Source organism: Diorhabda sublineata, chromosome 1 (genome assembly GCF_026230105.1).
Source record: "Diorhabda sublineata isolate icDioSubl1.1 chromosome 1, icDioSubl1.1, whole genome shotgun sequence".
Classification (NCBI taxonomy): Eukaryota; Metazoa; Arthropoda; class Insecta; order Coleoptera; family Chrysomelidae; genus Diorhabda; species Diorhabda sublineata.
Window position 1 is genome coordinate 1,207,567 of NC_079474.1, and position 70,196 is coordinate 1,277,762.

At 30.5% G+C, this 70,196-nt stretch overlaps 1 protein-coding gene across 1 annotated transcript; it reads left to right on the forward strand.

Annotated features, from left to right (window-relative positions):
- Positions 1–32,933: 32,933 nt before the first annotated feature.
- On the forward strand, positions 32,934–40,772 carry LOC130444195 (lipase 3-like). Its single transcript, XM_056779247.1, has 8 exons — positions 32,934–33,133; positions 33,188–33,326; positions 39,087–39,258; positions 39,324–39,573; positions 39,630–39,785; positions 39,842–39,926; positions 40,233–40,375; positions 40,429–40,772. Exons 1-8 carry the CDS (start codon positions 33,035–33,037, stop codon positions 40,738–40,740), a joined length of 1,356 nt encoding a protein of 451 aa, XP_056635225.1. The 5' UTR covers positions 32,934–33,034; the 3' UTR covers positions 40,741–40,772.
- The last annotated feature ends 29,424 nt before the right edge of the window (positions 40,773–70,196 follow it).

Genomic DNA, 70,196 nt, shown 5'->3' on the forward strand with positions numbered 1-70,196 from the left:
AACTCATTTCGATGTATTTTTTTCTCGTGTCGAAGTCAATAAAAGTTTGTGTGTGGTTTTCTTAATTTTTCCCTTAAATAAAATGTTATTTCTGTCATATAACTACCCCAAACTTCACACCTTTTTAATTTGACTAATTATAGATGAAATGATAAAGAACGTCCACATATTTCTAAGGGAAGGACCATCTGGGTTAATGTTTTTATCTACCTGGATTTCGAAAAGGTAAAACTACCTGATCAACATCATTACAGTTCATTAAACAAACCCTCACTTTGTAGAGATTTCATTTTAATTTATAAAATAATAGAAGTATATCATAATTTCTAATAATTCGCATATAAAAATCAGTTTATTAAACTTTTGAGTGTACGAAAACAGTTTTCTACGCTAATTTCAAAATTCTACCGCGTTTAATTAACCTCCTTTCTTTTATAACCTCATTTTTCTAATTCTTCTTTTTCCAACGAAGACTGGATGGAATAATCAAATGTCATTCATCACTGGATAGCGTAGGAAGAAGAAGAATTAAGAAATTGACGTTATAAAAGATGTCACTGTCACTTTTCAATTGAAATGTTCAAAATTTCGCTTTTTCCGTTAGATATCTTTTATATAAACCCTGGTATATAATTTTTTTTATCGATTTAATACAGTATCGACTTAAATAAAAGATTTTATCTGAATTCAGTAGAAGAATTCAGTCGCTAGTTGTTTAAATTCGTTCCTAATTAGTTTGTGGTACGGACGTACATCAAGTACCGACTGATTTACGATTCGGAAGTGCCCGCTTGTCCCATTACGTTTTCGAAAACTAACAATGAAGTTTCTTGTTAGCCATGTGCGGAATATGCTCGAAAGGAAATTGTCGGTTTGTGTAAAATTTCGTAAAAAATAAGGGCCTCGTGTATACTGTCAATATTGATGTCTTTATGTATTCCCTTCTAGGTGGGACTCGATTTACTTAATAAATAACCGAATAATTTACATACTGCGTCTTTTATTAACGAATTTAATTAGATTTTCACATTTTTTTACACAATTCGCAACCGAATTTATTCAATATACGAGGATGGTGCAATAAAAAAATCACGCTTGTTTAAAAAATTCGTTTTTATGACAAGAAACGTAAAGCTCCTCGGAAAATACATTAATTGCCGGAAAATCTTTGACCACCGACATATTTTTTCAAGTCTGGAAACAGAAAATAATCCTAGAGGGCTAAATCTGGCGAATAGGGTGCATTATGTAGTAATTCAAAAATTTTAAGCGACACTTTCTTTTATAGCCAAATACGGCCGTTTTTGCTTTATTTTTAACCTTCAAACGCTTCAATAAGTTGGCATAATATTCGTCGTTGATATTTACAAGATAATCAATGGAAATAATCCCACGCGTATCTCAAAAAACCGATACAATGACCTTAAATCATTTTGAAACTGTTATATTCCGATTTTTTTATAACACCCTGTATATATTTTCGTGTTATTATACGAAAGGAGTCTTGATAAGACTAATCTCTAACTTTATGAAAAATAAAATTCTTGTTTAACTTTCTTTTAATCATCTTATATCAAAAAATCGCTTTTCAAAATCGAAAATTTAACTTTTTCGACAAACCACGTATATAAATCTTAACATTTCTCTATTGAGAATATTTTTCGACACAATTAGAAGAATTTTTCATTAAAAAAAATGGAGAAATTTGAAATTCAACTCATAACTTTAATAAAACTTAATATTTAGTCCGGTCAAATTAGACCAAAAAATAAGTGAGGTTACATAAATTCCAATTAAGCTGAAAATAAGTGAAATTGTTTAAAATACAATTAAAAAATGAAATTTGAATGTTTCCCATCATCTCCGTACATGAAAAAAATTTTATTCAAGGTCAAAGGTCAAAAAAAATAAGTTTTTCGCGATTTTCCGCAAAACAGTGAGTTTTATCACAAAAATACTTCCAACAAAAATTGTACATCATAAAATTGTCTACAAAAAATGTTTTAATACTTTTTTTCCTACGAACCACCGTTTCTGAGATATAAGTTATTAAAGTTATAATGTTCCAGTTTTACTGTAGTATAATGATTGTAGGACAAATACCAAAGCTGTAAAACAACATCGTCGAACTTTAACAACATCTTCGTAAATTGATAATTGCTTACAAGTTGTAAGAAAAGTTTACTGCTGAAAATATATTGGTGAAACCATTAAATACAACTTTAACAACTTATATCTCAGAAACGGTGACTCGTAGGAAAAAAAGTATTTATACGTTTTTTGTAGATAATTTTATAATCTACAATTTTTGTCTGAAGTATTTTCATGATAAAACTCACCGTTTCGTTGATAATAGTGAAAAACTCATTTTTTTGACCTTTGACCTTGAATAAAATTTTTTCCATACACGGAAACAATGGGAAACATTCAAATTTTGCTTTCAATAGTATTTTAAACAATATTACCGATTGAAAAACTAGTATTTTAAACAATTTTACCTATTTCCAGCTCGATGGGAATTTATGTAACTTCGAATGTCTAATTTGACCGGACTATATGAAGTAAAACACAAATATAAAGACGGAGAAAATATAGAAAAAGCCCTAGCAAAGATAATTGAGTAAACAGAAACCAGAGGATTAAATATTAATCGAAACAAAACAAAATGTATGTTACTTCAAGATAACACGTGGAAAATAAGTCAGAAATAAAAATAAAAAAAAAACTGATGTTCGGGAATTTAAAGAAAACAATGAGAAGTAGAAAAAAAGTGGATAAATTTGATACATAAGGTAATAAACCACGTCATTATATTAATAATGAAGACATAACCTATTTTTTTGACATCTCCACGTTTTTTTAGGTTAAAAACTTTTCAAATTCGATTGACGTCATTAAAATGATAGAAAAAGGAAATTAACCAAATCATCTTCTCATTTATTTTAACGATAGATAATATACAGAACGTCCACCTGCTACTTAACAATCTTGTGATGAAAAAAAATTTTTAAAAAAATCTATTAATACCACCGGGAGACGTAATTTGGTTATTCAAATTAAGGCATGTGTAGAATATTCAAATAGTCAAATACGTATCAAATTTTTTTAATTAATCATTTTTTGTTAGATTGATTTGTTAAAGGAACCATTTAAATGATTTGAAAACTGATATACGAGGGTAAGTACGTATTTACCTTGAGTTTGTGAAAAGTATGGACTATAATTTGATTAACATGGAATTTCAATTGGGTAGGAAAAAAATCATGAAACGCGTGGGGTTTTTATTCCATTTTACGTTATAAAGAACGCAGGTGATATTAATTTCTCGACAAAAAAATATCACCTGTTTCATGACCGATTGAATTGAGATATTTCGGGGAAAAAATTAGAAAGCTTTGAATAAAAAAATTTCATTTTGATTCGAAATAATACACGTCGTCGATTTGACGGTAATTCCCGACATAATTACGTCATTTCCGGATGCAAATAATAGGAAAAACTTGTGTTGGATAGATTGTTTTTGAATTGCGACGTTCCAGTCAAGATATAAACCAAAAACGGCGAAAATAATGCATTAGCTAACACATCAGATATTGCAATTGCCATAATTAATAAATTAAAGTTTGAATTACTACATATTTGCCAGATTTAACACCCTCGGATGATTTTCTGTCCTCAAATTTGACAAAACGACTAAGTGGTTAGATATTTTACAAAATTTTCGTGTTTTCTTTTGAGATTTTATCGAAAACTTGTTCAAACAATTTTTTATTGATGCACATTTTTTTTTACAACACCGTGATATATATATATAGAGACGATATTTTAATAATTTGGTAGATCAAAAAACTGAAAATCGTTACGGGTACGGCCCTGTGTCTAATTCATGCTCCGTTTTTAGTTTGTTTGTGTCTAACTGCAACTGACATTTATTTTGAACCTCTATACTTTCATTTTCTCTATGATTTCCTCTTCTTTTCGATTGGATTATCAAACATTGAACAGCCACTGTATATTTATATATATATTTATTTGTACTATTTTTTTTCCGTACGAAATTTCTTCAAAACCTGCAAACTTTCGTTTCCTCTACGATTTTTACTACATCAAGTTTCATTATTTCATTGATTCATCAAACTATGACTTGATTATTTAAATTTATTGTTTCTCTATGTGAAATATAATTTGAACCTCTATACTTTAATTTCCTCTATGATTTCTTCTTCTGTTCGATTGGATTATCTACTTTTTTATCGTTCATTAAACAGCCACTGGGTATTTTTATATATATTTGTTTGTACTATTTTTTTTTCCGTACGAAATTTCTTCAAAACCTGTATACTTTCGTTTCCTCTACGATTTTTACTACATCAAGTTTCATTATTTCATTGATTCATCAAACTATGACTTGATTATTTAAATTTATTGTTTCTCTATGTGAAATATAATTTGAACCTCTATACTTTAATTTCCTCTATGATTTCTTCTTCTGTTCGATTGGATTATCTACTTTTTTATCGTTCATTAAACAGCCACTGGGTATTTTTATATATATTTGTTTGTACTATTTTTTTTTCCGTACGAAATTTCTTCAAAACCTGTATACTTTCGTTTCCTCTACGATTTTTACTACATCAAGTTTCATTATTTCATTTATTCATTAAACTATGACTTAATTATTTAAATTTATTATTTCTCTATGTGAAATATAATTTGAACCTCTATACTTTAATTTCCTCTATGACTTCTTCTTCTGTTCGATTGGATTATCTACTTTTTTTATCGTTCATTAAACAGCCACTGGGTATTTTTATATATATTTGTTTGTACTATTTTTTTTTCCGTACGAAATTTCTTCAAAACCTGTATACTTTCGTTTCCTCTACGATTTTTACTACATCAAGTTTCATTATTTCATTTATTCATCAAACTATGACTTGATTATTTAAATTTATTATTTCTCTATGTGAAATATAATTTGAACCTCTATACTTTAATTTCCTCTATGACTTCTTCTTCTGTTCGATTGGATTATCTACTTTTTTTATCGTTCATTAAACAGCCACTGGGTATTTTTATATATATTTGTTTGTACTATTTTTTTTCCGTACGAAATTTCTTCAAAACCTGTATACTTTCGTTTCCTCTACGATTTTTACTACATCAAGTTTCATTATTTCATTGATTCATCAAACTATGACTTGATTATTTAAATTTATTATTTCTCTATGTGAAATATAATTTGAACCTCTATACTTTAATTTCCTCTATGATTTCTTCTTCTGTTCGATTGGATTATCTACTTTTTTTATCGTTCATTAAACAGCCACTGGGTATTTTTATATATATTTGTTTGTACTATTTTTTTTTCCGTACGAAATTTCTTCAAAACCTGTATACTTTCGTTTCCTCTACGATTTTTACTACATCAAGTTTCATTATTTCATTGATTCATCAAACTATGACTTGATTATTTAAATTTATTGTTTCTCTATGTGAAATATAATTTGAACCTCTATACTTTAATTTCCTCTATGATTTCTTCTTCTTTTCCATTGGATTATCTACTTTTCTATCGTTCATTAAACAGCCACTGGGTATTTTTATATATATTTGTTTGTACCATTTTTTTCCGGACGAAATTTCTTTAAAACTGCCTTAAGTTGTAATTTTTTTCATCGTTTTAATACTTCATCAAACAATGACTGAATTATTTAAATTAAATATTTCTCTATGTGAAATATTTTTTTAACCTCTACGCTTTTGTTTTCTCTATGATTTCTTCTTTTTTATCTAATTCTCTTCTAATTGGTATTCGTATTTTCTCATGCGATGTATCGATGGCTAACAAAAAAATAACAAAATCAGTTTACGATTAAATATCAAAAATACACTTATGAGCAAAAAAATCGACTCAGGCGGTTCCGTTACCAGCATATCGAGCCTTCATTGATGTTCAAGAGCTCAAAAAAACGCGAGTATTAGCTGAATAATCTAAAGAATACCAAAAACACCTAACCTCAAATCATAAACGTCAACTACTAACCACAAATTAACCCCAGTCCGACTACGACTTTCCAGATACAATGTTAATTGAATTGGACAAAATTAAAGTAAAAGGTTTCTAGTTTTTTCCTAAAATCAAGTATATTAAGTAGGATTAGTTTAATTCTACGTTATTTGGAGTTTGTTGGGTCAGGTATGGCTCAGTCAGGTGTGGATGGATTATAGTTTTATTGAGGTTATGTATTAAGTATTTTTAAATGAAATGTCATATGTCATAGTCGTCACAAAGTTACGAGTAAAGTTCGGGCATGAAATCGGGCTTCAAAACGGGAAAAAACGATAAATATCGATGAGTTTATTTGAGATAAGTCATAATTTTGACAATCCAAGTTGTTTTTTCATTGTATAACTCACGACTTTTTGGTGTTATATTATTTTGTTTCTTGTGGTACCATCTATTGGCGAAATTACAAAGTTCTCTTCAATTTAGACAGACATTATTAAATATTTAACGATTTTTTTTTAGTGCAAGTTTATATGATTAGAAAATAAAAAACAAACATTGTATTAAATTGTTTGTTAAAAAAAAACTTTTTCAGTTCGTTATATGAAACAATGTATCACACTTTTAAAAATCAATCAACGTTTATATCTACAAAAAACTACCATGAAACCAGTGTCCGAATATTGAAAATTATTTCCATTTCATTCAAATTACACGGTATAATATGGTATGGCATCTATTAACAAATTATCACTGATGTACTGGTTTCATTAATTTTTATAAGGCAACACCTTTTAGTAGAAGTTTGAATAAAGAACAAAAAAAAAATAATATTTAAACACCGTAACGATAAAAGCTATCAATTATAATGAAAAAAAAAGCCTCTGGTATGATTACTTTCTTTTCTGAATATCCAGTGACGTACGATTTTTCCATTTTTGCGTGACTAACGCAAAGATGGCGCTGCAATTGTCAAATCCGTACGACGTACCAACTACGTGTCAAATTCCATGACATTTCGATCTGTCAGAAAAAAAAATGACAGCTATTTAATTGAACTAACTTTTGTTATTAGTTCTGGATGGAAAAAATAGTGTACAAGCTCGGTAATGGTTCAAAAGTGTTATCAGGACTCTGTTATATCGGAAAAAAACATTTTTCTAATCGTTTGCTGACTTTAATTCAGTCAACGATGATGGCAAACGTTCTGGTCGATATATACTGCGGAAAACGAAATTGGAATTGCGTTAGATAGTTTGGATCCTATAGATATCAAAAGACGGTTTACTTACAAAAAAAAGACGAATATTTCACAAAGCGCAAGCTTTTTTCAAAGTATGTAACGCGTTTACTCACAATCGATGATTCGGAGCAGTGTTTGGCCATGTTTACACGGAATAAATCAGATTTTTGCGTCGATACGAGATAATAGACGAAAAATGGATCAATCCGGATCAAAACGATCATCACCTGAACGAACTACCACCCGAAAATCACATCCTAAACGTCCAATGGTACAAAAATCAGTTACGGCTTCAGTATTTTGTGATGCGCATGGTATATTATTAATCGATCATCTCCAAAAGGAAGATACAATCGATATCGAATACTACATCCACTATGTAGTCCAGACCTGGTTCTTTTTGGCAAAAAATCTAGTGGCTTCTGCGGCGATGCGTTCCTTCCACGAAACTTTATCTTTTCGGTGTCTTATGGTGCTACTAATTTGGATTAATGACGATCACGTGATGATCGTTGTTTTCGTTTACTATTTTTCTTCGTTAAACATACTTTAATTGTTTTTTTGGGTCTTATTTTTTCGAAAAACCAATCGATGAACGACGTTTCGAACGTTCCGGATTTCGTGATCGAATAATTGATAATTTACGAATGTAATGAATAAAACGATGATGAACCCATTTTGGAAATGATATAAGTTAAAAATCACACGCGAAAAATTGTTTTATTTGTAATTTATCGGCGTGTCAACGTGTAAAAATTAATTTCTTAACTTGTAAACATCAGGTGTTGTTTTAATGAGTCTCTACCTACTGATTTAACGACCTTTTTTTTATATATAATATTATACAACGTTAAATACAAGATTCGCTCGATAAAAATTATGTAACAAACAAAACGCGTTGCGATTTTTCCGCCACGTGCAACTAAAATTGAAACAGGTGGAAATACTCGTCAAAAAAATGTTGTTCGTACTTTCATGTGACATCGGCGACTAATTGTAGTACACAAAAAAAACAAGTTCGGCGATAAATCGTTACGTTTGCGGTTTTACGTCGCGAAAAACTCAATCCTAACCTATAAGGTGTGTAAATCGACATTTTGCGGTACTAATTGTGGGAAATCCCGGACGCCACTGACGTCGAAATAAGAGTCATCCTATACAATAAACCGTCACTATATCACTGTCACTACTTATGTGATTACAAGTGTGTTATTTTGTTTGAATTGAAAAGCTCACGGATATAATGAGTGAGGATCTTCACAACGGAGTTAATTGCAGGTCTTGGGATATGTCGATTGCGCACTATGAGTAGTTTCAAATGTAAGCAACACAATGGTCATTGTGATAGGTAACATCGGGAAGACATTTTCGGTTTGAAAGATGAATTGTGTAATATATAGATTAGATTAAAGTTGTTATATAGTGAAAGCTGTAACGATTCTGATTGATACACAGAGTATGAGAGTTATTATGAAACATTTGTTGGATGAAATATCCTATTTGACATTGAGAACCTTTCAAATAGTGAAATTTGTTGATTTTCCCTTAGTACGGGTACGGCCCTGTGTCTAATTCTTATTTCGTTTTTAGTTTGTTTGTATCTAACTGCAACTGACATTTATTTGTACCTCTATACTTTCATTTCCTCTATGATTTCCTCTTCTTTTCGATTGGATTATTAAACATTGAACAACCACTGTATATTTATATATATATTTGTTTGTACTGTTTCTTCAAAACCTGCAAACTTTCGTTTGCTCTACGATTTTTACTACATTAAGTCGTAATTTCTTCCATCATTTCAATACTTCATCAAACAATAACTTAATTATTTAAATTTAATATTTTTCTATGAGAAATATCTTTTGAACCTCTATACTTTCATTTTCTCTATGATTTCTTCTTCTTTTCGATTGGATTATCTACTTTTCTATTGTTCATTAAATAGTCACTGTATATTTATATATATATTTGTTTATACTATTTTTTTTCCGTACGAAATTTCTTCAAAACCTGTATACTTTCGTTTTCTCTACGATTTTTACTACGTCAAGTTGTAATTTCTTCAATAATTCATCAAACAATAACTTAATTATTTAAATTTATTATTTCTCTATGTGAAATATTAATGAACCTCTATACTTTCATTTTATCTATGATTTCTTCTGTCATTCTTGTCTTTGGTAAAATAAACATTGAATTTATTTATAAATTTATATTTTGTGTTCCACTTTTGTTTTTTAAAAAGTGAATTAAGAAATGATTGCTGAATAAATATTTCCTGTTGATGTATCAATTTATCAACTGAGACATCTGCTACCAACGATATTGACAACTCGGTATATTGCGTAAAGATTCTGAATAATTTACATATAATTAAGAAAGCAACTACGGCATTATAAAATATTAATATATGAGCCTTATAGGGTATAGAATAATAAATTTGTGAACCTTTTAAATGATTTACTAAAACATGCCAATAAAATAAAAAGTTACAGAAGCTGGAACGAACGATATTTATTTACCAATATGTTTTGTTGGGACGTATATGCCTTTTTGGGACAAACAAGTTTTCTTTTTGTGGTAAAGTGTGCGACACGCAGAGTTTTGTTACGCTTTATAAGCTCTGATTGTTCGCAATGAAATTATTGAGTTGTAAGTAATATGATACATAAATTTTACAACAAAAAAAACAACTTCCCGTAATTCAATACGAGTCTTTAAATATTGTAAGTACCAGATTATGAATTTATATCTCCACATATTTAAATTCAAATTCCACGCCAACTACACACTCTTTAATTTTTTTTTCGATAATTAACTATAAAAATTCCTATTAACAATTAAATTTATTATTTTGTAACCAGAATCGCCCTCTATCCAAAAATTATTGTAGCTACTACATATAACTACTATACTCGAAATATTATTACAAATAGCTTCGTCTATTGGTATATAGATGGCGATAAAACATTTAAATTACAATAACATTTATTTTTTGAAAAAAAAAACTAGAAATACTAACTTAAATTGAGTTAATATTATTTATTCAATATTTAATATGTTATTTATCGATATTACCATCTATTAGTGAGGTTATAAACTATTATTTAATTTAATATTAAGAGTTTACAGTTAACTACGTAATTAAATGGAATATGTCAAGAAAGTTTTCAAAAAGCTTTTGCTATTCAAATATAGATGGCAGTACTATCTATAATTCTGAGTATATGTGATGGAATTACATTTTTTTCTTATAACTAATATGATTATGAATAATAAATAGTCGGAATGACATAGACGTGTGATTAAAAGTGACTTTTTTTTTCATTCGTCGGTTAAAATTTCATTTTATTCGTTCGAATACAATTTTCAAACATCTCGTTATCTAAAAAAATGGTTAGATTTCCCTCGGAAACCATCACGTATAAGACAATAAATGTAAAGTACATTTCGTGCCAGGCATACAGCATCCAATTTTACATTTTATAATAATGCGTTCCCTATAAGACAGGATAACTTCTTTTCCCTAAAAACTAATCTGAATTCTCTTCGTTTCTTATCTCAATATTCTACTCTGATCCTAAATGTTCACGTGCTATCGTTTAATCTGTTTCCCATTTTCTCTTCGTCGTTTTCCAGTACTTCGCATTTTACTTTTTGTTGTTTTTGACAGTGATAGTTCGGTGGTTTATTCAACTTCGTATTCAAGGGGTTTTTAAATCTAAATTATTCCGATTTTACTTATAGACTTAATCACTAGCGACATCTGTTTATATCGATTTCAATTAATAATGACATGTTAAGTTAATAATGTTGTTTACACTGCCATCTATTTACCGTACTAATATATAAATATTCAGAAAATGGTTTTTCATAATACTAAAAACTCTGATTACAAATTTGTTAACTAAGTTACAATATTAAAGTGGAAACTTTGGAAACAAAAGATGGCAGTTACGAAGTTTTGTTTTTAGGAATATATACTAGATGATGTTTTATTTTACGTGATTGCAAAATGAAACTTATACGATTGATTATGGCTAAATGACCAACGGTCGGTTAATTAAGTTATCTATTAATGTATAAGTTAGTCAAAAAGTCGTGGTTTTATGTTTTAGGTTAAATTAATCGCGAATTTGATACTTGTCGTTATTTATAGTATTTAATATCGAAGTATTTTAACGAGATACGGCGTTTTAAAGTAAAAATATAGTATTCTAATTAAAATAGTTATAGAAAACGTTTTTTGATGAAATTACTGATGGGTATTTGTGAAAAAATGATGTTTTTTTACGTACCAGATAAACAATGATTGCAAAATGAAACTTGTACGATTGATTATGGCTAAATGACCAACGGTCGGTTAATTAAGTTATCTATTATTATAAAAGTTAGTCAAGAAGTCGTGGTTTTATGTTTTAGGTTAAATTAATCGCGAATTTGATACTTGTCGTTATTTATAGTATTTAATATCGAAGTATTTTAACGAGATACGGCGTTTTAAAGTAAAAATATAGTATACTAATTAAAATAGTTATAGAAAACGTTTTTTGATGAAATTACTGATGGGTATTTGTGAAAAAATGATGTTTTTTTCACGTACCAGATAAACAATGATTGCAAAATGAAACTTGTACGATTGATTATGGCTAAATGACCAACGGTCGGTTAATTAAGTTATCTATTATTGTATAAGTTAGTCAAAAAGTCGTGGTTTTATGTTTTAGGTTAAACTAATCGCGAATTTGATACTTGTCGTTATTTATAGTATTTAATATCAAAGTATTTTAACGAGATACGGCGTTTTAAAGTAAAAATATAGTATACTAATTAAAATAGTTATAGAAAACGTTTTTTGATGAAATTACTGATGGGTATTTGTGAAAAAATGATGTTTTTTTATGTACCAGATAAACAATGATTGCAAAATGAAACTTGTACGATTGATTATGGCTAAATGACCAACGGTCGGTTAATTAAGTTATCTATTATTATAAAAATTAGTCAAAAAGTCGTGGTTTTATGTTTTAGGTTAAACTAATCGCGAATTTGATACTTGTCGTTATTTATATTATTCAATATCAAAGTATTTTAACGAGATACGGCGTTTTAAAGTAAAAATATAGTATACTAATTAAAATAGTTATAGAAAACGTTTTTTGATGAAATTACTGATGGGTATTTGTGAAAAAATGATGTTTTTTTATGTACCAGATAAACAATGATTGCAAAATGAAACTTGTACGATTGATTATGGCTAAATGACCAACGGTCGGTTAATTAAGTTATCTATTATTATAAAAATTAGTCAAAAAGTCGTGGTTTTATGTTTTAGGTTAAATTAATCGCGAATTTGATACTTGTCGTTATTTATAGTATTTAATATCGAAGTATTTTAACGAGATACGGCGTTTTAAAGTAAAAATATAGTATACTAATTAAAATAGTTATAGAAAACGTTTTTTGATGAAATTACTGATGGGTATTTGTGAAAAAATGATGTATTTTTATGTACCAGATAAACAATGATTGCAAAATGAAACTTGTACGATTGATTATGGCTAAATGACCAACGGTCGGTTAATTACGTTATTTATTATTATAAAAATTAGTCAAAAAGTCGTGGTTTTATGTTTTAGGTTAAACTAATCGCGAATTTGATACTTGTCGTTATTTATAGTATTTAATATCGAAGTATTTTAACGAGATACGGCGTTTTAAAGTAAAAATATAGTATACTAATTAAAATAGTTATAGAAAACGTTTTTTGATGAAATTACCGATGGGTATTTGTGAAAAAATGATGTTTTTTTATGTACCAGATAAACAATGATTGCAAAATGAAACTTGTACGATTGATTATGGCTAAATGACCAACGGTCGGTTAATTAAGTTATCTATTATTATAAAAATTAGTCAAAAAGTCGTGGTTTTATGTTTTAGGTTAAACTAATCGCGAATTTGATACTTGTCGTTATTTATATTATTCAATATCAAAGTATTTTAACGAGATACGGCGTTTTAAAGTAAAAATATAGTATACTAATTAAAATAGTTATAGAAAACGTTTTTTGATGAAATTACTGATGGGTATTTGTGAAAAAATGATGTTTTTTTACGTACCAGATAAACAATGATTGCAAAATGAAACTTGTACGATTGATTATGGCTAAATGACCAACGGTCGGTTAATTAAGTTATCTATTATTATAAAAATTAGTCAAAAAGTCGTGGTTTTATGTTTTAGGTTAAATTAATCGCGAATTTGATACTTGTCGTTATTTATATTATTCAATATCAAAGTATTTTAACGAGATACGGCGTTTTAAAGTAAAAATATAGTATACTAATTAAAATAGTTATAGAAAACGTTTTTTGATGAAATTACTGATGGGTATTTGTGAAAAAATGATGTTTTTTTTGTATTATCCCAATCGGCATATGAAAATCTTCTATTACAATCGATTTTTTGTGGTTTGTATGTTTCGGTGCAGCGGTCTTTCAACAACTACCGAATGTGAATGTTTGGAACAGGTTTTTCTAATTGGTATTCGTGACCTGATTCTCTTCCGACTCAAATAGAGAAGTAGAAATGAAGTAAAAATGTATCGACCCTACGCTGATTACCACCCGTCAACCTGCTATTCCGAGTAGGGGTTGGGTTTTATTAAGTTAATCCGGGCAAACGTTGTATTAGAAAATGTTTAGAAATTGAATTTCTCGTGTACGTTTATATGTAAATATTCGATTTAGAACGTTCTAATTGAGCGCAAGTTTTTTTTACGAAGCTCGTAGATAGTGAAAAACGGTTTTTCTTGAATCGCAGTCATTTTCTATTTCGTTTTTCATACCGACTTTTTCTTCGCATCAAACAAAAGAAATTCAACTCGAAATTGATATAAAAATGATAAGATTACATAAGAATTCAGTCGGTATAAATGGAATTGATTCATAGTTTATTTATATATGGTACAGATGACGCTCGAGGAGTTGAATTCCTCGTGTTCTGGTTTAACTCTCGGGAAGTTCGGGAAGGAGTGTCTGTTAATAATTTATGAGAACAACTACTGCGGTTCCATCTGTATACTTTAGAGGATAATCTGGTGTTGTGTTTATCAATGATTGCTGTACCTTAAGGTCCGTATTTGAATAATAAATAAATTGATTAGTACGATTGCATATAGAGCAAGCAACGACGTCGATCAAATCAACGAAACAATTCGTTCATGTACACAAGTGGCAGCGAAATGATCATTCGTATTGAACAAAAAAAAACGAGCTATTCAGCTTCATCTACAGTTTTTTGATACTAGAAGGAATTTGTTTCGAACTTGGTTATATATTTTTCCTAAAATACTATAAAACTTTATATAAACTCGTCAATCAGTAAATGTATTTTACAACGGAACCTTTTCCTATATTTAAATCCAGCTGTAGGCTTTTATTTAAATGACAGAAAGATTTCTATGACGGAATTCATTTCTATATTTATCTCCAGAAGTAGACGTTCTACAAAATGACAGAATGACGGAACAATTTCCTATAATTATCTTCATAACAAGTTTATTTTGTGCTTTCGAGGACGGAATCTTTGCTATAACGTTGAATAAATATAACTGATTCAATTCGTCGTATATTTTTCCTAAAATACTTCAAAACTTTATATAAACTCGTCAATCAGTAAATGTATTTTCAAACGGAACCTTTTCCTATATTTAAATCCAGCTGTAGGCTTTTATTGAAATGACAGAAAGATTTTTATGACGGAATTCATTTCTATATTTATCCCCAGAAGTACACGTTCTACAAAATGTCAGAATGACGGAACAATTTCCTATAATTATCTTCATGACAAGTTTATTTTGTGCTTTCGAGGACGGAATCTTTGCTATAACGTTGAATAAATATAACTGATTCAATTCGTCGTATATTTTTCCTAAAATACTATAAAACTTTATATAAACTCGTCAATCAGTAAATGTATTTTCAAACGGAACCTTTTCCTATATTTAAATCCAGCTGTAGGCTTTTATTTAAATGACAGAAAGATTTCTATGACGGAATTCATTTCTATATTTATCTCCAGAAGTAGACGTTCTACAAAATGACAGAATGACGGAACAATTTCCTATAATTATCTTCATGACAAGTTTATTTTGTGCTTTCGAGGACGGAATCTTTGCTATAACGTTGAATAAATATAACTGATTCAATTCGTCGTATATTTTTCCTAAAATACTATAAAACTTTATATAAACTCGTCAATCAGTAAATGTATTTTCAAACGGAACCTTTTCCTATATTTAAATCCAGCTGTAGGCTTTTATTTAAATGACAGAAAGATTTCTATGACGGAATTCATTTCTATATTTATCTCCAGAAGTAGACGTTCTACAAAATGACAGAATGACGGAACAATTTCCTATAATTATCTTCATGACAAGTTTATTTTGTGCTTTCGAGGACGGAATCTTTGCTATAACGTTGAATAAATATAACTGATTCAATTCGTCGTATATTTTTCCTAAAATACTATAAAACTTTATATAAACTCGTCAATCAGTAAATGTATTTTCAAACGGAACCTTTTCCTATATTTAAATCCAGCTGTAGGCTTTTATTTAAATGACAGAAAGATTTCTATGACGGAATTCATTTCTATATTTATCTCCAGAAGTAGACGTTCTACAAAATGACAGAATGACGGAACAATTTCCTATAATTATCTTCATAACAAGTTTATTTTGTGCTTTCGAGGACGGAATCTTTGCTATAACGTTGAATAAATATAACTGATTCAATTCGTCGTATATTTTTCCTAAAATACTTCAAAACTTTATATAAACTCGTCAATCAGTAAATGTATTTTCAAACGGAACCTTTTCCTATATTTAAATCCAGCTGTAGGCTTTTATTGAAATGACAGAAAGATTTCTATGACGGAATTCATTTCTATATTTATCCCCAGGAGTAGACGTTCTACAAAATGACAGATTGACGGAACAATTTCCTATAATTATCTTCATAACAAGTTTATTTTGTGCTTTCGAGGACGGAATCTTTGCTATAACGTTGAATAAATATAACTGATTCAATTCGTCGTATATTTTTCCTAAAATACTTCAAAACTTTATATAAACTCGTCAATCAGTAAATGTATTTTACAACGGAACCTTTTCCTATATTTAAATCCAGCTGTAGGCTTTTATTGAAATGACAGAAAGATTTCTATGACGGAATTCATTTCTATATTTATCCCCAGAAGTAGACGTTCTACAAAATGTCAGAATGACGGAACAATTTCCTATAATTATCTTCATGACAAGTTTATTTTGTGCTTTCGAGGACGGAATCTTTGCTATAACGTTGAATAAATATAACTGATTCAATTCGTCGTATATTTTTCCTAAAATACTTCAAAACTTTATATAAACTCGTCAATCAGTAAATGTATTTTCAAACGGAACCTTTTCCTATATTTAAATCCAGCTGTAGGCTTTTATTGAAATGACAGAAAGATTTCTATGACGGAATTCATTTCTATATTTATCCCCAGGAGTAGACGTTCTACAAAATGACAGATTGACGGAACAATTTCCTATAATTATCTTCATAACAAGTTTATTTTGTGCTTTCGAGGACGGAATCTTTGCTATAACGTTGAATAAATATAACTGATTCAATTCGTCGTATATTTTTCCTAAAATACTTCAAAACTTTATATAAACTCGTCAATCAGTAAATGTATTTTACAACGGAACCTTTTCCTATATTTAAATCCAGCTGTAGGCTTTTATTTAAATGACAGAAAGATTTCTATGACGGAATTCATTTCTATATTTATCCCCAGAAGTAGACGTTCTACAAAATGTCAGAATGACGGAACAATTTCCTATAATTATCTTCATGACAAGTTTATTTTGTGCTTTCGAGGACGGAATCTTTGCTATAACGTTGAATAAATATAACTGATTCAATTCGTCGTATATTTTTCCTAAAATACTATAAAACTTTATATAAACTCGTCAATCAGTAAATGTATTTTCAAACGGAACCTTTTCCTATATTTAAATCCAGCTGTAGGCTTTTATTGAAATGACAGAAAGATTTCTATGACGGAATTCATTTCTATATTTATCCCCAGAAGTAGACGTTCTACAAAATGTCAGAATGACGGAACAATTTCCTATAATTATCTTCATAACAAGTTTATTTTGTGCTTTCGAGGACGGAATCTTTGCTATAACGTTGAATAAATATAACTGATTCAATTCGTCGTATATTTTTCCTAAAATACTTCAAAACTTTATATAAACTCGTCAATCAGTAAATGTATTTTCAAACGGAACCTTTTCCTATATTTAAATCCAGCTGTAGGCTTTTATTGAAATGACAGAAAGATTTTTATGACGGAATTCATTTCTATATTTATCCCCAGAAGTACACGTTCTTCAAAATGACAGGATGACGGAACAATTTCCTATAATTATCTTCATGACAAGTTTATTTTGTGCTTTCGGTGACGGAATCTTTTTCTATAACCAATTCTTGAAATTAACGTTCATCGACAAGACTGAGGGTTGGTTTATCAGTTCTAATGTTTAGAAGAGAATTTGTTTCGAACTTCACCGATTGATTTTGCTGTTATTTTTCTTTATTTAACACTTCCAGTAAACAAAGACAATGCAATGTCAGATTTGACGTATTGAAATCAACGTTGCCATATCTCAATTTCTCCTGGGGCTAAATTGATTTAAATGAAGCGTTTTAAAGACTTTATCTAGATATTTAGAAAACGCATCGTTGTAACTAAAATTTGGAAAATACAAGTTTTCCTTTCCATTGTTTTTAACAACGACATATTATGAAATATAAACTCTGCTTATCTAGTAGTTAATGGTTTTCCTATTAGGAAAAAAGACGACGAAAGTCGATATATTACACCGGCATTGTCGTCCGGAACTTCTAAAGCCATTCGACTACCTTTTAATTCCCCCAGAGGGCGTAAATTCTAATAAAGTGACTGTCAAACATATATATGCGATTCTGCACTCAATGCCGACTTCCAACTTTGAAATTAAATATTTTTTTTTTTGGTTTCCGAATTTTTTGTCGCGTACATATAATAAATAATAAATAGAAAAGTTTCTACGAAAAAAATTGTTAACTCGAGTGGAGAGTGGAGTGAATCAAGCGAATTCATATTCGGACAACGTTTCGGACTATTTAACCGCGATTTATACACTTGAGAATGGGTAATTTGGTGTGAAAATAGTTTTTATTTTATTCTTTGTCTATATTCGTTTCGGAAATTGAATTGACGATGACGAATAACAGTAAACAAACCGAAAAATTATTAATCAGCGTCAGCTGGAAAAAATATATACGTATTAAGAGCTCTGAAAGTGTGGTGAGAACATTCGTCAGAGTAGAAGGCAATTTTTCAAAGGGTCGAAAGAACATATTCACGCTCCCCGAATAGCCATCAATCAAGAGTTTCACCAGTAAAGAGACAATAGAAACCATCGAGAGGTCAAAACTTATATTATAACATATATAAAGCTATTCAATTCGAAATATATAACTAGAATTTTCTATTATCCAATTTTTAACATCAATATTTCTAATAATTGTTTGATTTATCACTTTTAATTTGAAACCAGCACGAATTTTATATAACAATTCATTCAAAAGATACAGTTTATGGTGAATTTTTTCGAAATCGTTACTTATTTTATGAAATATCTTCTAAAATATCGATTTCACGCGAAATATTATATCTAGTTAAATTATAGTGAATCTTATTAGCTTTCTTTTGAGGCTAAATTTGATTGTATAGGCGTAGCGGTTATATCAATATCATTAAAAATTTGAAAATAAGTCTAATTCATTATTAAATAATATATATTTGTTTCTGTCAATTGTCATTTCATTTAAAATTGACGGAAAGATTTCTATGACGGAACTCATTTCTATATTTATCTCCAGAAGTAGACGTTTATCAAAATAACGGAACAATTTCCTATAATTATCTGATCGGAATCTTTTTCTATATTTAATTCTTGGAATAAACGTTCATCGACAAGACTGAGGGTTGGTTTATCAATTCTAGTATTTGGAAGAAGTTTTTTGAAATTAAAGGGAATTTGCTTCGCACTTTACCGATTAGTTTTCGTGTTATTTTTCTTTATCGAACACTTCCGGTAAACAAAGACAATGCAATGTCAGATTTGACGTATTTAAATCAACGTTGCCATATCTCAATTTCTTCTCGGACTAAATTGATTTAAATGAAGCGTTTTATTTAGATATTTAGAAAACTCATCAATTTTTTTCCACTGGATTATCAACTAACGTATAAGGAATCTTTGCTATAATGTTGAATAAATATAACGGATTCGATTCGTCGTATATTTTTCCTAAAATACTATAAACTCGTCAATCAGTAAATATATATTCAAACGGAACCGTTTCCTATATTTAAATCCAGCTGAAGGCTTTTATTGAAATGAGAGAAAGATTTCTATGACGGCATTCATTTCTATATTTATCCCTAGAAGTAGACGTTCTACAAAATGACAGAATGACGGAACAATTTCCTATAATTATCTTCATGACAAGTTTATTTTGTGCTTTCGGTGACGGAATCTTTTTCTATAACGTTGAATAAATATCACTGATTCAATTCGTCGTATAGTTTTCCTAAAATACTATAAAACTTTATATAAACTCGTCAATCAGTAAATGTATTTTCAAACGGAACCTTTTCCTATATTTAAATCCAGTTGTAGGCTTTTATTGAAATGACAGAAACATTTCTATGACGGAATTCATTTCTATATTTATCGCCAGAAGTAGATGTTCATCAAAATGACAGTTAATTTTGTGTTTTCGGTGACGGAATCTTTTTCTATATTCATTTCTTGAAATAAACGTTCATCGACAAGACTGACAGTTGGTTTATCAATTCTAGTTTTGCAAGAAGATAGATAAAGTCTCAGTTGAGTTTTTCTCAATTTTTTTCCACTAGTTTATTAACTGTCAAATAAGGAATCTTTGTTATAATTATAAATACATATAACTGATTCGATTGGCTGTCTATTTTTTTCAAAAAACGATGAAACTTTATATAAACTCGTCAATCAGTAAATGTATTTTCGAACGGAACCTTTTCCTATATTTAAATCCAGTTGTAGGCTTTTATTGAAATGACAGAAACATTTCTATGACGGAATTCATTTCTATATTTATCCCCAGAAGTAGACGTTCATCAAAATGACAGGATGCTCTTTCTATGACGGAACAATTTCCTATAATTATCTTCATAACAAATTTATTTTGTGCTTCCGGTGACGGAATCTTTTTCTATATTCGTTTCTTGAAATAAACCTTCATAGACAAGACTGACAGTTGGTTTATCAATTCTACAAATAACTGATTCGATTGTCTGTCTATTTTTTTCAAAAAACTATGAAACTTGATATAAACTTATTAATCAGTGAATGTATTTTACGACGGAATATTTTCCTATATTTAAATCCAGCAGTAGGCTTTAATTAAAATGACAGAAAGATTTCTATGACGGAACCATTTTCTATATTTATCCCCAGAAGTAGACGTTTCTTTGTACTAATTTTAATAATTATTCGAAAAGTATGTAAAAAATGTTATTTACACTTTTCCGAAGATTGAATTTACGTCTCTAAGATAGAGATGGCAAGAAAAACTACTTTAACGGTATAAATAAGAATCGAAAAGCTACTACGACATCTTAAATCTTCTTTCCCTGAATTATACAACAAAAGGGGCTTACGTAGCAGGGATAATCTCGAAAAAACGCATATGAATGTATGTCGTTGTATAATGTTGATATATTTGTTTCATAATGTCAATGGCGTTTATAAAATGAGTGTTTTCGGGGAGTTCTACAATTGTACAAATTAAAAATTTGTAAATACGAATATCATATAATCGATTCCTAATATTTTCATTGTGAAATAATGAATTTTTTGTCCACTGTTTGCTATAATTAATATTTGAGGTTAGTTTTGGGTTGTAAGTCAATTAGTACCTAAACTATACTAGAGATGGCATTTTACGTAATGACAAGCTTGTTTTGCACTATTTTTATTCCATCTTCATTATAAATCAAATATATTATGTGGAAATAAACGAAATTCGAATGATGAATACTTAAAACGAATTGTTTAACTTGGAATTGCAAGTTAATGATGAATAGGAAAAGCTGAAAAGCGGTTTTGCGTTAACGTATCCTCGCTGGACTAGAAATATGCAGATTTAAGCATTTTCTTAAAATCCCACTCCGCATTTTACTCTGCTAATTTTACATCTTGTTTTCTCTAGGTTGTTTGTGAGAATTCAACCGTTTTCGGAAGTGTATACTGTCTTTTCTGCATAGAAAATGATTAAATCAAGTAATAAAAACGAAATTTTTGATATTTTATTCTATTTTTACATAGAATATCTAACAAACGGGACGTCCGGTCAAGTTATTTATAATTATCTAGTGAATGGTGCTTCCGAAGATCCCAAACTGAAAAAACCATATCAAATTGGGTCGAAAATAATGAAGATTTATAGTAAAATACGTAAAAAGTTTTTAATTGGAGTCAAATTTAATCACACGATATACGGAGTAGTAGCCACCACCGATATTGAAATCATTGTTTGATCTAGACGTTTATCGAAAGGACTAAAGATTAATTTATGCATTGCAATATTTAGAAGTAGTTAGATAAAGTTTCAATTAAGTTTTTTTTATATTTTTTCTCACTACTTTATCAACTGACAGACGAAAAATCTTCGCTATAATATTTAATAAATGAAACCGTTCATCAATCAGTCAATTTAATCAATGACGGAACTCTTTCCTATGTTTAAATCAAGCAGTAGACTTTCATTAAAATGACATAGAGTTTTATACGACGGAACACTTTCCTATATTTATCTCCAGAAGTACGTTCCCTTGTACTAATTTTACGTCATTGTTATTATAAAACGTAAACTTAGATTTCGAATTACTAAAAATTAGTCGCATGAAACAAAGTTTATTCACACTTTTACGAAGATTAAATTTATGTCTTTAGGACAGAGATGGAAAAGAAAACTATTTGAACTCGAATGGTCGATAAAGTCGTTTTTGAAAAACTACGTGATGCAATTCATCGTTAACCATCGATTTTACGACTGATTTTTCGCTATGATTTTCCAAATAAGCTCACAATATACGGAGTAGTAGCCACCACCGATATTAAAAACATTGTTTGACCTAGACGTTTATCGAAAGGCCTAAAGATTAATTTATGCATTGCAATAGTTAGATAAAGTTTCAATTAAGCTTTTTTTATATTTTTTCACACTACTTTATCAACTGACAGACGAAAAATCTTCGCTATAATATTTAATAAATGAAACCGTTCATCAATCAGTCAATTTAATCAATGACGGAACTCTTTCCTATGTTTAAATCAAGCAGTAGACTTTCATTAAAATGACATAGAGTTTTATACGACGGAACACTTTCCTATATTTATCTCCAGAAGTACGTTCCCTTGTACTAATTTTACGTCATTGTTATTATAAAATGTAAACTTAGATTTCGAATTAATAAACATTTTACGACTGATTTTTCGCTATGATTTTTCAAATAGGCTCACAATATACGGAGTAGTAGCCACCACCGATATTAAAAACAGTGTTTGTTCGCTTTGTCCTAAAAGTTCTCATTAAGTTGAAGAATCACGCCCGTTGTCTGGAATTGCCTGACTCATTTGCTGAATAGTTTCTAAACAAGATGTTGTACAGGAGTTTTACCTTGAAAAAAAGGACCTTCGGAACTTTCGGATTTAGTTTCGTTGATTAACAGATTAAATTAGGAATAGTAGGGTTTTATTCTCGACAAAAAACACGAAAGCGTGATAATTAACTACGAGTTTAATATTATTTTCGTCAAATTTAGTCACCGAATTAAAATATTATTCAAATCGATGCAGACGAAACTGAATCAGTGGCACGTGACTCTCACCTCGACTCCCGGTGAGATTTCATCGACGACGTCGTGTCAACTGAAAAAATATTCAGATCTTGATAAACACGATGTCGTCGACTACAAGATAGTTCGAGTCGATAAAGCAGGTATCTTATTCGCGGAATCAAATCATTCGGTCCACGGACATCAACATAAAAGTACACGTCATTAACCTAATGAAATTTACTACGACCTCTTTCGGCGATTTCCGTAAAGTTGTGACTAAGTTGACGTTAACCGTTATATTTATCATTTTTACACCTTTTAACTGTTATTTCTGTGAAAATGTGCTTAAAATACAGTTTTTATTATGTCTATTTTTAATATTAAATATTTTTAATTATATCAAAACACGTAAGCATCGTAATAAACAATATATATTTGCACGCCACTGTTTGACGTATGACATTGGATTCACTTTATTTATAATATTTCCATATCAATGTATTTAAATGTCTAATTACAATTTTAATATCGAGATTATATTACGTTTAATATATAAAAATTAAATAATTATTAAATCACTTTAATTAATCCCAAATTTTACACTAAAACAATTTATATTGTAAATATTGTGTTACTAAAATGAAAACTCGTGTTTGAAAACTGAAAACCAAGTGTCGTAACCGTCCGACTAGAATAAACGTCAGATCGAGTTCAATTATCAAGGTTAATAAAGGATAGGTTGACCGATAACTTGATAACTTATCCGATCTATGTTGACGTCATCATAGGAAAGACACATATTAATATTATTAAATATTTCTAATTATATCTAAACACGTAAGCATCGTAATAACAATATATAAGCACGCCACTGTTTGACGTATGACATTGAATTCACTTATATTTATAATATTTCCATATTATTGTATTTAAATATCTAATTACAATATCTAATATAGAGATTATATTATGTTTAATATCTACAAATTAAATAATTATTAAATCACTTTAATTTTACACTAAAACAATTTATATTGTATATATTATGTTACTAAAATGAAAACTCGTGCTTGAAAACCAAATGTCATAACCGTCCGACTAGAATAAACGTCAGATCATCAAGGTTAATAGAGAATGGGTTGACCGATAACTTATCCGATGTATGTTGACGTCATCAGGTGAAAATCTACGAGAACATAGGAATGACACAATTTTTGTAGATTTGCTTAATACAAAAGACACAAATTAAACATAAAAATTTCTTATTTTTTAACAAATGACGTAACGGTATCCTTTTTTCGTTTGTTTTACACATCGGTCAACCTATCATTTATTAACCTTGTAGTTGAATCACTAATTATTGACAGTTGATGTTACGAGTGTAGATAAAAAAGTATTTATACATTATAGAATTATTCGTTAATATTTCGTATAGGGAAATGACTTTCTGCATAAGTAATAAGGTTATTTACATTGAAAATAAATTAATTTCTTTCTTGCTACGTTTGCTTTAATTTAATGTTAGTATAAACTGCCCACCCTAGGCCATTTCACCATTTGGAGTCCTGAATTGTCGTCTTGGGAGGGAATTCTTCTAGATTTATGCAAAATGTCGCTCGTATTTTCATGAAATCCTATACAGGGTTCGTACAAACATTTATTTTTTTTAGTAAAAACATATATTTTCATGAGAATCAAAGAAATATGTTACATAATGATTTTTTTGTGAGAAATAAAGAAAACTTTCGAGCAATTACAAGTTTCTGCGAACCGCTCTTTGATCACAGGAATGAAATGAAAATATCCGTAGGCAGTTAATCGTTTTTCAAATATGGAAATTTATTTCGGAGATATTAAGAGACCGAAGAAACGAATTTTCCTTTTTTAAAACGTCTTACGAAAACAAAAATTATTATATTGCGATAAAAATTTCTTATTTTTCTAATTCATAGTTATCTTTCTACAGAAACGAAACTTTTCAACTTGTGTCTACGTGTTTTATTTTTGATTTTCGACCTTTTTTTATTGAAAAACTTCCGAAGACATGGTTTAAATTTGAATTAGTTAAATGCTTTTTCAAAGTTGTTTTTTTACTTTATCTGGAAAGAAATCTTTATAAACTCGACGATGTCAATTGAATTTTACACAGAAGTTTTCAAACATTAACTTCAACGTTATTTCTATAAGCAAACTTTTAACTTGCTTCCACTACCTTTATTTGGAAATTTAAGTTAAAATATTGATTCGCGTTTTAATTGGCGTTCCATTCTTTCAAATCAGTATAAATATTAACCAGATTTAGCCCCATTGGATTAAGTTTTTGCTCCAATTTATAAAACTCCATGTTTTCAAGTACACATCAATATTTGTGATATTATTTCGCTTTTAAATTTAAATATTAAACCCTGTTAGTCTTTATCAAACTTTATTTGTATCCATATAAATCTAGTTCGGAGTTTTATGCCGAGGGTCACACGGAGTTGGAATTAATTGGTTTGCAAATCGACTTTTCCGATAAAAGATAAGATAAATTTGTAATTACTTCCGTGATTGGAGTTGTACTAAATCGGATAATAGCTTTAGAGTATCATTTTCTGTTTTCAAAACTTTACGAACTACACCATAAGCTCAAATTAAAAAAAAAAAACATTATAGCTACTTTGTTGGATCGCTGTTTTTGGTATTCGTAGGTCGTACGGTCTCGTCGAAACTGTATAGGTACTGCCATCTCTAGGACGGCAACTGCAAACGACTTTTTTCGTTTTTTGTATCAAGTCATTGAATGTTTTAATAACTTTTTATTCGCCCTCTGTAACAACTTGTTAAAAAAGAAGAAGGGTTGTAACTAATTCTGTTATGTCAAAATAACGAATTGCTGTATTAATAATAAAAACTTTCTTTTCGTTTGTCCTTTTTTTTTTAGATATAAAATTTAGGAAGGATGTTTAACATTGGCGCATTTTGTTCGAATTTAGAGGGAAATTTTCCAAATATCTAGTCCTGATTTTGATGATAATCGAAAGATCGACAAATTTAAAGTAAAAAATGTTTTATAAAGTTTTTTCACCAGATCAATAGTTTTTGAATTGTTCGCAATTGAAAAATACGATTTTTCACCGCATTTTTTAATAGTTTTTTACGTATTACTCTGTAATGATGCATTTTATCGAAAAAAGTCTAATGAACAAAAATGAAGCTTATACAAAAACAAAGAAATTAAGATTAAATTTAAATACTTAGTATTTTATCTAAAGCAAGTTATAGATACTTGAATGGATTTTGTTTTACGTAATTGAGCATTTAACCTCAAATAACTCGAAAAATATACATTTTTCAACAAAAAGTCATAGGATACTTTTTAAAGAGCTTAAAAAGACCTTTCAAATGACTACTAATAAAAGTGGTTTCGACTGAAATTTCAGTGAGATATGATGTAAAATAGTTAAAGCTAAAATATAAAAATTACACTAAAACTAATGCCATTTCATTGAAAATCAAAATAAAACTTATTACTTGTACCAAATACTTTATTTGGATGCTAGTCACGACATCTGAAAGTTTGACTGATTAGAAATGCATAATTTTGAAAAAAATAAGCATTAAATAATAATTTTTTTTTGATTTTTCAAAAAATCTTTTTTTCTCATTTTTTTCCTAAATTACTATAAGAGATACAGAAACAAAAAAACAATCAAATTAAAGCATTTTTTATGACGATTATTATGTTTTTTTTTATTTGTTTTTACCATAAAAATTGTTTATTGAGTTATAATCAAATTAATCTGTCACTATAATTTGATGATTGCTTATCCACAACCCTTTGACCCTTTATTAATAAAATGTGAAGTGTTACAAGCCCTTTTAACATATATAGACTTGTAGTTCTGAAAATTACCTTTAAAATAGTTTTTTCTAGAACGTGCTAGCTTCAAAAATAATGGAGTTACAAAAAAAAATAAAAATTTGAAATTTTTTTTGGAAAAAGTTTCAAATTTTGGCGCGCAGATTTTTTCTGTTGATGCTAAATTGCTTGTAGGTACATTTGAGGGTACCAAGAGATGATATACTCGTAATCTTGGTAAAGGGATGGTTCTTAAGGGGTGTCAGGGTGTAGAGAATGAAAAATCACTTCGTGTTTGGAAAATACACTTAAATACCGAAAGAATTCATAATCAAAACATTAAAAGTCATTAAAAATTTTTTTATTTTTTATCAAAAGGGTGGTTCTTAAGGGTTGACAGGGTATAAACAAAAAAAAATTACTTCAAATAGAGACAAAAAACTTTAATATCAAAAAGAATGCAAAATCTAAAAGTTGACATTAATTAGATTTATTTTTATTTTATTCTCTGCAAAGGGGTAGTTTTTAAGGGTTGAATATTAAAAATTAATATCTAATTAATTAATTTTATCAAAATGCAATGAATTTTTCACAGTGAAAACGATATTGCAATGTTTTAAATCGTTAAAAGTTTTTTTAAAATTTTCATCATAAGGGTAGTTTTTAAAGATTTTTAAGGGTTGATACTTGGAAATATATAAATTTTATATTATACAGTTTGTTAATATAGTTATGTCACATAAACGGAAAACATTTGAATTGGAAAAAAAGTAGGAAAAACTATAATATCGATATTTTTCGATTGGGGGTGGTTTTCACTCCTTAAAAACAACTTGCACACCTCGCGATCATGTAGATCTCGATATAGAGGGTGAGATAAGCTTAATTCTAAATTTCCAGAAAAATCGGAGCTGCATTAAAGAATTCGGAGGCTTGACAACATTTTGAGTTTGCACCACCTGTACAAAACGTACTTCCCGATGAACTAATTCAAATTTTGGACCAATCCAAGGTGTTTTAGGGGTATTTTCCTGGAGTATTCGTCAGCAACACCGGATTAAATATACCGGGGGTGCTGATTCAACGTTTTACTTAAATTAAACATTGGAATAGTGAAAAAAAAATGTTTGTTTACTTTAGATGAAAAAAAAAATACCTTAGATAGAAAATAATCGTTCCGGCAATGTCTGAATAGAGCTCGAAACATTTTTTCTTCCATCATAAAACCGTCTAGTATTATTAGAACGTCGCGAGGTTTGTTTTTTATGATTGGGCCACGACCTGAGGCTGTCTCAAAACATTGCGTGTGATGTATTACCATGTACAGCCTTGAAGCTGTGAAGCTTCTCGTTTTTATAAATATGAAGTTGATCCTTGGGGAGAGGTCGATTATGTGCTTGTCTAAAGAGAGGAGACGATTATGTAGTTGTCTAAATAAAAAAAAAGACGTTTATAACATTTTTGTACGTTTGTATTTTTTAATTCGGTCACGGGATGAATAAAGTCCTTTCATAGTTAGTATTTATCTGATAAGTATTGTCTTTTATGTCTTTATTGCTTGAGATTTTGAGTTGTGTCTCTTTTCTCCAAAATTTTCTTTGATTTCATTCGATCTTTCGCTAGTTTTAAGTGTAGCTTCGTGGATTTCATCCGTCCAGGTATTAGTTCACTTTCAACCCTTATTGATGTTGGTTTTCCTCCCCTCAATATCTCAGTTGATTGTTTTCTATGTGCTTTTCTGCAAGTTCTGTCGTCTGTGTGTTACGTAGATTTTTTCTCCACCTCGTATGTTTGTTTTCAAAAGATTGGCAAGCCTTCTTTAGCATCGGGTAATTTTTCAAAATTATATTGTAGGGATTTAATAAAAAAAAATCACATGACCAGTACAAATCACCTACTCAAAAAAGCATCAAAAATTCATCAGAGACTAGAGGTAACATTCTGAGTCGTCATTTACGAAAAAAAAAACTTAATATTTGGTTGTATACATATTTATTTTCATCCTTATGGTCCTTGCCTAGAATGTCTTTACATTAGACGAACTTTTTTTTTTATTAAATTGAGATTACGAACAATTCCAAGTTTTTAAGCGAGTTTTCAATATAAATGACGCATACTGTATGGTTTTATTTTTGTTAAAGATAAAATATATCGTTAGATAAACATACATTTAGAAATTTGGATGATAGTTTAAGCAAAATGTTTCCTAGACACTTTTTATGAGCTGTCTGCATCTCTTAGTCACTTTTTATGAAAGTTCTTGTTTGCAAGACACTTTTTATGAGCTGTCTGCATCTCTTAGTCACTTTTTATAAAAGTTCTTGTTTGCAAGACACTTTTTATGAGCTGTCTGCATCTCTTAGTCACTTTTTATAAAAGTTCTTGTTTGCAAGACACTTTTTATGAGCTGTCTGCATCTCTTAGTCACTTTTTATAAAAGTTCTTGTTTGCAAGACACTTTTTATGAGTTGTCTGCATCTCTTAGTCACTTTTTATAAAAGTTCTTGTTTGCAAGACACTTTTTATGAGCTGTCTGCATCTCTTAGTCACTTTTTATGAAAGTTCTTGTTTGAAAGACACTTTTTATGAGCTGTCTGCATCTCTTAGTCACTTTTTATGAAAGTTCTTGTTTGAAAGACACTTTTTATGAGCTGTCTGCATCTCTTAGTCACTTTTTATGAAAGTTCTTGTTTGAAAGACACTTTTTATGAGCTGTCTGCATCTCTTAGTCACTTTTTATGAAAGTTCTTGTTTGCAAGACACTTTTTATGAGTTGTCTGCATCTCTTAGTCACTTTTTATAAAAGTTCTTGTTTGCAAGACACTTTTTATGAGCTGTCTGCATCTCTTAGTCACTTTTTATAAAAGTTCTTGTTTGCAAGACACTTTTTATGAGTTGTCTGCATCTCTTAGTCACTTTTTATAAAAGTTCTTGTTTGCAAGACACTTTTTATGAGCTGTCTGCATCTCTTAGTCACTTTTTATGAAAGTTCTTGTTTGCAAGACACTTTTTATGAGCTGTCTGCATCTCTTAGTCACTTTTTATGAAAGTTCTTGTTTGCAAGACACTTTTTATGAGTTGTCTGCATCTCTTAGTCACTTTTTATGAAAGTTCTTGTTTGCAAGACACTTTTTATGAGTTGTCTGCATCTCTTAGTCACTTTTTATGAAAGTTCTTGTTTGCAAGACACTTTTTATGAGCTGTCTGCATCTCTTAGTCACTTTTTATGAAAGTTCTTGTTTGCAAGACACTTTTTATGAGTTGTCTGCATCTCTTAGTCACTTTTTATAAAAGTTCTTGTTTGCAAGACACTTTTTATGAGCTGTCTGCATCTCTTAGTCACTTTTTATAAAAGTTCTTGTTTGCAAGACACTTTTTATGAGTTGTCTGCATCTCTTAGTCACTTTTTATAAAAGTTCTTGTTTGCAAGACACTTTTTATGAGCTGTCTGCATCTTTTAGTCACTTTTTATAAAAGTTCTTGTTTGCAAGACACTTTTTATGAGTTGTCTGCATCTCTTAGTCACTTTTTATAAAAGCTTTTGTTTGCAAGACACTTTTTATGAGTTGTCTGCATCTCTTAGTCACTTTTTATGAAAGTTCTTGTTTGCAAGACACTTTTTATGAGCTGTCTGCATCTCTTAGTCACTTTTTATAAAAGCTTTTGTTTGCAAGACACTTTTTATGAGCTGTCTGCATCTCTTAGTCACTTTTTATAAAAGTTCTTGTTTGCAAGACACTTTTTATGAGTTGTCTGCATCTCTTAGTCACTTTTTATAAAAGTTCTTGTTTGCAAGACACTTTTTATGAGCTGTCTGCATCTCTTAGTCACTTTTTATAAAAGTTCTTGTTTGAATGACACTTTATATGAGCTGTCTGCATCTCATAATCACTTTTTATAAAAGTTCTTGTTTGCAAGACACTTTTTATGAGTTGTCTGCATCTCTTAGTCACTTTTTATAAATGTTCTTGTTTGCAAGACACTTTTTATGAGTTGTCTGCATCTCTTAGTCACTTTTTATAAAAGTTCTTGTTTGCAAGACACTTTTTATGAGCTGTCTGCATCTCTTAGTCACTTTTTTTGAAAGTTCTTGTTTGCAAGACACTTTTTATGAGCTGTCTGCATCTCTTAGTCACTTTTTATAAAAGTTCTTGTTTGCAAGACACTTTTTATGAGTTGTCTGCATCTCTTAGTCACTTTTTATAAAAGTTCTTGTTTGAAAGACACTTTTTATGAGTTGTCTGCATCTCTTAGTCACTTTTTATAAAATTTCTTGTTTGCAAGACACTTTTTATGAGTTGTCTGCATCTCTTAGTCACTTTTTATAAATGTTCTTGTTTGCAAGACACTTTTTATGAGTTGTCTGCATCTCTTAGTCACTTTTTATAAAAGTTCTTGTTTGCAAGACACTTTTTATGAGCTGTCTGCATCTCTTAGTCACTTTTTATAAAAGTTCTTGTTTGAATGACACTTTATATGAGCTGTCTGCATCTCATAATCACTTTTTATAAAAGTTCTTGTTTGCAAGACACTTTTTATGAGTTGTCTGCATCTCTTAGTCACTTTTTATAAATGTTCTTGTTTGCAAGACACTTTTTATGAGTTGTCTGCATCTCTTAGTCACTTTTTATAAAAGTTCTTGTTTGCAAGACACTTTTTATGAGCTGTCTGCATCTCTTAGTCACTTTTTTTGAAAGTTCTTGTTTGCAAGACACTTTTTATGAGCTGTCTGCATCTCTTAGTCACTTTTTATAAAAGTTCTTGTTTGCAAGACACTTTTTATGAGTTGTCTGCATCTCTTAGTCACTTTTTATAAAAGTTCTTGTTTGAAAGACACTTTTTATGAGTTGTCTGCATCTCTTAGTCACTTTTTATAAAATTTCTTGTTTGCAAGACACTTTTTATGAGTTGTCTGCATCTCTTAGTCACTTTTTATAAAAGCTTTTGTTTGCAAGACACTTTTTATGAGTTGTCTGCATCTCTTAGTCACTTTTTATAAAAGTTCTTGTTTGCAAGACACTTTTTATGAGTTGTCTGCATCTCTTAGTCACTTCTTATGAAAGCTCTTGTTTGAAAGACACTTTTTATGAGCTGTCTGCATCTCTTAGTCACTTTTTATAAAAGCTCTTGTTTGAAAGACACTTTTTATGAGCTGTCTGCATCTCTTAGTCACTTTTTATGAAAGTTTTTGTTTGAAAGACACTTTTTATGAGCTGTCTGCATCTCTTAGTCACTTTTTATATGATCTCTGACATTTTTAGTCACTTTGTAAGCCGTTTTCAATACCTAGACACTTTTTATAAGTTGCCTCCTTCCCATACTCACTTTTGATACGCCTTTCTCGTTATTTTTATACGGTGTCTTCTTTTTCCTCTTACAATATCTCAATTTGTTGATAAAAGGATAAAATATAATCGACATTACACTCCGCCAGTGCACTGCGATGTCATTTAAACTCTAAAAGGTTATATCTGAGGTGTCTTTACCTACTTCCATCATTAAGCAAAACTTTCTAGGAACTTTTTATTGCGCAAATGTGTGGTTGAAATTTTGTATGCTCGATATGAATAATGCATCTAAAAACGAGTGTCTTTAAGTTTAAATGAGCTTCGAAACTTCGTGTGCATCGATGTGGGAACTACTTAAACTTGTTAGAAAACGTCAACAAACATGAATTCTTAGCGTTTCCGAATCGACGGGTGATTTCTTTAGATTTCCGATTAGAACTAAACATCCGGCAACAAGGTTAATACTAAAACGAAGCGAATAATGATTATTCATATATTTCATACAATTTTATCAATAATTATCGTTAATAAACAAAAAATAAGTTGCAACAATTGATAAAAATATATCGATAAATCTAACTGACACTTCAAATTTATATTTATCGATAAAAACGATAATCGTAAACGTGATTCGGTCTCATATTTTTCTAAAACCATGAATTTAGTTATATTTAACTTTTTTTTTGTTATTTCGAATGTATACGTAGCTGGAACATCTAAAAATATCTCGGGAGATGTTTTTAAATTCGATTTGGTAAGTTCATTTATAATAATCTAAGTTTTCTTCTAAATTTTTCAATTCTAAAAGACCAAATTCGTTAATGGCTTGGGATACCAAATGGAAACACACAATATAGACACTGAAGATGGTTATAAATTAGAATGTCATCGTGTGTCGATTACCAAATATGCAAATACCGATAAACCTGTAGTTTTATTATGGCACGGTAAGTAAATTTATTATTATATACACAATGAGAACGAAATATTTGGATTTCGCGCTTTTGGTTGACAGTTGACATGATAATGACGTGACAGATAGACAGCTGACAGTTGGCGGATAGTTAGCAGGCATGAAGATAATTCACCAATTGGATTCTAGAGCATCGAACAACCTGCTGATTTTGTAACCTAATAGTTTTCAGTGCTAATGCCGATTTTCAAAGTTGGATTCATACACTGTATGGTGTGAATTGGTCTGGAGGATAGTTATTCTTCGTTTCGAAGCTAATGATCTTGACAGATAGGAAAATATTGATTATTTTGCTATTGGTAACCAGAATTGGATGTTTTCTGTATCCATAGAAATAGTTTATTCACTTTAACTGATTGAAATTTACCTTAAATATTGGAAGGTGTGTCCAAATCGTTGTTTAATGTTTCTGGTGATAGAATGAAAAATTTCGATGCTCAAAATTAGGTGAAAAAATATTAGTTAATTAAAAAATTGTTTTACGGAATTTCTATTTATTAGAAAAATTCGAACATTTGGAATATTTGTGAGTCGCTTTCGATTACTTGAACTTTGATTTTGATAAAAGATAAGTTATCTGAATCTTTGTACATATGCTTTATTTATTTGATTCCAAATATACTCTAGAATATAAAAAAAAAAAACGAAATCACTTTTAAATATCTCTAGTAAAAACTTTGGGGTCAAATTTCGTGGCTCGTACAAAATTTTTGAACAAAAATTCGTCAAAATTTCTTCTTTATTTGATCTGGTTCCATCCTAACCTGAATCAGGAATTCAGCGTCGTTTTGGGGTCAAATTTCGTGGATTGTTCAAGATTTTTGGGCAAAAAATTTCGTCAAAATTCCTTCTTCATTTGATCTGGATCCATGCTAACCTGAATCAGGAATTCAGCGTCGTTTTGGGGTCAAATTGCGTGGATTGTTCAAGATTTTTGGGCAAAAAATTCGTCAAAATTCCTTCTTCATTTGATCTGGATCCATGCTAACCTGAATCAGGAATTCAGCGTCGTTTTGGGGTCAAATTGCGTGGATTGTTCAAGATTTTTGGGCAAAAAATTCGTCAAAATTCCTTCTTTATTTGATCTGGTTCCATGCTAACCTGAATCAGGAATTCAGCGTCGTTTTGGGGTCAAATTTCGTGGATTGTTCAAGATTTTTGGGCAAAAAATTTCGTCAAAATTCCTTCTTCATTTGATCTGGATCCATGCTAACCTGAATCAGGAATTCAGCGTCGTTTTGGGGTCAAATTGCGTGGATTGTTCAAGATTTTTGGGCAAAAAATTCGTCAAAATTCCTTCTTTATTTGATCTGGTTCCATGCTAACCTGAATCAGGAATTCAGCGTCGTTTTGGGGTCAAATTTCGTGGATTGTTCAAGATTTTTGGGCAAAAAATTCGTCAAAATTCCTTCTTCATTTGATCTGGATCCATGCTAACCTGAATCAGGAATTCAGCGTCGTTTTGGGGTCAAATTGCGTGGATTGTTCAAGATTTTTGGGCAAAAAATTCGTCAAAATTCCTTCTTCATTTGATCTGGATCCATGCTAACCTGAATCAGGAATTCAGCGTCGTTTTGGGGTCAAATTGCGTGGATTGTTCAAGATTTTTGGGCAAAAAATTCGTCAAAATTCCTTCTTTATTTGATCTGGTTCCATGCTAACCTGAATCAGGAATTCAGCGTCGTTTTGGGGTCAAATTGCGTGGATTGTTCAAGATTTTTGGGCAAAAAATTCGTCAAAATTCCTTCTTCATTTGATCTGGATCCATGCTAACCTGAATCAGGAATTCAGCGTCGTTTTGGGGTCAAATTGCGTGGATTGTTCAAGATTTTTGGGCAAAAAATTCGTCAAAATTCCTTCTTCATTTGATCTAGTTCCAAGCTAACCCATTCCTGATTCAGCGTCGTTTTGGGGTCAAATTGCGTGGATTGTTCAAGATTTCTGGACAAAAAATTCGTCAGAATTCCTTCTTTATTTGATCTGGTTCCAAGCTAACCCATTCCTGATTCAGCGCCGTTTTGGGATCAAATTTCGTGGCTTTTTCACGATTTCTGGACAAAAAATTCGTCAGAATTCCTTCTTTATTTGATCTGGTTCCAAGCTAACTCATTCCTGATTCAGCGCCGTTTTGGGATCAAATTTCGTGGCTTTTCACGATTTCTGGACAAAAAATTCGTCAGAATTCCTTCTTTATTTGATCTGGTTCCAAGCTAACCCATTCCTGATTCAGCGCCGTTTTGGGATCAAATTTCGTGGCTTTTTCACGATTTCTGGACAAAAAATTCGTCAGAATTCCTTCTTTATTTGATCTGGTTCCAAGCTAACTCATTCCTGATTCAGCGCCGTTTTGGGATCAAATTTCGTGGCTTTTCACGATTTCTGGACAAAAAATTCGTCAGAATTCCTTCTTTATTTGATCTGGTTCCAAGCTAACTCATTCCTGATTCAGCGCCGTTTTGGGATCAAATTTCGTGGCTTTTCACGATTTCTGGACAAAAAATTCGTCAGAATTCCTTCTTTATTTGATCTGGTTCCAAGCTAACCCATTCCTGATTCAGCGCCGTTTTGGGATCAAATTTCGTGGCTTTTTCACGATTTCTGGACAAAAAATTCGTCAGAATTCCTTCTTTATTTGATCTGGTTCCAAGCTAACTCATTCCTGATTCAGCGCCGTTTTGGGATCAAATTTCGTGGCTTTTCACGATTTCTGGACAAAAAATTCGTCAGAATTCCTTCTTTATTTGATCTGGTTCCAAGCTAACCCATTCCTGATTCAGCGCCGTTTTGGGATCAAATTTCGTGGCTTTTTCACGATTTCTGGACAAAAAATTCGTCAGAATTCCTTCTTTATTTGATCTGGTTCCAAGCTAACTCATTCCTGATTCAGCGCCGTTTTGGGATCAAATTTCGTGGCTTTTCACGATTTCTGGACAAAAAATTCGTCAGAATTCCTTCTTTATTTGATCTGGTTCCAAGCTAACCCATTCCTGATTCAGCGCCGTTTTGGGATCAAATTTCGTGGCTTGTTCAAGATTTCTGGACAAAAAATTCGTCAAAATTCCTTCTTTATTTGATCTGGTTCCAAGCTAACCCATTCCTGATTCAGCGCCGTTTTGGGATCAAATTTCGTGGCTTTTTCACGATTTCTGGACAAAAAATTCGTCAGAATTCCTTCTTTATTTGATCTGGTTCCAAGCTAACCCATTCCTGATTCAGCGCCGTTTTGGGATCAAATTTCGTGGCTTTTTCAAGATTTTGGGCAAAAAATTCGTCAAAATTCCTTCTTTATTTGATCTGGATACATGCTAACCTGAATCAGGAATTCAGCGTCGTTTTGGGGTCAAATTTCGTGGATTGTTCAAGATTTTTGGGCAAAAAATTCGTCAAAATTCCTTCTTTATTTGATATGGTTCCAAGCTAACCCATTCCTGATTCAGCGCCGTTTTGGGATCAAATTTCGTGGCTTTTTCACGATTTCTGGACAAAAAATTCGTCAGAATTCCTTCTTTATTTGATCTGGTTCCATGCTAACCCATTCCTGATTCAGCGCCGTTTTGGGATCAAATTTCGTGGCTTGTTCAAGATTTCTGGACAAAAAATTCGTCAGAATTCCTTCTTTATTTGATCTGGTTCCAAGCTAACCCATTCCTGATTCAGCGCCGTTTTGGGATCAAATTTCGTGGCTTTTTCACGATTTCTGGACAAAAAATTCGTCAGAATTCCTTCTTTATTTGATCTGGTTCCAAGCTAACCCATTCCTGATTCAGCGCCGTTTTGGGGTCAAATTTCGTGGATTGTTCAAGATTTTTGGGCAAAAAATTCGTCAAAATTCCTTCTTTATTTGATCTGGTTCCAAGCTAACCCATTCCTGATTCAGCGCCGTTTTGGGATCAAATTTCGTGGCTTTTTCACGATTTCTGGACAAAAAATTCGTCAGAATTCCTTCTTTATTTGATCTGGTTCCATGCTAACTCATTCCTGATTCAGCGCCGTTTTGGGGTCAAATTTCGTGGATTGTTCAAGATTTTTGGGCAAAAAATTCGTCAAAATTCCTTCTTTATTTGATCTGGTTCCAAGCTAACCCATTCCTGATTCAGCGCCGTTTTGGGATCAAATTTCGTGGCTTTTTCACGATTTCTGGACAAAAAATTCGTCAGAATTCCTTCTTTATTTGATCTGGTTCCAAGCTAACCCATTCCTGATTCAGCGCCGTTTTGGGGTCAAATTTCGTGGATTGTTCAAGATTTTTGGGCAAAAAATTCGTCAAAATTCCTTCTTTATTTGATCTGGTTCCAAGCTAACCCATTCCTGATTCAGCGCCGTTTTGGGATCAAATTTCGTGGCTTTTTCACGATTTCTGGACAAAAAATTCGTCAGAATTCCTTCTTTATTTGATCTGGTTCCATGCTAACTCATTCCTGATTCAGCGCCGTTTTGGGATCAAATTTCGTGGATTGTTCAAGATTTCTGGACAAAAAATTCGTCAGAATTCCTTCTTCATTTGATCCGGATCCATTCTAATCCATTCCTGATTCAGCGCCATTTTGGGATCAAATTTCGTGGCTTGTTCAAGATTTTTGGGTAAAAAATTCGTCAAAATTCCTTCTTTATTTGATCTGGTTCCATGCTAACCTGAATCAGGAATTCAGCGTCGTTTTGGGGTCAAATTTCGTGGATTGTTCAAGATTTTTGGGCAAAAAATTCGTCAAAATTCCTTCTTTATTTGATCTGGTTCCAAGCTAACCCATTCCTGATTCAGCGCCATTTTGGGATCAAATTTCGTGGCTTGTTCAAGATTTCTGGGCAAAAAATTCGTCAAAATTCCTTCTTCATTTGATCTGGATCCATGCTAACCTGAATCAGGAATTCAGCGTCGTTTTGGGGTCAAATTTCGTGGATTGTTCAAGATTTTTGGGCAAAAAATTCGTCAAAATTCCTTCTTTATTTGATCTGGTTCCATGCTAACTCATTCCTGATTCAGCGTCGTTCTGGGGTCAAATTTCGTGGATTGTTCAAGATTTCTGGACAAAAAATTCGTCAGAATTCCTTCTTCATTTGATCCGGATCCATTCTAACCCATTCCTGATTCAGCGCCATTTTGGGATCAAATTTCGTGGCTTGTTCAAGATTTCTGGGCAAAAAATTCGTCAAAATTCCTTCTTCATTTGATCTGGATCCATGCTAACCTGAATCAGGAATTCAGCGTCGTTTTGGGGTCAAATTTCGTGGATTGTTCAAGATTTTTGGGCAAAAAATTCGTCAAAATTCCTTCTTTATTTGATCTGGTTCCATGCTAACTCATTCCTGATTCAGCGTCGTTCTGGGGTCAAATTTCGTGGATTGTTCAAGATTTCTGGACAAAAAATTCCTCAGAATTCCTTCTTCATTTGATCCGGATCCATTCTAACCCATTCCTGATTCAGCGCCATTTTGAGGTCAAATTTCGTGGCTTGTACAAGATTTCTGAACAAAAAATTCGTGGTTTTCACCATCCAATAACCTCCTCCTCTAAAATCAACGTTTTCTTTTATACAAGACTGTCCAAAACTTCTTTTAAATCTTTTCCTTTCAACACCATATTTCATCAGTCCAAAAGTATTGGTAAATCGTAATCGACTTCCTCGGAGGTTGGGCTCAATTTAGATCCAGTAGCTCAAGCTAAGTCTTCTTCTGATTATCTAGACACTCACAACTCTAGTTGGACTCAAAAATCCGAGCGTATTTTCCTTTTTAGGTTTTCTCGGTAGTTCAGCGGATTTTTTCCACATAGGTACTGGGAAATCTCTACCTTTAAGACTTGCCGATGAAGGTTACGACGTTTGGGTCGGAAACAATCGAGGAAATAGTTGGGGAAGGCAACACAAAACTCTAAATCCTGATACAGACGAAGAATTTTGGGATTTCAGGTATCGATATAAATATAAAAAAAATGTACTGAATCTATTTATTTTTTTTTGATTAAATTATTTAGTTTAGACGAACTCGCATTGTACGATGTTTCATCAACAATCGATTATATATTGAAAATAACAGGAAACGATCGAATTTCTTTTATCGGACATTCGACGGGGGCTTCTCAATTTTTCATATTAACATCCACTCGTCCGGAATATAACGAGAAAATAAAAGTTATGGCTGCCCTAGCGCCGGTCGTTTATATGAATCACACAACTAATTTGCTATTAAATTTCGTAAACCCCGTAGATTATCCGGCGATATTGGTAATTATAAATTATCATTATAAACGGTAATTATCTACTTCCAGTATTTGTTTTAGGCCGCTGAAAAGTCGCTAAACTTGACGGAAATCCTCCCGCATCTCAAGATATTGAACACGGGTCTAGATCTAGTTTGCCGAATCGATAAAATTAAAGAATTATGTTCGGCAGTTTTGTTTTTCCTTACAGGTTTCGATAAAACGCAAATAACTCAAGTCAGTATTTTTTAAATCACGAAAATCGGTATGGAAATGTCGTTTTTTTATTTTAGATCAACGTGAGGAATTTGTTCAGATCCTTTCCGGCAGGAACGTCCACTAAAAATCTCAATCACTTCCTACAGCTGAAACTCACAGGTACGAGATTTCAATTAATAAAATTTGAGGTACAGAAATCCAAAACATTCTTTGGACTTTGGTCTTAGCTCAAGTCTAACAAGAGCTCAAAAAAGACAAAAACTTGATGTACGTGTTCACGAAACTACCAGGTTCGGTTCTTCGTCTTTTATAATACAAACACTGGCCTCAACCTCGCGTGCTTATCCAGCCAATCAATTGTAACTTATGAATTGTTAACTTGAATTATATTAAATGAAAAAAAAGCATTTTAGAATATAAATATTCGAAGAAATTAATTTTATTACTTAATTTGATGTTATACAGGTAATTTCGCTCGATACGATTACGGAAAAATTAAAAATTTAGACATTTATGACAGTATCGACCCGCCATCTTATAATCTTTCTGCGATATCAGTACCAATAGGAATTTACTACGGTGAAAATGATCTGATTGTATCACTTGTTGTAAGTAAATAATCGGTTATATATTTTTTTAGGTTATGATATTTATTTTCCAGGATACCGAGCGTTTGATCGAAGATTTACCGAATGTTATTGAGGATCATATCATCGATTATAAACGTTTCAGTCATTTGGGGTTTTTGATAGCTGATAATACGGATGACTTTGTTAATTATTACGTCATTAATACTCTTAATAAATATAATGATAAAGAAGAGATAACATCTAGTAGTAGTACGACAACTGAAATTCCAACGACTCAAAGTACGTCGTCAACTACAACGGCAGGTGTCGTTAGAAATGTTTTTTCAGGATATTTATTCATTATCCCGATTATTGTACATTTATTTAATCGTAGATTGATGTAAACTTCATATTAAACGATTTACCAGCAACGAAATTATTTTTTTCAATATCCGTTTCCGACAATTTTTATTAAGAAAGTATTTTTCTTAGTGTAATTAGAGTTTCGTCGAATTTACATAATATATTGACTTAAAGAGTTTTTGAATGAAAACAACGGAGGTTTTGAAGGAGATTAATTATAATGCTGAAAAGGAGGTTTCAAAAAACAACAGCTATATCACTTATTTTTATTTGCGTTATAAATCAGCGTCGCTGTTATTTTTGTTTTTGGAAACGACGACAAAAAAACGTGGAATTTGTGCGAAATTAACGCAATAGTTGCATTACTTCACAAAAATTTATATTAATAAATATTAACGACTTTATTTTACGATAAAAAACAACTTATAAAAAGTGTTTGGGCGTTAAAAATGGCTTATAAAGTGACTAGAAAATGAAGACAAATCTTTAAAAGTATCTGAGAAAACGAAAACATCTTATGAAAAGGTATGGGGAACGAAAAAAATTTATATAAAGATACAGGAAACAGGGACAACTTAGAAAAAGTGTCTGGGAAATGAACACAGTTTATAAAAAGTGTCTGGGAAATGAACACAGTTTAAAAAAAATGTCTGGGCATTGAAATTGGCTTATAAAGTGATTATAAGAAGAAAACAGCTCTCAAAAAGTGTTTAGAAAACAGAACAAACTTATAAAATGACATAAGAAAGGAAAACAGCTTATAAAAGGATATAGGAAACAGGGACAACCTAGAAAATGTGTCTGGAAAACGAACACAGTTTATAAAAAGTGTCTGGAAAACGAACACTGTTTATAAAAAGTGTCTGGGAAATGAACACAGTTTATAAAAAGTGTCTGGGAAATGAACACAGTTTATAAAAAGTGTCTGGGCATTAAAACTGGCTTATAAAGTGATTATAAGAAGAAAACAGCTCTCAAAAAGTGTCTAGAAAACAGAACAAACTTATAAAATGACATAAGAAAGGAAAACAGCTTATAAAAGGATATAGGAAACAGGGACAACCTAGAAAATGTGTCTGGAAAACGAACACAGTTTATAAAAAGTGTCTGGAAAACGAACACTGTTTATAAAAAGTGTCTGGGAAATGAACACAGTTTATAAAAAGTGTCTGGGAAATGAACACAGTTTATAAAAAGTGTCTGGGCATTAAAACTGGCTTATAAAGTGATTATAAGAAGAAAACAGCTCTCAAAAAGTGTCTAGAAAACAGAACAAACTTATAAAATGACATAAGAAAGGAAAACAGCTTATAAAAGGATATAGGAAACAGGGACAACCTAGAAAATGTGTCTGGAAAACGAACACAGTTTATAAAAAGTGTCTGGAAAACGAACACTGTTTATAAAAAGTGTCTGGGAAATGAACACAGTTTATAAAAAGTGTCTGGGAAATGAACACAGTTTATAAAAAGTGTCTGGGCATTAAAATTGGCTTATAAAGTGATTATAAGAAGAAAACAGCTCTCAAAAAGTGTCTAAAAAACAGAACAAACTTATAAAATGACATAAGAAAGGAAAACAGCTTATAAAAGGATATAGGAAACAGGGACAACCTAGAAAATGTGTCTGGAAAACGAACACAGTTTATAAAAAGTGTCTGGAAAACGAACACTGTTTATAAAAAGTGTCTGGGAAATGAACACAGTTTATGAAAAGTGTCTGGGAAATGAACACAGTTTACAAAAAGTGCCTGAGCATTAAAACTGGCTTATAAAGTGATTATAAGAAGGAAACAGCTCTAAAAGTGTTTAAAAAACAGAACAAAATTATAAAATGACATAAGAAAGGAAAACAGCTTATAAAAGGATATAGAAAACAGGGACAACCTAGAAAATGTGTCTGGAAAACGAACACAGTTTATAAAAAGTGTCTGGAAAACGAACACTGTTTATAAAAAGTGTCTGGGAAATGAACACAGTTTATAAAAAGTGTCTGGGAAATGAACACAGTTTATAAAAAGTGCCTGGGCATTAAAACTGGCTTATAAAGTGATTATAAGAAGGAAACAGCTCTCAAAGTGTTTAAAAAACAGAACAAACTTATAAAATGACATAAGAAAGGAAAACAGCTTTTAAAAGGATATAGGAAACAAGGACAACCTAGAAAATGTGTCTGGAAAACGAACACAGTTTATAAAAAGTGTCTGGGAAATGAACACAACTTAGAAAAAGTGTCTGGGAAATGAACACAGTTTATAAAAAGTGTCTGCGAAATGAACACAGTTTATAAAAAGTGTCTGGGCATTAAAACTGGCTTATAAAGTGATTATAAGAAGAAAACAGCTTACGAAAAGTATCTAGGAAACAGAACAAACTTATAAAATGACATAGGAAAGGAAAACAGCTTATAAAATTACATAGGAAACAGGGACAACTTAGAAAAAGTGTTTGGGCATTAAAAATGGCTTCAAAAGTGACATACATCTTTGGAAAGTAACTAGAAAATGGAGACAACTCATAAAAAGTGGCTTGAGAACGGAAGATACTTATGAATGGGTTTAGGAAACGGAGGCAACTTATAAAATGTATATGAAACAAAAATAACTCATAAAATGTATCAATGCATGAAAAATGACCATAAAGTGATTCAAAAATGGAAAAAGAAACTCTAAAAATTTTCTGGAAATGAAGGCAGCTCATAAAAAGTAAAAACAGATTATGAAATGGTCTGGACAAGAAAAACAGCTCATAATAGGATCTAAGAGACGAAAACAGTTTAGAAAAAGTTTCTTGGAAACAAAAACGGTTCATAAAAAGTATCTATGCATTGAAATTGGCTCATAAAATTACTAAAAAATGAAGAAAAACTATTATAAAAAATGCTTGGAAATGGAATTAACTCATAAAAGTGGGTCTAGGACACGAAAACAACTTATAAAAGGGGAAAGGGGTTAAAGAAACAGAGTCAATTTAGAAAAGGTGTCTGAGAAACTAAAACAGTTTATAAAAATTATCTGAGCATTTAAATTGGCTTATGAAATACCTATAACATGAAATAGGCTCATGAAAATTGTCCAAGAAACGGAAGCAACTCATAAAAAGTATCCATAAAACTTAGGAGAGGAAGATAGTTCAAAAAACGATTTTGAAAAAGGTGACAACTTATAAAAAGTGCTTAGAAAACAAAAATAGTTTATAAAAAATGGTATACAATGTGTCTAGAACAAAAAAACAGTTCATAAAAATTCTCTAGGCATTATAAATGGTTCTAAAAGTGGTTAGAAAATGAAGACAACTCATAAAAAGTGTCTGGGAAACAGAAACAACTTATAAAAAGTATCTAGAGAAGGAAAACATCTTATAAAATAGCTTAGGTGGAGAAGACACTTCAAAAAAAGATTTTGGAGAAGGTGACAACATATTATAAAAAGTGTTTAGAAAACAAAAATAGTTTATAAGAAATATAAAGGCACGGAAAATGGTATACAAAGTGTCTAGAACATAAAAGCAGTTCATAAAAATTCTCTAGGCATTAGAAATGGTTCTAAAAATGGTTAGAAAATGGAGACAACTTATAAAAAGTGCCTGGGAAACAGAAACAACTTATAAAAAGTATCTAGAGAAGGAAAACAGCTTATAAAATAGCTTAGGTGGGGAAGACACTTTAAAAAAAGATTTCGAAGAAGGTGACAACCTATAAAAAGTGCTTAGAAAACAAAAATAGTTTATAAAAAATGGTATACAATGTGTCTAGAACAAAAAAACAGTTCATAAAAATTCTCTAGGCATTATAAATGGTTCTAAAAGTGGTTAGAAAATGAAGACAACTCATAAAAAGTGTCTGGGAAACAGAAACAACTTATAAAAAGTATCTAGAGAAGGAAAACATCTTATAAAATAGCTTAGGTGGAGAAGACACTTCAAAAAAAGATTTTGGAGAAGGTGACAACATATTATAAAAAGTGTTTAGAAAACAAAAATAGTTTATAAGAAATATAAAGGCACGGAAAATGGTATACAAAGTGTCTAGAACATAAAAGCAGTTCATAAAAATTCTCTAGGCATTAGAAATGGTTCTAAAAATGGTTAGAAAATGGAGACAACTTATAAAAAGTGCCTGGGAAACAGAAACAACTTATAAAAAGTATCTAGAGAAGGAAAACAGCTTATAAAATAGCTTAGGTGGGGAAGACACTTTAAAAAAAGATTTCGAAGAAGGTGACAACCTATAAAAAGTGCTTAGAAAACAAAAATAGTTTATAAAAAATGGTATACAAAGTGTCTAGAACAAAAAAACAGTTCATGAAAATTCTCTAGGCATTATAAATGGTTCTAAAAATGGTTAGAAAATGAAGACAACTCATAAAAAGTGTCTGGGAAGCAGAAACAACTTATAAAAAGTATCTAGAGAAGGAAAACAGCTTATAAAATAGCTTAGGTGGAGAAGACACTTCAAAAAAAGATTTTGAAGAAGGTGACAACATATTATAAAAAGTGTTTAGAAAACAAAAATAGTTTATAAGAAATATAAAGGTACGGAAAATGGTATACAAAGTGTCTAGAACATAAAAGCAGTTCATAAAAATTAGAAATGGTTCTAAAAGTGGTTAGAAAATGAAGACAACTTATAAAAAGTGTCTGGGAAACAGAAGCAACTCATAAAAAGTATCTAGAAACGAAAACAGCTTATAAAATAACTTATAAAAAGTGTTTAGAAAGCAAAAACAGTTCGTATAAAAAATTTAGGTATTGAAAATGACTCGCAAAGTGTATATAAAAGGAAAGCGGTTCGACAAAAGCATCTGAGCATTAAATGTGGCACACAAATCGACTAGAAAATGAAGACAACTCATAAAATTACCAAGAATTGTAGATATTTCAAAAAGCGTCCAAGATATCTCATAAAAAACTGCTTATAGAAATAAATAGGAAACGGATACAAATCGAGAATCGAATATAGTTTCAAAAAATTGTCTAGAAAACAAAGAAAAGTTACAAAAAATGTCTTTTAAATGAAAACATCTCACTAAATTGTGTACTGAACGGAAAAATTTATATCTTTAAAGCCACACAGTCCATAAAAAAACTGTTTAACTAAGGAAAACGTACATTTTTCTCAAATGTATACAAAAGTTTAAGTAATAATGATATTTTTTTGACAAAATATACTGCTACGACTCCGCCATTGTGTTTTCGAGCTACCGTTCCGGTAGAAGTAACTAATTTTATGCCGTACGCCCAAAGAAAGTAGAAAAATAAAATGTTACCATTACATCCGTTAAGGAAAAATATTCCTTCCTCGAGTTTTGTTTCCGAACAAAGAATTTGAGCTTTGACTTGAATAATTACTTCAACTCATATAATATCTACAGGGTCGGTTGGAAAAATCCCCCAAAATCCTTTTTCTACAGGTCTAAAATGAAGTTAAACATTTTATTCAAACTTGTAATCAGTTTGGCGTTAAAAAACGCGTATTTCAAAAAAAAATTTATTTAAATACGATAATTAGAATCCGAGTTATAGTAGCTCAAAGTTCGCTTCATAATTTGACCGTACTATAGAAAATTTTCAAATTCTGATTTATGAACTTGATTGTTATATCTTTTGATTGATTAAATATAGATTTGAAGGAATTTTGTGTCACTGGCATTCAAAAAAAATAGTAATTTCACCGCCCCTGACCGATTCTGAGTGCGGCAGCTGCTCGGCGTAGTGGTGGGGGTAAGATTACTAATTTTTTTTGAAATGCAGCCAATGACACAACGTTCTTTCAAATCTGTATTCAATCAATACACAGATATAACAATTTAGTGCAAAAATCAGAGTTTAAAAATTTTTAATAGTACGGTCAAATTACGAAGCGAACTTTGAGCTTCTATATCTCGGATTCTAATTATCGTATTTAAATAAAATTTTTTTCAAAATACGCGTTTTTTAACGTCAAACTCATCACAAGTTTGAATAAAATGTTTAACTTCATTTTTCAATGAAAAATGAGGAAAAAAGTAGGGAAAAAAATTTTTTTTTCAATTTTCAAAAAAAAGTTATGTGAAAAAAATTTATTGATATTTTTTCATTTTATACCTAAAACTACAAGTTTTTCCCTATCGATTGCAATCAACCTCGTTTCGATATTGTTAATTTTTCCAAAACGACGCTTGATTGAAAAAAAAGTATACAAATCCGATTTTTTCAGCCGCCATTTTGAATTTTCCGAATCTGAAAAAACGTAAATCTTCTATAGAAAACAGACTATATTTCCCTAAATTTTGATCTCGATGCGGCTATTTTCAGTATGGTTTCCAGTAAAAAAACGACATTTCAAAAAAATTTTCATTTTTTGGAAAATTTCGAGTCGAAAAAATTTTCTTTTCACAAATCGATTTCCGTCATCGTATAGAGCATGAAATTCCCTGTAAATTTGATTCTTACGATTTTTCTGTACGAGTACGTCAAAAAAAGTTATAAGCAAAAATACCATCGAACTTTAATGCTTGCAAGCTACGTTTCGAGCTTTCAAGGGATTTGCTCAGAAATCTAGGAAAGCGACGAGGGGTCAGTACACCACGTGGGGATCCACACCAATAAACCACAGAGGAGATATTTTCTCCATCTTAAAGACCAATTTGATTTAACGAACAGTTGGGATTGGTCTGGTTCTTTCCTGAGATCGGCTGGATTATACCTTTAACACTGACCTAACCATCGTGATCTATTTCCAAAATGGACCTCAAAAAAAAGCGGATCGGGCTTTTTTCAAAACAATCATTTCGAATAGTTCAATATGAAGTTAATCAGCGTATTGGATGGTCTCAAAAGGTGCGGTCATGAATTCCGAATCATTATTTTACTTTCCCGGCAGTTTTCGCCCGCTAAATAAACAAACTCCGTCTCATGAAATTAGATTGTTTGAAGTCGGCGCAGTGGTAAGTTAAATAACCATTCTTGAGACGTACTCAAAAAAAAAGTTGATGTAAAAACATAGAGGGAATGATCTTTTACTTTATAAGGTTGTTAAACCACGAACGGAGAAATGATAGTTGATAGGAATTTAATGTTTTTGTTGCAGTTGATTCAAGATTCATTTCTGATATGTTAATTCGTGGAAATAGTAATTGTTTTTCGATATTTGTTACCTTTGAATGTTTATTTTGACGAAAACTAAACATATAATCAATCCGTTAGCTTTAAAGTATACAGGCGCGCCATCTACAGGGCTTTTTCATTTCTTTTACGAACTTATAAATTTTGTGTTTTTGTACTTTTGCTTATAACTTTTTTTGACGTACTCGTACAAAAAAATCGTTGGGATCAAATTTATAGGAAATTTCATGCTTTATACGATGACGGAAATCGATTTGTGAAAAGAAAATTTTTTCGACTCGAAATTTTCTAAAAAATGAAAATTTTTTTGAAAGGTCGTTTTTTTACTGGAAACCATACTGAAAATAGCCGTATCGAGATCAAAATTTGAGGAAATATAGTCTGTTGGATATCGAAGATTTATGTTTTTTCAGATTCGGAAAATTCAAAATGGCGGCTGAAAAAATCGGATTTGTATACTTTTTTTTCAATCAAGCGTCGTTTTGGAAAAATTAACAATATCGAAACGAGGTTGATTGCAATCGATAGGGAAAAACTTGTAGTTTTAGGTATAAAGTGAAAAAATGTCAATAAATTTTTTTCACATAACTTTTTTTGAAAATTAAAAAAAAATTTTTTTTCTCATTTTTTTTTACTCATTTTTTCATTGAAAAATGAAGTTAAACATTTTATTCAAACTTGTGATGAGTTTGGCGTTGAAAAAGGCGTATTTCGAGAAAAAAATTATTTGAATACGATAATTAGAATCCGAGATATAGTAGCTTAAAGTTTGCTTTGAAATTTGACCGTACTATTAAAAATTTTGAAACTCTGATTTTTGCACTAAATTGTTATATCTGTGTATTGATTGAATACAGATTTGAAAGAACGTTGTGTCATTGGCTGCATTTAAAAAAAAATTAGTAATCTTACCCCCACCACAACGCCAAGCAGCTGCCGCACTTAGAATCGGTCAAGGGCGGTGAAATTACTATTTTTTTTGAATGCCAGTGACACAAAATTCCTTCAAATCTATATTTAATTAATCAAAAGATATAACAATCAAGTTCATAAATCAGAATTTGAATATTTTCAATAGTACGGTCAAATTATGAAGCGAACTTTGAGCTACTATATCTCGGATTCTAATTATCGTATTTAAATAATTTTTTTTTGAAATACGCGTTTTTTAACGCCAAACTGATTACAAGTTGGAATAAAATGTTTAACTCAATTTTTCACTACAAAAATGAGGAAAAAAATAACAAAAAAATTTTTTTTCTCATTTTTTTTTACTCATTTTTGCAATGAAAAATGAAGTTAAACATTTTACTCAAACTTGTAGTGAGTTTGGCGTTAAAAAAGGCGTATTTTGAAAAAAAAATTATTTGAATACGATAATTAGAATCCGAGATATAGTAGCTCAAAGTTCGCTTTGAAATTTGACCGTACTATTAAAAATTTTGAAACTCTGATTTTTGCACTAAATTGTTATATCTGTGTATTGATTGAATACAGATTTGAAAGAACGTTGTGTCATTGGCTGCATTTAAAAAAAAATAGTAATCTTACCCCCACCACAACGCCAAGCAGCTGCCGCACTCAGAATCGGTCAAGGGCGGTAAGATTACTAATTTTTTTTTAATGCCAGTGACACAAAATTCCTTCAAATTTGTATTTAATCAGTTGAAAGATATAACAATCTAGTGGAAAAATCAGAGTTTAAAAATTTTTAATAGTACGGTCAAATTACGAAGCGAACTTTGAGCTACTATATCTCGGATTCTAATTATCGTATCTGAACAAATTTTTTTTTGAAATACGCGTTTTTTAACGCCAAACTCATTATAAGTTTTAATAGAATGTTTATCTTCATTTTTTAATGAAAAAATGAGGAAAAAAAATGAGAAGAAAAAAATTTTTTTTTTAATTTTCAAAAAAAGTTATGTGAAAAAAATTTATTAATTTTTTTTTCACTCTATACCTAAAACTACAACTTTTTCCCTATCGATTGCAATCAATCGCGTCTCGATATCCTTAATTTTTCCAAAACGACGCTTGATTGAAAAAAAAGTATACAAATCCGATTTTTTCAGCCGCCATTTTGAATTTTCCGAATCTGAAAAAACGTAAATCTTCTATAGCAAACAGACTATATTTCCCTGAATTTTGATCTCGATGCGGCTATTTTCAGTATGGTTTTCAGTAAAAAAACGACCTTTAAAAAAAATTTTCATTTTTTAGAAAATTTCGGGTCGAAAAAATTCTCTTTTCACAAATCGATTTCCGTCATCGTATAGAGCATGAAATTTCCTATAAATTTGATTTCCAAGATTTTTTTGTACGAGTACGTCAAAAAAAGTTATAAGCAAAAATACCATCGAATTTTAGTACTTGCAAACTACGTTTCGAGCTTTCCAGGGATTTGCTCAGAGATCTAGGAAAACAATAGGGGGTCCTCGAATTACGAATATTTTCTTGAATATTATCGAAAGAAAATGGTAACTACGCCTCTAGATACGTGTTTAAAATTACAAAACTTTTTATTTATTACGAATTAGAAATTTATACGATATGTCAACGAATTTGTTTCAAAAATACATTCGGATCAATTAATAACGTCTCAAATTTGAAATTACCTTTATCTTCACACCAACGAAAAAGTCCTGGAATGAAAAAAATCCAATCAAATAAAAACAGTTGTTACCAGTCGATATGTATAAAAAAAACTATGTAAAGTTTTTCAAAAATTTCGATTTTACGTTTAAAAAGTTTTATATTCAAACTGGCCTTTCATTTCATATCATCCTGTATATTACGGGGTCCTTAAAGGACTCCGATTCAGTATCTAAGTTAATGTTATAAACTAAATTTGGTTTAGATCGAATGAAGCTGTTTTAACCGATATCGATGTTGCTGAATTTTGAAAATTACAAATTTATAACTTTGTAGAAACCAACCGTGAAAAAATTCAGTCTCCAGCACTGAGATAAAGCCTCTTAAACAAAAAAAAAAACGATGTCTCACTTATTAACGCGAGATAAACGAAAATTTCGAGTAAACGAGCTTTTGATGAGCTTTGGATAAGATAATTTGTACTTGTTGATGTCAAAGTTTTCTTTAAATATATTTTTTTCGAACGTTAAAAGGAAAATTGTATATAAACAAGTAGAAATGCGTTTTTCTGATAATTATCAAACTCGAAAAAACAAAAAACTCGTTTTTAAATGAATATAAAATAAACTTTTAGATAGAAAAGAAAAAAAAGGAATTGGATCAGAGCCACCAATCCCATTATCTACTTCTTTCAACAATATGCCGTCCGAGGGGGTTAAATCTGGTGAATAAGGTGTATTATTGTCATAAATCAAAGTTAAATTCATCAATTTTCATTATATACGAACTAGTGTATGAAATGATACTTTTTTCTTGGCCAAAACTACACGTTTTTGTTTGATTTTACTTTTTTACCATTCCGATCAAGTAACGGATGCGAAAAATATTGAAATCAAAGTCATTAATTGATGATAATAACATTCTTTCATAAAGAAAGATCTAGAGGGATGAGTTGTTGACCTAAGATCAATTTACAACCAAGAATTGAACCAGAAAGTCTTAGAATGGATCTGAAATGATGAAGGTGAAAAAAAAACAAAACAATTCGATCGAAAAAACAAAAAACTCGTTTTTAAATGAATATAAAATAAACTGTTAGATAGAAAAGAAAAAAAAAGGAATTGGATCAGAACCACCAATCCCATTAACTACTTCTTTCAACAATATGCCGTCCGAGGGGGTTAAATCTGGTGAATAGGGTGTATTATTGTGATAAATCAAAGTTAAATTCATCAATTTTCATTATATACGAACTAGTGTATGAAATGATACTTTTTTCTTGGCCAAAACTACACGTTTTTGTTCGATTTCACTTTTTTACGATTCCGATCAAGTAACGGATGCGAAAAATATTAAAATCAAAGTCATTAATTGATGATAATAACATTCTTTCATAAAGAAAGCTGTAGAGGGATCAGTTGTTGACCTAAGATCAATTTACAACCAAGAATTGAACCAGAAAGTCTTAGAATGGATCTGAAATGATGAAGGTGAAAAAAACAAAACAAAAAACTCGTTTTTAAATGAATATAAAATAAACTGTTAGATAGAAAAGAAAAAAAAAGGAATTGGATCATAACCACCAATCCCATTATCTACTTCTTTCAACAATATGCCGTCGGAGGGGGTTAAATCTGGTGAATAGGGTGTATTATTGTGATAAATCAAAGTTAAATTCATCAATTTTCATTACATACGAACTAGTGTATGAAATGATACTTTTTTCTTGGCCAAAACTACACGTTTTTGTTCGATTTCACTTTTTTACGATTCCGATCAAGTAACGGATGCGAAAAATATTAAAATCAAAGTCATTAATTGATGATAATAACATTCTTTCATAATCTATCGGTTCCACTCGTGTCCGATTTACTGTTTTATGAATTTCCTGCTGATATTCAACTTTCTACAAGCAGATATGAATTTAAACGGGACGTTTTCCCTTAAGGCCATCATAACCACCTGCGACTGACGCCCGACGTCAATGAATGCAATGTATGTGAGACATCGCCGAAGAAAATAACCTTCAATCGATGTCATAAATAATCGGTAAAGTAGGCATTCGCTATGCCAAGTTCAATTCTTTCAAGGAGAAGCTCTTTTTAGAGATATTGCTTTTGATGGGAGTACGAAAAAAAATTACTGCAAAAAATGAAGGTTTTACGACAAACCTGTCACTTATTTATCATTATATTTGAAATATTCGTTAATAAAAACCGCGAGATCGTAATAATTCAACTAATATACATAAATTAGAGTTGTCGGACATCTTGGAAGTATTACAGACGTAAAAAATGAAATAACTCGAGTAGAAATCTAAAAATAATTCGATGTAGATAAATGTTTGGTCAAGAAGCGAACGAAGCCGGTAAAAACCGGTCACTTGCAGGTAAACTCGAGTAGTTTACATATGAAGGGAGTTACTGGGCCCTGTAGCTCCCCCTCTAACACAATTTACCTCAGTAGAACGTCTGTAGGTGAAAAGTTCGTTTTGTAAGGTTTTCGTGACAAAAAAATGCTTATCGGATATGAATTCCGGCGGAATGAGCTCTGAGTCGAAACAAAGTCCATTTTAAATCACAATAAAAACTAGTGGTGACAAAGAAAGCTCTAGAGGGATTAGTTGTTGACCTAAGGTCAATTTACAACCAAGAATTGAACCAGAAAGTCCTAGAATGGATCTGAAATGATGTAGGTGAAAAAACAAAACAATTGGATCGAGCAGCTCGCCAGTTCAAGTCGAATCGTGTAAACGCAGCTTAAAACCAAGATGGTCGATTAGTTTTTCGATTGACGTCGGTGTGTTGTAGATTTGGAGAGAATCAAAGACCTAAAATCAACTAAAAACCAAAAATTGAACCATAAAGTCGAAAAATCTTGATCTGTACTAATTGTACGAGTTTACAATGGGAATGGTTCGATATTTTTGGAACACCATCGAAAATGGATCTTATTTAACCCAAACTTTAGGTTTTTCGTTAATTTCTCCGTCTAAAACGTTATCTATTTCTTCAAAAGCAACATCGTAGATCAAATGATGCGTGTGGATATCTGATTAAGGGAAAATCAAAACAAATGGATCGAGCAGCTTGCCAGTTCACTTCGACTTGTGTAAACGCAGCTTAAAACCAAGATGGTTGTTTAGTTTTTCGATGGATGTCGGTTTTCGATGGGGTTTTGGTTCGCAGTGATTAATAACCGTTCACCATCATAACCTCAATGATTTTATAATGATACGACGTTATTTATTATATTTTTGTTGGTCATAATGTCAAGGTGCTCTAGTTTCCCCCATAACTTTCAAAATATTCAACGTAAAAATCTGAACTAGAATTCAATACATTTAAAAAGAAATGATCAATGAACTGTGAAATTTGTGAATCATAATTCCCCTCATTTTACGAGATACAGAGCGTCAAAGTTTAGTTTCATTTTTTATTGATCAAAATGACAAGGTGTTCTAGTTTCCCCCATAACTTTGAAAATATCCAACGTAGAAATCTAAACTAGAATTCAATACATTTAAAAAGAAATGTTTGATGAACTGTGGAATTTTTGAATCATAATTCTCTTCATTCTACGAAATACAGAGCCTTAAAGTTTAGTTTCACTTTTTGTTGATAAAAATGTCAAGGTGCCCTAGTTTCCCCCATAACTTTGAAAATATTCAACGTAGAAATCTAAACTAAAATTCAATGGATTTAAAAAGAAATGTTTAATGAACTGTGGAATGTTTGAATCATTATTCTTTTTATTCTACGAGATACGGGGCATCAAAGTTTAGTTTCATTTTTTTTTTGGTCAAAATGTCAAGGTGCCCTAGTTTCCCCCATAACTTTGAAAATATTCAACGTAGAAATGTGTAATTTTCAAATCATAATTCTTCTCATTTTACGAGATACAGAGCGTCAAAATTTAATTTCATTTTTTGTTGATCAAAATGTCAAGGTGCTCTAGTTTCCCCCATAACTTTGAAAATATTCAATGTAGAAATCTAAACTGAAATTCAATGGATTTAAAAAGAAATGTTTAATGAACTGTGAAATTTTTAAATCATAATTTCCCACATTTTACGAGATACAGAGCGTCCAAGTTTAGTTTCATTTTTTGTTGATCATAATGTCAAGGTGCTCTAGTTTCCCCCATAACTTTGAAAATATTCAATGTAGAAATCTAAACTAAAATTCAATAGATTTAAAAAGAAATGTTTGATAAACTTTGGAATTTTTGAATCATAATTCTCTTTATTCTACGAAATACAGAGCCTTAAAGTTTAGTTTCACTTTTTGTTGATAAAAATGTCAAGGTGCCCTAGTTTCCCCCATAACTTTGAAAATATTCAACGTAGAAATCTAAACTAGAATTCAATACATTTAAAAAGAAATGTTTAATCAACTGTGAAATTTTCAAATCATAAATCTCTTTATTTCACGAGATACAGAGCGTCAAAATTTAGTTTCATTTTTTGTTGGTCATAATGTCAAGGTGCTCTAGTTTCCCCCATAACTTTGAAAATAATCAACGTAGAAATCCAAACTAGAATTCAATAGATTTAAAAAGAAATGTTTAATCAACTGTGAAATTTTCAAATCATAAATCTCTTTATATCACGAGATACAGAGCGTCAAAATTTAGTTTCATTTTTTGTTGATCATAATGTCAAGGTGCTCTAGTTTCCCCCATAACTTTGAAAATATTCAATGTAGAAGTCTAAACTAAAATTCAATGGATTTAAAAAGAAATGTTTGATGAACTTTGGGATTTTTGAATCATAATTCTCTTTATTCTACGAAATACAGAGCCTTAAAGTTTAGTTTCACTTTTTGTTGATAAAAATGTCAAGGTGCCCTAGTTTCCCCCATAACTTTGAAAATATTCAACGTAGAAATCTAAACTAGAATTCAATACATTTAAAAAGAAATGTTCAATAAACTGTGTGATTTTCAAATCATAATTCCTCTCATTTTACGAGATACAGAGCGTCAAAGTTTAGTTTCATTTTTTGTTGGTAAAAATATCAAAGTGTTCTAGTTTCCCTCATAACTTTGAAAATATTCAATGTAGAGATCTAAAATAAAATTCAATAGATTAAAAAAAAATGTTCAATGAACTGTGAAATTTTCAAATCATAATTCCTCTCATTTCACGAGATACAGAGCGTCAAAGTTTAGTTTCATTTTTTGTTGATCAAAATGTCAAGGTGCTCTAGTTTCCCCCATAACTTTAAAAATATTCAATGTAGAAATCTAAACTAGAATTCAATAGATCTAAAAAGAAATGTTTAATGAACTGTGGAATTTTTGAATCATAATTTTCTTTATTCTACGAAATACAGAGCCTTAAAATTTAGTTTCATTTTTTGTTGATCAAAATGTCAAGGTGCCCTAGTTTCCCCCATAACTTTGAAAATATTCAACGTAGAAATCTAAACTAAAATTCAATGGATTTAAAAAGAAATGTTTGATCAACTGTGAAGTTTTTAAATCATAATTCCCCTCATTTTACGAGATACAGAGCGTCCAAGTTTAGTTTCATTTTTTGTTGATCATAATGTCAAGGTGCTCTAGTTTCCCCCATAACTTTAAAAATATTCAATGTAGAAATCCAAATTAGAATTCAATAGATTTAAAAAGAAATGTTTGATAAACTTTGGAATTTTTGAATCATAATTCTCTTTATTCTACGAAATACAGAGCCTTAAAGTTTAGTTTCACTTTTTGTTGATCAAAATGTCAAGGTGCCCTAGTTTCCCCCATAACTTTGAAAATATTCAACGTAGAAATCTAAACTAGAATTCAATACATTTGAAAAGAAATGTTCAATAAACTGTGTGATTTTCAAATCATAATTCCTCTCATTTTACGAGATACAGAGCGTCAAAGTTTAGTTTCATTTTTTGTTGATCAAAATGTCAAGGTGCTCTAGTTTCCCCCATAACTTTAAAAATATTCAATGTAGAAATCTAAACTAGAATTCAATAGATCTAAAAAGAAATGTTTAATGAACTGTGGAATTTTTGAATCATAATTTTCTTTATTCTACGAAATACAGAGCCTTAAAATTTAGTTTCATTTTTTGTTGATCAAAATGTCAAGGTGCCCTAGTTTCCCCCATAACTTTGAAAATATTCAACGTAGAAATCTAAACTAAAATTCAATGGATTTAAAAAGAAATGTTTGATCAACTGTGAAGTTTTTAAATCATAATTCCCCTCATTTTACGAGATACAGAGCGTCCAAGTTTAGTTTCATTTTTTGTTGATCATAATGTCAAGGTGCTCTAGTTTCCCCCATAACTTTAAAAATATTCAATGTAGAAATCCAAATTAGAATTCAATAGATTTAAATAGAAATGTTTAATCAACTGTGAAATTTTCAAATCATAAATCTTTTTATTTCACGAGATACAGAGCGTCCAAATTTAGTTTCATTTTTTGTTGATCATAATGTCAAGGTGCTCTAGTTTCCCCCATAACTTTGAAAATATTCAATGTAGAAATCTAAACTAAAATTCAATAGATTTAAAAAGAAATGTTTGATAAACTTTGGAATTTTTGAATCATAATTTCTCTTTATTCTACGAAATACAGAGCCTTAAAGTTTAGTTTCACTTTTTGTTGATCAAAATGTCAAGGTGCCCTAGTTTCCCCCATAACTTTGAAAATATTCAACGTAGAAATCTAAACTAGAATTCAATACATTTGAAAAGAAATGTTCAATAAACTGTGTGATTTTCAAATCATAATTCCTCTCATTTTACGAGATACAGAGCGTCAAAGTTTAGTTTCATTTTTTGTTGGTAAAAATATCAAAGTGTTCTAGTTTCCCCCACAACTTTGAAAATATTCAATGTAGAGATCTAAAATAAAATTCAATAGATTAAAAAAAAAATGTTCAATGAACTGTGAAATTTTCAAATCATAATTCCTCTTATTTCACGAGATACAGAGCGTCCAAGTTTAGTTTCATTTTTTGTTGATCAAAATGTCAAGGTGCTCTAGTTTCCCCCATAACTTTTAAAATATTCAACGCAGAAATCTAAACTAGAATTCAATAGATCTAAAAAGAAATGTTTAATGAACTGTGGAATTTTTGAATCATAATTTTCTTTATTCTACGAAATACAGAGCCTTAAAATTTAGTTTCATTTTTTGTTGATCAAAATGTCAAGGTGCCCTAGTTTCCCCCATAACTTTGAAAATATTCAACGTAGAAATCTAAACTAAAATTCAATGGATTTAAAAAGAAATGTTTGATCAACTGTGAAGTTTTTAAATCATAATTCCCCTCATTTTACGAGATACAGAGCGTCCAAGTTTAGTTTCATTTTTTGTTGATCAAAATGTCAAGGTGCTCTAGTTTCCCCCATAACTTTAAAAATATTCAATGTAGAAATCCAAATTAGAATTCAATAGATTTAAAAAGAAATGTTTGATAAACTTTGGAATTTTCGAATCATAATTCTCTTTATTCTACAAAATACAGAGCCTTAAAGTTTAGTTTCACTTTTTGTTGATCAAAATGTCAAGGTGCCCTAGTTTCCCCCATAACTTTGAAAATAATCAACGTAGAAATCTAAACTAGAATTCAATACATTTGAAAAGAAATGTTCAATAAACTGTGTGATTTTCAAATCATAATTCCTCTCATTTTACGAGATACAGAGCGTCAAAGTTTAGTTTCATTTTTTGTTGATCAAAATGTCAAGGTGCTCTAGTTTCCCCCATAACTTTAAAAATATTCAATGTAGAAATCTAAACTAGAATTCAATAGATCTAAAAAGAAATGTTTAATGAACTGTGGAATTTTTGAATCATAATTTTCTATATTCTACGAAATACAGAGCCTTAAAATTTAGTTTCATTTTTTGTTGATCAAAATGTCAAGGTGCCCTAGTTTCCCCCATAACTTTGAAAATATTCAACGTAGAAATCTAAACTAAAATTCAATGGATTTAAAAAGAAATGTTTGATCAACTGTGAAGTTTTTAAATCATAATTCCCCTCATTTTACGAGATACAGAGCGTCCAAGTTTAGTTTCATTTTTTGTTGATCATAATGTCAAGGTGCTCTAGTTTCCCCCATAACTTTAAAAATATTCAATGTAGAAATCCAAATTAGAATTCAATAGATTTAAATAGAAATGTTTAATCAACTGTGAAATTTTCAAATCATAAATCTCTTTATTTCACGAGATACAGAGCGTCCAAATTTAGTTTCATTTTTTGTTGATCATAATGTCAAGGTGCTCTAGTTTCCCCCATAACTTTGAAAATATTCAATGTAGAAATCTAAACTAAAATTCAATAGATTTAAAAAGAAATGTTTGATAAACTTTGGAATTTTTGAATCATAATTCTCTTTATTCTACGAAATACAGAGCCTTAAAGTTTAGTTTCACTTTTTGTTGATCAAAATGTCAAGGTGCCCTAGTTTCCCCCATAACTTTGAAAATAATCAACGTAGAAATCTAAACTAGAATTCAATACATTTGAAAAGAAATGTTCAATAAACTGTGTGATTTTCAAATCATAATTCCTCTCATTTTACGAGATACAGAGCGTCAAAGTTTAGTTTCATTTTTTGTTGATCAAAATGTCAAGGTGCTCTAGTTTCCCCCATAACTTTAAAAATATTCAATGTAGAAATCTAAACTAGAATTCAATAGATCTAAAAAGAAATGTTTAATGAACTGTGGAATTTTTGAATCATAATTTTCTTTATTCTACGAAATACAGAGCCTTAAAATTTAGTTTCATTTTTTGTTGATCAAAATGTCAAGGTGCCCTAGTTTCCCCCATAACTTTGAAAATATTCAACGTAGAAATCTAAACTAAAATTCAATGGATTTAAAAAGAAATGTTTGATCAACTGTGAAGTTTTTAAATCATAATTCCCCTCATTTTACGAGATACAGAGCGTCCAAGTTTAGTTTCATTTTTTGTTGATCATAATGTCAAGGTGCTCTAGTTTCCCCCATAACTTTAAAAATATTCAATGTAGAAATCCAAATTAGAATTCAATAGATTTAAAAAGAAATGTTTGATAAACTTTGGAATTTTCGAATCATAATTCTCTTTATTCTACGAAATACAGAGCCTTAAAGTTTAGTTTCACTTTTTGTTGATCAAAATGTCAAGGTGCCCTAGTTTCCCCCATAACTTTGAAAATAATCAACGTAGAAATCTAAACTAGAATTCAATACATTTGAAAAGAAATGTTCAATAAACTGTGTGATTTTCAAATCATAATTCCTCTCATTTTACGAGATACAGAGCGTCAAAGTTTAGTTTCATTTTTTGTTGATCAAAATGTCAAGGTGCTCTAGTTTCCCCCATAACTTTAAAAATATTCAATGTAGAAATCTAAACTAGAATTCAATAGATCTAAAAAGAAATGTTTAATGAACTGTGGAATTTTTGAATCATAATTTTCTTTATTCTACGAAATACAGAGCCTTAAAATTTAGTTTCATTTTTTGTTGATCAAAATGTCAAGGTGCCCTAGTTTCCCCCATAACTTTGAAAATATTCAACGTAGAAATCTAAACTAAAATTCAATGGATTTAAAAAGAAATGTTTGATCAACTGTGAAGTTTTTAAATCATAATTCCCCTCATTTTACGAGATACAGAGCGTCCAAGTTTAGTTTCATTTTTTGTTGATCATAATGTCAAGGTGCTCTAGTTTCCCCCATAACTTTAAAAATATTCAATGTAGAAATCCAAATTAGAATTCAATAGATTTAAATAGAAATGTTTAATCAACTGTGAAATTTTCAAATCATAAATCTCTTTATTTCACGAGATACAGAGCGTCCAAATTTAGTTTCATTTTTTGTTGATCATAATGTCAAGGTGCTCTAGTTTTCCCAATAACTTTGAAAATATTCAATGTAGAAATCTAAACCAAAATTCAATAGATCTGAAAAAAAATGGTTAATGAACTGTGGAATTTTTGAATCATAATTTTCTTTATTCTACGAAATACAGAGCCTTAAAATTTAGTTTCATTTTTTGTTGATCAAAATGTCAAGGTGCCCTAGTTTCCCCCATAACTTTGAAAATATTCAACGTAGAAATCTAAACTAAAATTCAAAGGATTTAAAAAGAAATGTTTAATCAACTGTGAAGTTTTTAAATCATAATTCCCCTCATTTTACGAGATACAGAGCGTCCAAGTTTAGTTTCATTTTTTGTTGGTCATAATGTCAAGGTGCTCTAATTTCCCCCATAACTTTGAAAATATTCAATGTAGAAATCTAAACCAAAATTCAATAGATTTAAAAAGAACTGTTTAATAAACTGTGAAATTTTTAAATCATAATTTCCCCAATTTCACGAGATACAGAGCGTCAAACTTTAGTATTAGTACGTATTTTCTAGGCACAAAAATTGATTTCCCGATCTCGTAAATGTCTTTTTGTTTATTGTAATTTACGTTTGATGTCTTTCGGGATCTGATTTTCCCATTTTTCTAATGGCCCGTCGTAAAAAAAAAATAAATGGATTACAAATTCAATCTAACGTCAAATTACGAAATTCTGGAAACCTAGTGGGAATTCCACTGCTACAATTTAATTTCTATAACAATTCTTCGAATGGAAATATAAAGTTAATAAAATTCTTATGCTTCGCATGCACTTATTTTAAACATTCGAGAAAATTGTGCAGCAAATTTTCTCTTGGTATAAAAGTGGATTATCATTTAAATCGTTTTACGTCCGTGCTCAAAATTATATTATCTCTAAATGGTTGATATGGGGAAAATTTAGAGTCTTTGATCTAAATTAGAAATAATTCCGCAGATTGCTCGTGAAAATATAAAGGGTGTTACCAAAAAACTGAGTAAATAACAAGAAAATCATTTTTTTTTCCATACGATCCGACTTATTTTCAAATATATTTCCAAAATTATACAATCGATCGTTATAAAATTTTAATAGATGATTACGTACATCCACGTGGTGTGTTTTAAGATATAAATAGTAGTACAGTACTAATGGAAAGCCAGGGGCGGCTCTTGCCCAATGGTTAACAATCCGTAACTTTTACAAGGGACAAACTGTATATTATAAATATAGTAGAAATGAAATTTTTGATAAATTCTATTAAAATAAACTTGATTTTTTATCAATTCGATGAAATTTGTGGTTTAGGGGATTTTTAGAACGTTGTAAATACCAAAGAAAAAAAATTGTTATAAATCGTAATTATTTATTGAAAAACACAATCAAATATTTAAAATTAAACCGAATACTGTTTAAAATCGTGTTATTAATGAATATTTACGCTAAAAAAGTGACAATTTAGAAGATTTGGGTGAATTTGGACCAATTGAAATGGCAAAGTTTTTTTTTATCAATAATTCTTCTTCAAAATGTTTTAGTTCACTTGAAATATTTATCAACTGAATGAATACTGAAAATTCCTCTTTCCTTTACATCCCTCGTCTACCGACGCCGTACACAATCGGCGCTGGATGCGGTGGTTTGTAGCGTCGCGACGATTTTTGGCGTCGACACATGGTCCGCGGGCTTCGACGCGTGCAGACGCTACGACACCGCAAGCGGTACACGTGAATTTTACGATCGACGTGGGTTTCGTAAGAAATTTTTTCTTTGTCGTGGTTTTGTTTGTAAAAGTGATATTAACGAATTTTTTGAGAAGGTATGCATTGATTTGATGTTTGATGGTTGTTGTAATATGGAAAAAATTGATTTAATGGCGTCTAGCAGAGTAATTATCGAACATTGAAAATATTAATTACTGAATTACCTTGAAATTTGATAAGGAGGGATAAATTAGTAGATTATGTGTTGAAAAAAGTATTCGGGTAGATTTTATTGAGAGTTTAAGAAAGTTTACAATGAATAATTTTGTATTTATCAAGAATTATACCAACAAAAAAATTAAACTAAACTTTGAAGCTCTGTATCTCGTAAAATAAACGGAATTATGAATTAAAAATTTCACGGTTTATCGAACATTTCTTTTTAAATCTATTGAATTCTAGTTTAGATTTCTACGTTGAATATTTTCAAAGTTATGGGGGAAACTAGAACACCTTGACATTATGACAAGCAAAAATTTGATGCTCCGTATCTCGAAAAATAAAAAAAATTATGATTCAAAAATTTCAAAGTTCATTAAGAAATTCTTTATGAATCTACAGAATTTTGATTCAAATTTCTACGTCCGATATTTTCAAAGTTATGGGGGAAACTAGAGCACCTTGACATTTTTACCAACAAAAAATGAAACTAAACTTTGATACCCCGTATCTCGTAGAATAGAGAGTATTATAATTTAAAAATTTCACAGTTCATTAAGAAATTCTTTATAAATCTACAGAATTTCGATTCAAATTTCTACGTCCGATATTTTCAAAGTTATGGGGGAAACTAGAGCACCTTGACATTTTGACTAACAAAAAATTAAACTAAATTTTGACGCTCTGTATCTCGTAGAATAAAGAGAATTATGATTTAAAAATTTCAGAGATTAATGAAGAATTCCTTGTGATTGTATTGAATTCTGGTTCAGATTTCTACGTTGAATATTTTCAAAATTATGGGGGACGCTAGAGCACCTTGAGACTGTGTCCAATTAAAATTTGATGCTCTGTATCTCGAGAAATATGGAAAATTATGTTTTAAAAATTTCAAAGTTCATTAAGAAATTCTTTATGAATCTACAGAATTTTGATTCAAATTTCTACGTTCGATATTTTCAAAGTTATGGGGGAAACTAGAGCACCTTGACATTTTTACCAACAAAAAATGAAACTAAACTTTGATGCCCCGTATCTCGTGAAATAAAGAGAATCATGATTTGAATATTTTACAATTTATTAAGAATTTCTTTATGAATATACAGAATTTCGATTCAAATTTCTATGTTTGATATTTTCAAAGTTCTGGGAGAAGCTAGAGCACCTTGACATTGTGACTAAAAAAAAATGAATCTAAACTTTGACGCTCTGTATCTCGTAGAATAAACAGAATTTTGATTCAAAAATTTCAGAGATTAATGAAAAATTCCTTGTGATTGTATTGAATTCTAGTTCAGATTTCTACGTTGAATATTTTCAAAGTTATGGGGGAAACTAGAGCACTTTGATATTTTTACCAACAAAAAATGAAACTAAGCTTTGATGCCCCGTATCTCGTAGAATAAAGAGAATTATGATCTAAAAATTTCACAGTTTATTGAGAAATTCTTTATGAATCTACAGAATTTTGGTTTGAATTTCTATGTTCGATATTTTCAATGTTATGGGGGAAACTAGAGCACCTTGACATTTTGACTAACAAAAAATGAAACTAAATTTTGACGCTCTGTATCTCGCAAAATAAAGATAATTATGATTTAAAAATTTCACAGTTTATTGAGAAATTCTTTATGAATCTACAGAATTTTGGTTTGAATTTCTATGTTCGATATTTTCAATGTTATGGGGGAAACTAGAGCACCTTGACATTTTTACCAACAAAAAATGAAACTAAACTTTGATGCCCCGTATCTCGTGAAATAAAGATAATTATGATTTAAAAATTTCACAGTTGATTAAACAATTCTTCATCAATCTATTGAATTATTCAAAGAGTATAATTAAAAAAAATTGCTAAAATTAACGAATTTTTATTAAACGCAATCACTAAATTCAATCCTGTTGTGTTAACTGTTAATTTATGTGAATAAAAATAAATCTGAACAAATCTATAACTAAAAATGGTTTAAACCTATCAAACATCCCCCGTGATATTTCTAATATTTTCTAATATTCACGTAAATTCCCTCGGAGTCACTACTTTCTCAAACAGTACAAGATTTCGTTTTAGTTCAAAATAATTACACAATAAACATCGACGGTAATAAAATTTGATAATTTCTCCCGAAAATTTCACGAAAATCAAGTCATCAAATGCAATTTTCTGTTGTAAAAATGTCGATGTTAAATCCTGACAAAATTTCTCGAGAAAACCTACAGAAAAATATACTAAATTCTCCAAATCCGTTCTCTAACGACGTTTATCCGTTTTTCCGATATAAAAACCGATGAAATATAAATCAAACAAAGAATAATAGGTAAAACAGGTGTCCGTTGTAACATAAATAACATAATAACCACATAATTTTCAAATAAAAACTATTTCTATCAACAAAATCTTATTTAGACCGCTACACGTTTATCTCGCAATCACTTTTTAATCTACAGAAACAAAAAGAAATCACTAGGTCAATTCGATGTTTCGACTAATCGAAAACTAATCAAACAACCCTCGTATGTCAAACTTCACGATGACAACGTCAAATTTGACATATGACGTATGTCAAATTTCACGATGACAACGTCAAATTTGACATATGACTTATGTTGATTGTAATTCGAAGTAAATTATGATCCCAAAACGTGGTACACCACCTGCTAAATGACATATACCGTTAACAATGATGATAAAGATGACGAATATTTGTTTCAGAAACCATGGAAACAGTTATTTTTCGTGTAATTAGGATTTGAAGTAAACAACACGAAATTTTACCAAGATGTTGTTCTACGAAATTACAGCGACGGTTCTTCAGTTCATTCTAATCATCCCCGGTAAGTTATTTATCGAAACATGACGATATAGGTTATGTTAATCGCTTCTGATGTGAAGATAAAGGAAAATTACTTTCTCGAGGTGTTATTTAGACACCAAATATTCTATGGACACCATAGAATCGACCTACAAAGCGAAATATCATTTTTGTAAGTCGTTAGGTTCGGTAATAAGTCTTCCAGCGGCTACGTGCACCCTTGATGGGAACGAACCGATGAAAAAAAAACAGTCAATCAATCAATATGCATATACATATACATATACAGCACTTATCGATGCTTGAAAACAAATCAAAAGATCGAATTTGCGAAATCCAATTCCAAACAACATAAATCACGTAAATTCAAAATGGTTTTGACGTATCGTACGTCATGTGTGATGTACACTTTAATTTCGAGCGCGGATAAATTGTTTTTCTACGAGGAGTATTTAAATGTATGGAAAATGTAAGTCGGGGGATTATAATTCTTCGATTGTTGGGTGTTCGGGATCGATTGTTCCAATCAAATATCCGCTGATTGGATGATGGATGTAACGCGGCGGTTTTGGTGATTGTAATTTTAGGAAATGTTTGTTCAATCACAATCGGGAGGTAGGACGTAGTTTACGATTTGCAACTGCTTGACGAGTGACGGCCTCTGCGTGCCATCTCTGCTCGTAAATATTTGCACGTCCACTTTGCATTATGGAAATATTATCGGAAATACCTCAAATATTGTATGCGGTATTCGGAAAGTACAGTTAATCATAATTCTGAATGATATGAATGATGAAAGTAATTTTGGAGGATGCGTATTATGGGAAATAGTGGGAGTTGAAGTATGAAAATTTCACGGTTTGATAAACAATTCTTTATGAATCTATAGAATTTTGGTTCAAATTTCTAAGTTGAATATTTTCAAAGTTACGGGATAAGTTTGATATTGTGACCGACTAAAATTTGATGCTCCGTATCTCGAAAAATAAAGAAAATTGTGATTTGAAAATTTCTCAGTTTAGCAAGATATTCTTCTAGAATCCATAAAATTTTAATTCAAATTTTTACGTTTGATATTTTTAAAGTTATGGGGGAAACTGGAGCACCTTGACATTGTGACAGACAAAAAATGAAACCAAAATTTGACGCCCTGTATCTCAAAAATTAAGAAGAGTTATGATTTGAAAATCTCAAAGTTCATTCAGAGATTCTTTGAGAATCTATTGAATTTTGATTCAAATTCCTACGTTCGATATTTTCAAAGTTATAGGGGAAACTAGAGCACCTTGACATTGAGAACGACAAAAAAAGAAACAAAAATTTGACGCTCTGTATCTCGGAAAATAAGAAGTGTTACAATTTGAAAATTTCACAATTCATTGATAAATTCCTTAGGAATATATTGAATTATGATTTGAATGTTTACGTTCGATATTTTCAAAGTTATGGGATAAGCTAGAGCACTTTGACATTGTGACCGACAAAAAATGAAACCAAAATTTGACGCTCTGTATCTCGGAAAATAAGAAAATTTATGATTTGAAAATTCTACAGTTGATTAAAAAATTCTTTGGGAATCTATTGAATTTTGATTCAAATTTGTACATTCGATATTTTCAAAGTTATGGGGGAAACTAGAGCACCTTGACATTGTGACTAACAAAAAATGAATCTAAACTTTGACGCTCTGTATCTCGTAAACTAAAGAGAATAATGATTCATATATTCCATAGTCCATTGAGAAATTCTTTATGAATCTATTGAATTTTGATTCAAATTCCTACGTTCGATATTTTCACAGTTATAGGGGAAACTAGAGCACCTTGACATTGAGAACGACAAAAAAAGAAACAAAAATTTGACGCTCTGTATCTCGAAAAATAAGAAGTGTTACAATTTGAAAATTTCACAATTCATTGAGAAATTCCTTAGGAATATATTGAATTTTGATTTGAATGTTTACGTTCGATATTTTCAAAGTTATGGGATAAGCTAGAGCACTTTGACATTGTGACCGACAAAAAATGAAACCAAAATTTGACGCTCTGTATCTCGGAAAATAAGAAAATTTATGATTTGAAAATTCTACAGTTGATTAAAAAATTCTTTGGGAATCTAATGAATTTTGATTCAAATTTGTACATTCGATATTTTCAAAGTTATGGGGGAAACTAGAGCACCGGGACATTGTGAACCACAAAAAATGAAACCAAAATTTGACGCCCGGTATCTCAGAAATTAAGAAGAGTTATGATTTGGAAATCCCACGGTTCATTGAGAAATTCTTTAGAAATCTAATGAATTTTGATTCAAATTTGTACATTCGATATTTTCAAAGTTATGGGGGAAACTAGAGCACCTTGACATTGTGACTAAAAAAAAAATGAATCTAAAATTTGACGCTCTGTATCTCGTAAAGTAAAGAGAATAATGATTCATATATTCCATAGTCCATTGAGAAATTCTTTATGAATCTATTGAATTTTGATTCAAATTTGTACATTCGATATTTTCAAAGTTATGGGGGAAACTAGAGCACCGGGACATTGTGAACGACAAAAAATGAAACCAAAATTTGACGCTCTGTATCTCGGAAATTAAGGAGATTTGTTATATAATAATAACACAGTTTATTAAGAAATTCTTTAGAAATCTATTAAATTTTGATTTAAATTTTTACGTTTGATATTTTCAAAGTTATGGGGGAAACTAGAGCACCTTGACATTGTGAACGACAAAAAATGAAACCAAAATTTGACGCTCTGTATCTCGGAAATTAAGGAGATTTGTTATTCAATAATTACACAGTTCATTAAGAAATTCTTTAGAAATCTATTAAATTTTGATTTAAATTTTTACGTTTGATATTTACAAAGTTATGGGATAAGCAGATCACTTTGACATTGTGACCGACAAAAAATGAAACCAAAATTTGACGCCCGGTATCTCGGAAATTAAGAAGAGTTATGATTTGGAAATCCCACAGTTCATTGAGAAATTCTTTAGAAATCTAATGAATTTTGATTCAAATTTGTACATTCGATATTTTCAAAGTTATGGGGGAAACTAGAGCACTTTGACATTGTAACCGAAAAAAATGAAACCAAAATTTGACGCTCTGTATCGCAGAAAATAAGAAGATTTATGATTTGAAAATTCAACAGTTGATTAAACAATTTTTTAGGAATCTTTCTAATTTTGATTTAAATTTTTACGTTTGATATTTTCAAAGTTATGGGGGAAACTAGAGCACCTTGACATTGAGAACGACAAAAAAAGAAACAAAAATTTGACGCTCTGTATCTCGGAAAATAAGAAGATTTATGATTTGAAAATTCCACAGTTAGTTGATCAATTCTTTAGCAATCTATTGAATTTTTATTCAAATTACTTCGTTCGATATTTTCAAAGTTATGGGGTGAAGCTTGACCACCTTGACATTGTGACCGACAAAAATTTGACGCTCTGTATCTCGAAAAATAAAGCGAATTATGATTTAAAAATAATACAGTTATATAAATAATTCTTTATAATTCTATTGAATTTTGGTTCAAGTGTCTACGCTCAACATTTCGAATGTTATGAGAAAAGATAGGGCATCATGTCCTTGTGACCGTCACGAAATGAAACTAAAATTTGATGCGCTGTATCTCATGAAATAGAGAGAATTATGATTTGAAAATTCCACAGTTAGTTGATAAATTCTTTAGCAATCTATTGAATTTTTATTCAAATTCCTACGTTCGATATTTTCAAAGTTATGGGAGAAACTAGAGCACCTTGACATTTTGACTAACAAAAAATAAAACTAAACTTTGACGCTCTGTATCTCGGAAAATAAATCGAATTATGATATGAAAATTTCAGAGTTCAACTATCATTTCTTCCTAAATCTACAGCATTTCGGTTCAAATTTCTAGATTAAATATTTTTAATGTTATGCAGTAGTTCTTTTCACAATTCAACTGAGATACTTGTGACAAATCAGGTCTATATAGTGGATGAACTAATCTTTTTAACACGATTATCAATAACAAATCATTATTCCGTTAAATCTTCCGATAATTTTTGATAAACAAATCATTCCCTATATCACAGTTAACAGCAAAAAAACTTCGATTCGTTTCATCGGTGACCAAATTTAGAAAATTAGATAAATATATATGTATACAAACTCACAAAAAAAATATTTATCGAAAAATTAAACGAATATTCATTCCAATTATATGATCGACGTCAAAAATCCCATTTATTTCGCAAGGCGGGGTATTTCCTTATTACTTTTCACCATCAACTTTTCCGACATCCCGACAATGAACACAACAAAACACGAGAAACGAAAAGTCAATCTTCATTATATCATCAACTACACTGTATATACAGAGTGAATTTTATACATAAAAACCCTCCGATTAACTCGATAAATCATTATGACGGAAACGTAAATCGTCATATTTTCAGATACTATTCACGTAACAATCCTCGTTTGATACGTGAATCCCATGCAAAATAATTGCTCCCCGGACACTAGATCCGTTTCCGAGACAATTTAATCGTTCCGTACATAAAAATCACTCTGTATATAGGAATTTAATGCCCGTTTTACATCGTCCGGTTATTCAACTAATAAGCTCGTTAAAATAGGTAACTCGAGGGTCTAATGAAAAAGTTTATGAACGAGAAAGTAGTTTCGGAATTGGCTGTAAATTTATTTATTGATATTAAATTTCGAAAACGGATATTAAATTCGTAAATATCCACATAGTTTTTCAATTAAATCAATCTACAACTTTGTATATCGATAATAAATTCCTGAATTTCTTCAACGACTTCAACCACTAGTCACTAGGGTGCAGGTCTGGACTATACGGTGGACTTGTGAATCGAATGATTGTCTTGGTTGAACAGCGGTTTTTTTCTCGATATACGGGGCCGTTTTTTTCTTGATTTTTGCATTAAAACGATCCAATAATTCCAAGTAGTATTCGTTATTGATTGTATCTTCATTTTGGAGAAAAATACCGAAGCTTTAACCTTCCCAGCTGACTGTTGCGCCTCAGAACGTGATTCACCGGTTGCGGCAATGCTTTAAATCATCAACTCGTCGTTGTTTTTAATCGACTGCGAGTAAATACGACACACACTTAAGTGGCTGTCATTTTATAATTCCACTAGTCACGGAACGTGGTACTTGTCAAACGTCATATGGTTTTGAC

Excerpts from the sequence above, each read along its gene's own strand:
- LOC130444195 (XM_056779247.1), top strand. The coding sequence starts at position 33,035 with ATGAATTTAGTTATATTTAACTTTTTTTTTGTTATTTCGAATGTATAC. Across the intron at positions 33,134-33,187 it reads ATGTTTTTAAATTCGATTTG|ACCAAATTCGTTAATGGCTT; the intron begins GTAAGTTCATTT and ends CAATTCTAAAAG. Across the intron at positions 39,574-39,629 it reads TAGATTATCCGGCGATATTG|GCCGCTGAAAAGTCGCTAAA; the intron begins GTAATTATAAAT and ends TATTTGTTTTAG.